The sequence below is a fragment of the Poecilia mexicana genome, unplaced genomic scaffold (assembly GCF_051168715.1).
Source record: "Poecilia mexicana isolate PSO_F unplaced genomic scaffold, ASM5116871v1 scaffold_1, whole genome shotgun sequence".
Taxonomy (NCBI): Eukaryota; Metazoa; Chordata; class Actinopteri; order Cyprinodontiformes; family Poeciliidae; genus Poecilia; species Poecilia mexicana.
The window spans coordinates 18440066-18499076 of NW_028263370.1; the positions used below are offsets into that span (position 1 = coordinate 18440066).

The 59011-nt window shown below is 38.6% G+C and overlaps 3 protein-coding genes and 1 long non-coding RNA gene across 8 annotated transcripts; 2 read left to right on the top strand and 2 right to left on the bottom strand.

The window, feature by feature from the left end:
- The first annotated feature begins 4747 nt into the window (after positions 1 to 4747).
- Positions 4748 to 38454, top strand: myom2a (myomesin 2a). 4 transcript variants are annotated; one of them, XM_015007682.2, is made up of 37 exons: positions 4828 to 4903; positions 5628 to 5760; positions 8956 to 9048; positions 9932 to 10067; positions 11268 to 11422; positions 11632 to 11724; positions 14112 to 14200; positions 14279 to 14317; positions 14493 to 14657; positions 16039 to 16200; positions 16313 to 16454; positions 17178 to 17377; positions 17463 to 17516; positions 19721 to 19848; positions 21412 to 21595; positions 23037 to 23211; positions 24908 to 25029; positions 26559 to 26746; positions 26821 to 26947; positions 27825 to 28003; positions 28083 to 28197; positions 28861 to 29020; positions 29207 to 29313; positions 29398 to 29442; positions 29528 to 29664; positions 30765 to 30909; positions 31040 to 31099; positions 31827 to 31894; positions 32000 to 32113; positions 32195 to 32282; positions 32364 to 32402; positions 33170 to 33275; positions 33742 to 33905; positions 34744 to 34780; positions 34857 to 34879; positions 35091 to 35146; positions 36941 to 38454. In XM_015007682.2, the coding sequence occupies exons 2-37, from the start codon at positions 5654 to 5656 to the stop codon at positions 37430 to 37432; spliced, it is 4494 nt and encodes a 1497-aa protein (XP_014863168.2). In that variant the 5' UTR covers positions 4828 to 4903; positions 5628 to 5653; the 3' UTR covers positions 37433 to 38454. The 4 variants fall into 4 exon arrangements, with proteins under 4 accessions (XP_087862001.1, XP_014863168.2, XP_014863169.2 ...); XM_088005875.1 differs by lacking the exon at positions 5628 to 5760 and having other exon boundaries at positions 4748 to 4903; positions 8942 to 9048; XM_015007683.2 differs by lacking the exon at positions 5628 to 5760.
- Positions 38455 to 38881: 427 nt separating this feature from the next.
- Positions 38882 to 52168, top strand: LOC106930248 (uncharacterized). Its single transcript, XM_015007685.2, has 5 exons — positions 38882 to 39396; positions 40820 to 41264; positions 45019 to 45183; positions 47298 to 47422; positions 48522 to 52168. The coding sequence occupies exons 2-5, from the start codon at positions 40842 to 40844 to the stop codon at positions 50467 to 50469; spliced, it is 2661 nt and encodes an 886-aa protein (XP_014863171.2). The 5' UTR covers positions 38882 to 39396; positions 40820 to 40841; the 3' UTR covers positions 50470 to 52168.
- LOC106930251 (uncharacterized) lies at positions 47895 to 50114 on the bottom strand. Its single transcript, XR_001420818.2, has 4 exons — positions 50008 to 50114; positions 49805 to 49882; positions 49060 to 49180; positions 47895 to 47982 (listed from the first exon to the last, which is right to left on the bottom strand). It is a non-coding gene; the product is annotated as an uncharacterized LOC106930251 (long non-coding RNA).
- A 576-nt stretch (positions 52169 to 52744) lies between the features above and the next one.
- lgsn (lengsin, lens protein with glutamine synthetase domain) lies at positions 52745 to 58655 on the bottom strand. Of its 2 annotated transcripts, none has more exons than XM_015007686.2 (4): positions 57879 to 58655; positions 55850 to 56510; positions 54111 to 54277; positions 52745 to 53938 (listed from the first exon to the last, which is right to left on the bottom strand). In XM_015007686.2, exons 1-4 carry the CDS (start codon positions 57900 to 57902, stop codon positions 52745 to 52747), a joined length of 2046 nt encoding a protein of 681 aa, XP_014863172.2. In that variant the 5' UTR covers positions 57903 to 58655. The 2 variants fall into 2 exon arrangements, with proteins under 2 accessions (XP_014863172.2, XP_087862014.1); XM_088005888.1 differs by lacking the exon at positions 57879 to 58655 and adding an exon at positions 57358 to 57729.
- Between the last annotated feature and the right edge of the window lie 356 nt (positions 58656 to 59011).

Sequence of the window (59011 nt, forward strand, 5' to 3'; positions counted from 1 at the left end):
GCTGGAAAACACAAGTGTTTAGTTGTTGATTTGCTATTTAGAAACTTCTTGCTGTGTTCTTGTTGGTTATGCAGGAGGCTCTACTTCTGCTTTTCAAAGATGTACGGTTGTATAATTGCGTATCTGTTTTCAGCCATTTTCACGTGTGAGTGTAAATGTTGAGTCGGGGGCGGAGCCAGCAGCAGATTATTTGGATTTAAAGTGACAAGAGGCCATAAAGCAACTCATTCTGCTCAATATAGGCAGAACTGAACAGACTGAAATCTCATTATCTAAGATTAATTTAGTTTAAAAAATGTAATAATCAGATTTTTTTTTATAACCACAGACATATGCTAACCTGTTTAAGGAAGAGTGATTGGTTCCCTGGAAGCCTTTTCTTAAAAGTAAACATTTAAACTGCGTTAGGAAAACGACACCACTGCTTCTTCACAATGGCACTTCCTGAAGTGTCTCTTAATTTATATTACAAACATTTCTGTTTGTACTCATAAAAACGAACGGGGCGTGTTTGTTTTCATGAAACATTAATAGAAATCACACCCTTGTGCACGAGTAAACACGAGTTAAATTTCACACTGAGACGCACTGTAAACTTTATGAAGCTTTGAACTAGACCTTAAATCTTCATTTTTTGCCTTTTCCGTAAATGTTTTGACTTTAGTGGGGAATTAAAGTGTTTCAACAAATCTAAAAGATGCAGAAAAGAAAACACTTTGGAAAGGAATTTATTTGCCTTTCATCAAAGTATCAAAATAAGTTCAGCTGCTGAAGCTGCTTTTTGGTCATTTTTCTTCAGGGTTATAGGCAAAGTTTCAGTAAATATACAATGTTTTAATTTAGCATCTTTGTGCATCTTGTCCCTGTTTTGGCAAAGGATTTATTTTACTTCCTCTATCCTGACCATCTGATCTAAAAAAAAAGAGAAACATCTGCACCTCTAGATTTCTTTAACATGTAGCTCAAATCTTCTTTACTGCTTTGTAGTTATAGGTTTTGAAGGGAAATGTAATTTAAAATAACTTAATTATAACTATTTGGTGCAAATATCTTAAACTGAATCCAATTTAAGATAAGCAAATCGCAAAACATGAGCTAAATCTCAGGAAACACTTCTATCTAAGATGAGGCAAAAACAATTGAAAATCTAATTTATTTACTGTAATAATATGCTGAAATTTAGTCTGTTAATTTGAAAGAAAACAAAGATTTAAAAGTTGTTTTTTGCATTTAGTTTGTAGTTGTTATGTCTTCTAATGCTTGGCAGAGCGAGACACCTCAAACTTTCTGCTCATCACATTATCATGCTCCAATAATCGTTTTTATTCCCTGTTTAAACTGGAGTTGGGGCCAGAGACAGGAATGGGACTGGCATTATGTTAACCATCTGAAGCCACACACACACACACGCACGCACGCACGCACGCACGCACACACACACACACACACACACACACACACACACACACACACACACACACACACACACACACATACACACACATTCATTTAAATGCTAACCCGCTCCAAATCACTTCTACATCTGAGTTCCATGCACAACATTTCCGGTTGTTCTGCAAAAACGAGGAAAGGAAACCCTGAGTGCACGGCTCTGCGGTTTGTTGTAACATCATGGAAAGTTTGAAGAAGGATTTTAAGAACAAAACTCAGTTATTCTCTAAACATCAAATGTGTAAAAAGCAACTAGGAAAATATATCTGCAGTTTAAAAACCAGCAAAATGTTCTTATATTTAACTGTTTATTTTCAACACTTTAACTCTCACTGCATGTTTGTCTTGGTGTGTTTTTATGATGATTAAATAAAATGTTGAAGTGCCAATTTCACAAAAGCATTTACTGCAGTCCGACACTAGATGGCAGCATTCACAGAGTAACATCAGACTGAAGAGGCTTTATAGACAATCATGATTCACAAATTTATATTTTTACTGATATATCTACATATCTGTATCTTCCCATGTGGCTTGTTTTTAAACTAACAAAGTTATCAATATTTTGAATATTTCTAACTAAAAGTTTTAAGTTATTATCCATATTGCACTTTTCTGTGAGATGTTTGGTAAGAATGTTAGTATCAATGTCAGATTTATCTGTATAGCATATTTAAAACAACAAAGTGCTTCATAATTTACACCAATAATTAAAAAACAAAGATTAAAACAATAAAAGGAAAACACAGAGATATTAAACAGCAAACAGAAAACAAGCTGAATAAATGTATGAGAAAAACAGCAACTCAAAACTAATTAACAAATTATCAAAAATTATAATGAATTAGTTTTACAGATGTCTATAATAAAATTATTACCATTTGTTGGTTTATTTATCTGGAGAGTTTTTAAAAGGTATGATTATGTGTTTGTGTAACATTGTGTCAAATTTAATAAACTCTATTTAAGAAGCAGAAATTATGGAAATTCATCAGCTAATTCCTAAAAGTCTCTTATTTTACCACATATACGATGGAGCCCAGCCTGTTGGAGGTTCAGTGGTTGGAAATCTGCTTAGTAGCCTGTTGTTTTCATAGAGTATACCTATAATATTAGAGAGAAATGCTTGGGAACCTTATCTAAGCAAAGCTACTCAACACGCTATTGGTTGGAGTTTGAAAAGTAGCCAATCCAGGAGCAGCATTTATCTTGATTGACGCTGATTGGTTGAACCCCCAAGAGTGGAAATAAGGACGTCTGTTAAACTCTGTGGTAGCGCTAAGACGGTTTCCACTGTGTGTATCAATTTATTTTGAGGTGTATTTGGTGTTTCAACTGTTAAAATATGCAGTTTTTAGAGTAAGTTTGAAGTGTGCACAGATTTTAGCTGTTCAGGTTAGCTGTGGCGAATACCACAAATGTTTCATACGTTGGTCTAAATGTGAAAAGAATAGTGCATGTAGTCAAACCTGTCTACAAAATAAGAGTCACTTGCTATGCTCCCCAGTCTTGGATATTAGTACATGTCCAGAATGCTATCCCGCTGGAACAGAAGCATAATTCTGTTGTTTTGTCCTTTGCCGTCTCATGTTTTTCCCATATGAAATCATGAAACGACCACTTAGGGATGAAAGCTCAGTTCTACAAATAAAGCCTATCAGTGCCTCCAAGTGGTAAAATCATTTCTAAACAACTGAATCAGAAATTTATGTAGATCAGCATACAACTAACCAAGGTTATTATTGGCTTACCCACTGTGACATGTACATATCACGTCCTGTGTGCTGGCTGGGCCGTTAAACAATGTATACTTTTTATGTCATTACAGTTAGAATAGTTAGTACAATGTACAATGGCTGCTGGAAAAGAGAAGTGTTTTATTGCTGACTTAACGTCCAGAAACCACTTGCTGCATTCTTGTTGGTTGTGCAGGAGGCTCTACTTCTGCTTTTCAAACATGTACGGTTATAATTGTGTATCTACTTGCAGCCATTTTCACATGAGTGTAAACGTTGAGGGGGGTCAAAAGCAGCTTAATTGGATTTAAAGTGATGAGACGCCCTAAAACAGCTGAAGATATCCAGAACTGAGCAGACCAAGATTTCATTGTCTAAGAATGATTTTGAGCAAAAAATGTAACAAACATATTTCATAACCCACAGACATATCCTAACCTGTTCAAGGAAGAGTAACATGTCACCTGTAAGCCTGTTTTTAAGTTAAAATTTAAACTTTTAGTTTGGAAAACAGTACTACTAAGAATGATTCACTTAAAATAAGCTCCTATTTCTGCTGAAATGTTACTTGTAATTTAGTTTTATCTTATTTCAAGTATACTAAAATATTTGCTCTATAAACTAGATATAAAATACTTGGTAAGATTTTGTGTTTCTGCAGTGCAAAGCAGGGCTCAAAAAGTTTAAACTCCAGCAAAATAACTTTTTAACAAGATGTAGTAGCTTGTTTGAATTAAATTATCCTTAAATGTTGATAAGAAGTTCTAGTTGCAGTGGCAGATTTTTTTAACTTATATAAAAACTTCTTTTCCAGATTTGCTAAGTTGTTTCATGAAGAATAATGTTTTGCAGTGAAATCAGATAACTTGATTTCCACATCTCATGCTTTCAGTGTAACAAAATGTCCTCCCAGTCACCATTTCTTCGTTTTTCCTCTAAATTTGTTGCTTTTTTTTTTTTTTTTTTGATCGACTCAGTTAATTTGTGGTATTTTCTTTAATATAAATTGGCTTGTGTGAAATAAATAGTTGCAGAAGCTCTTGTGGCGTCTGAAGGAGAGGTCTTTCTGGAACACAAGCCTCGCTGTTAAAAATAACTTGAGTGCTGCCTGCAGGAGGACAGACTGTCTCAAGAAACCTAAAAAGGTCTCGCTAAGCTCCGAGCGCGGAGGATCTGCCAGAAAATAACATTAAGCCTGATTCTGACTTTTATTTAGAGGAGTCATTTCACACAGAAACGTTACACTTTTTATCAGTCTTTCTGAAAATACTACCTTTCATATGAAAACCAGCATTATGAGATTTAAAATGTCAGTTTTATAAGTGTAAGACGTGTTGTATTGCTGCTTGTGTTTCACAGCTTTTCTCATGATCACATGAAAATCCAGATTTCTCCTTTAACTTTTTAAAGGAGATTTGAGCCCTAAAAGGTTTTACAATTCTGGGATAAAGTCCCAGAATAAAACTTTCCTCTACATGATTGGTTTAATGTGCAGGTGCAGATGCGTGTCCTTCATCTCCAAACAGCAGATTGTGAATGAAAATGAGATTTGGGGGTAAATGCTATATATAGTCTTAAGTGCATCCATACATGGGGTGGAAGGAGCGCAGCATTCCTCCGGTGAGAGGGTAATATTTTTGTTGCTATCAGCAAGAGCTTCCCAAGTGGCATTAGGCTGGTCTGCCACCGCTTTGTGCTGTTTTCAGTTTTTTGGGGTAAGTTGCTTTTGTTGGTATTTTTCAAATTCAGTTGCTAATTATCTTTAGGGAGAAAACGATTTGATTTTCATTGTTCGCCTGTTGTAAAAATTAATTTTGGGTTTGGTACAATGAGGATTTTAGTTAGCAGTGGTGTGAAATCTCACTCAAATTCTTACATGTCTGTTTTAAATACACTTGAAATCAGATTTTATTATTATTATTATTGCTGGTGTTAATTGCGAATTAAATAAGTGGTTTGCAGTTTATTTTGAAAGAATGATTGGAACAGGCGGCTAATCTGACTGAGTGGTTTTATCAGCGGTGTAAAGCATGTGTGTTGCTAATAATAAATATTCTAATTTTTTCCCTATAATTGAATCCACAGACTGTTAAAAGCTATTCATAGCTGAGCAGCACAGGTTGGAAGATCTAGAAATAGGTCAAACTGCTGAATACGTACAACCTGTTGGAGTTTTATCTGAGAAATAGATAAAAGTCTATTTCTTTTATATATTTCAGTCTGTGAGGCTGTTTTTATTTAGATTTTAGGATTTTGGCAAGAAATTAATCTTAACGACTCGCATAGTGAGTGGAGCTGTGACCATAAGGAAGAAACTGGTGAAGTTTAATGAAGTGTAAATCCTGTGGATGTAATAAATAAAGGCGGTTGCGACTGTGGTGTTGACGTTTCTCACATGATAATCCATGTTTGGTCTCTCCCTCCCCCTGGTGCTTTCAGCCTGAGCTCCCTGACGTTTTCCTGTCATGGCTTCCAAAGTCAAACCCTGGTATAAGAAGAAGGCTGTGAGCCAAGTTAAAACTGATTATGCTTATCATCACAGTAAACATGTTGTCAAGCAGCAGACAGAAAGGTATGATGGTGAAACTCACCTGCTGCTTTGTGAAGCCGCTGCCGTCGCTGCTGCTGCTTTGCCAGACGCAGCGTCTGTTGCACCTTTACGATGCGATCCAGACTCATTTTAGGCCTTTTCACTGCAAAAACACAAAATTACCAAGTATTTTTATTTAATTTCTTGAGCAAATATCTTGGTACACAAGAAATAAGACAAAGCTAACTTCTATGTAACTTCTTAGCAAGATATAGGAACTTTTTTAAGTGAATAATTCCTTAATATTGACAAAATAACTACCAGTTCCACTAGCAGTTTTTCTCGTTATCAGTGAAATAATCTGCCAGTGGATCGAGTACTTGAATATCTATATTACGTAAGGAATCATTTCCCTAAAACCAGCTCTTATATCTTGCTAAAAAGTTACATAGAAGTTAGTTTTGTCTTATTTCAAGTATACTAATTCATAATTTAAGGAGCTTTTTAAGTGAATAATTGCTGAATTTTGATCAAAAGTACTAGGAAATTATTTCACATAAAACATAAGAAAAATGTTTTGCTATAAAGGAAAAATTCTACCAATGAAACTAGTAAAATCAGTATTAAGAAAATATCGTTAAAAATCTATATCTTGTTAAAAAGTTTCATCTTATTTCAGGTGTACTAAGATATTTGCTCTAAAAACGAGACAAAACTCTAAGTTTGTGTTTTTGCAGTGAACCTGGAGTAATTTTTAAATTGCTTTCTGCTTTGAACAAATCATCTCTTTAATGTAAACAGCTGCTGCAGTTCCACCAATATCTGACTGAAGCTGATAATGATGTTTTGTTTTTATTACCTTACACAAATGGGTAGATTTTCAGATTCAATATTCAGCGTTTTATAGCCGATACCTGGAAAAAACAAACCCAGTTGAAGACCAGCTGGGTATTATTTATTTTCATGTTTCTCAAAGCTCAATAAGTAAGAAAAGTAACAAATTGGAGAATGAATGAGTATTAGTTGGTAACTTTTAGGCATCTGGTTCTGTATCCTGAGGAAAAAACGACGTTTTTGCACCGATTGTTTGGCCAGAGATGGAAACTGGACATTTTTTCCTTGTTTATCTCTGATGATCAATCAAATCCTGAAATGTGATCTATTTCCCTCTAATTCATTAGATATAAAACTAAAACCTCAAATCATTTATGTTCTGGAAACAACAATATGCAACCATATTATTGAGATTCTTTTATTTTGTCATAAATTCAAAACTGTCAAATCACATCCTGTATATCGGAGGGAATTTATTAAATCATCTATTTTATATTGTGATAAGAATTTTGATTTATTGTTCGCCTCAAAACTGACCGTATTGTTCGCATTTTTTGTTTTACTGTTTTTTTCTCACTATTTTGTCAATGAGAGTATCAATAAATTTGAAAATATGATTAAATCCATTAATTACATGCAGATTAGTGATGTAAATAAAACCTCTTTATGCAACTTGTGTCCTAAAGAAGCGAATTACAAATGGGAACATTTTTCAAGAGCATTACTTGTGTTTGTGGGGCTGTAATTGATGTGACACACGGTCACAACTTTACAGTAACCTAAAAACTAAATAATTAACAGTTCTTATTATCACTTTTACTGTTATCACAGCAGTACCACAAAATATATTCTGCTTTTTACTTCCTTACATGTCACAGCTGTTTGAAGAAAGAAAACCTGAACCGATTCTGATTCCATTTAAATTATTTTCCCGTGCTACAGATAGTAATAATAATGAAAGTACATAATTAAAAAGCCTGATTTCTGATTTAACATAATTTTAAATTCTCTATAATCTAGAAGCTCCTGAGCTCAAGCCAATGTTAACTTGTGAACGTGTGATTCCTACTAATGCTCTGCTGCTTAATCCAGGTGAATTAATGAATGAATTTTTCTGCACTGGTTTGTCAGCTAAACAGCATAACGATCATATGTTGATGCTTTTGGACTCTAAGGCTGTGCTCGTTTTCATTCAGTCATGATGAGAGGAATTAGTTTGTACTCAAATTGTAGCAAACCCTCGTTCCAGGAATATGGAGCTAAATTAGAGCCAAATGTTTTCTTCATTTGAAAAACAAAATTATAAATTGAAAACTTAAGTGAAAACACAAAATCTTACCATGTATTTTTGGTCAAGTTTCTAGTGCAAATATCTTAGTAAACTGGAAATGAGACAAAACTACCTTAAATATAGAAACTTGTTTTAAGTTTTTTGTTCCATTATTTAACTTAAGATATTTTCCCATGTTACAAGTTAATGTATCTGCCAATAGAACTGGTACTTTTACAGCAAGTAATTATGTACTTAAAACAAGTCTCTATTTCTTGCTGAAAAGTTACATTTAAGTTAATTTATCTTATTTCAAGTACTAAGATATTCCCACTGGAAATTAGACCAAAAATACTTGGTAAGATTTGGTGTTTTTGCAGTGTATTTTCAATTTCAAATTTTACTTTTTGTATTACCATGTTGTTTTTCTAATTAACAACACATTTGGTCCTAATTTAACTCCATAGTTGAAATGTAAACCTAGTTACACCAGTGCTGGTGGCATATAGTTTTTAGGTTCTTCATTCAGTCAGAGAAGAGAAAAAATAAGTTTCTTCGTAGTATTTTAAGTTATTCATCTTGTCAGTTTGATCATTTAAAAGCACAAAACCCTCTTTAAAAACAACCAGGATGCTGTTCAGTTTAACATTTAAATATTTACTTCAAATATGTAAATATCTGCAAAGCTTTGCTTTAGGTAGCCAAGCTTTTTTCCAAGAATGGCAAGTTACAGTTTGATTTTTTTTTTTTTAAATATGTTAATTCGCTTTAGTACAACAAAATATCTTCCTATTTAGTACGACAGAGTATAAGGGCTGGACTAAGAAAAACTAAAGAATAAAGTTTTACATGAATAAAGTCATACAAAAATAAAGTTGAAATGATGAGAAAAAAGAATATTTTGAGAATTAAGTCATATTACACAAATAGTCAGAAAATTACAATTAAGTTCTAATAATCAAGAAGAAAGTCATAATATTGTAACTTTATTATTAAAATATAACTTGATTCTTGTCAGTTTACGATTTTAGTCTAAATTATTTTTCTTTTTTTCTTAGCGTGTCCCTAATACTCTGTCGTATTTAATGCCTGAAAGTCTTTGTAAAAGCTGTAAAGGAGTCTGATCTCCACAGGAAATCCAGCTTCCAGTCAGCACAGCAGGTGCAGACTCAGGCCACAGAGGCTATGGCAGAACCAGCCTACACCGTCCCGGCTTCCCGCCAGAGGTGAGTCCATGCTGACCCCGGCTCATATCTGCACTGAGGTTTTCACTCACTAATTACTGCTCTTTAGTTCTCATTCACTTCCTTAAATTGGATCTGTTGAGCAAAATTCAAATTTTGCATTTTTACGTGTTTCTATTTTGGTGTCTACTGCTTCTGAAAACAAATCCACACAGCTGGTTTTTGGGAGTAAGTTAAGGTTTTTTGGTGTCTGGAAAATGAGCCGTAAACCACAGGAATGCAACATCACAAAACAGCAAGCGCTGTGCTGTTACCTAGCAACCCCGGTGAATCCAAGCCTGTTATCTAGCAACCCAAGATGAACTGCAGCACTTTTGGTCGACTGGTTTTATCACTGTATGCTCTCTACAATGGCTGCTGGAATAGACCAGTGTTTTGATTTTGACCTACCATCCAGAAACCACCTGCTGCACTCTTCTTGGTTGTGCAGGAGGCTCCACTTCTGCTTTTCAGAGATGTACAGTTTATAACTGCACATTTGTTTGCAGAACATTTCCAAGTGCGAGTGTAAACGTTGAGTTGGAGGGCGTGGCTAGCAGCAGATTATTTAAAGTGGCAAGAGGCCATAAAACGGCTCAAAGGCAGAACTTACCAGACTGAAATCTCATCATCTAAGAATAATTTTACTCAAAAGCTGTAATGAACATATTTTGTATAACCAAAGATGTATCCTAACCTGTTCTAGGAACCATAACAGAGTTCAGTACACAGAATTCCCCATGTCCCATGTTTCCTGTTCTAGATTAATTTACTGCCAGCATTTATTACTGCAACACTTAATTAGATCCCAGTGTAACATTAGGAATTCACTATCAAATGTAATTCCACAAAGTATTCAGCGCTCGTTTCCTGCGTTTGGTGTTAGGACTGCTGCAGAAACCGAGGAGTACCAGAGAGTGAGTTCAAACGTGGGAAAAGGACTGGCTGTTATTCAGGAGGAGCTGCACAGGATGAGGATTGCCACTAAAGCTCAAGTGGAAAGTATTGCGATCCAAAAAGAGGCAAGTAGTAAAGGAAGCGGTAAATGGATGGCACTTAGTTACACACCGAGTTCTCAGGGGGGTTTTGCTCCACACATCTGGAGTCACGTTGCTCATGTTCGTACAATGATACGAAGCAGCGATTGATGGAGTTTTTCCTGAAGGACAGGGAAGTGAAAATTACCAAATTTTGGATACTAGACGCCCACTCTGAGTTTGGGATAGACATGTGGGGAATTTAAAAATGTTATGATGACAGTTTCTTACATTATTAATCCCACAGTTGGAAAATTCACTTGTTACCGCAGCACAGTAACAAAATACACCTCACTGAATATAAAATTATCTAAAAATATTATAAACAACTGTAAATACAGATAAAATGTAATTAAAATTAAACAAAACTCTGAAAATCTGAGAGATTTTTAAACACAGAATAAATAAATACAAAATATGTTTTTATCATTTCTCTACTTTAAAGCTGAGGTACATAACTTTAATTTTAAAAAATATGTTTTTTACATATTTGTTAATATGATCATTGTCATGAGGTTATAATGTGAGATAAATAATCTGTAAAAAGATTGATTTCCTGAAGAAATGCTCCCAACCAAAAACAGCCAATCAGAGCCAGGAGGCGGGTCTTAGCGCTGTCAGTCATCCTCGTGTACACGCTGCTAAATGTGCTAATGGTAGAAAAACAACAAAAGTAACGTACTGCTGCTTTAAGAACAAGGCCCATACAAAAGAGAAAGCTGGTTTCCAGAATCACGAATAGAAGATGGATTTTTAATCCAGGTTATGTGAAACTGGTCAAAGTTCTTAAAGCAGCAGCATGTAACTTTTGCTGTTTCTTCACCATTAACACATTTACCAGCACATACACGAGGTTGATTGACTGCACTAAGACCTTCCTCCTCGCTCTGATTGGCTGTTTTTATTCCAGATGTTTACCTGTGGCAGCAAAACATAAAGAAAATGTAAAAATGGCTGCCAGGCGTTGTTTTTATTCTATCAGCCATGCAACACAAACAGGAAAACCATCTCTATAGAAGAGGACATATGGTTGGTTTTAGTCACTTTTTCCAATCCATTTTAAGAAAAAGCAAAATAAATTATAGTGTGAACTCATTTTTAAGTGATTAGGACTCTTAGATTTAGTCGGCCTGTAATCAGATATTGTCATTATTTGAATCGTGTTTTACTCCAAACATTCACCAGGTGAAGGACATGATGAAAAAGAGAGTGGATTTATTGGAGGAAATTCCCAAGATGCCAGACTTCCTGGTGGCCCTTCGGCCCCACACGGTCTGGGAGAAAACCCCGGTGAAGCTGTTCTGCACCGTGGAGGGAAACCCACGGCCCATTGTCAAATGGTACGAATGTTTCTGCTTCCCATATGTGTTCCTAACTTTTAACATTAACATTATTCCTCACTTCTGCCTAGAAATAAGAACTAATACTTTTGTTTAGGAGCTTAATGTGCATTTTGGCTGGCACTGAATCGACAACAAATGTTAAAAGTATCTTTTCTGTACGTCTCTGGGATAAGAGTAAACTGAACGTGGTATTTGGTTGGCTGCAGGTATAAAGGAGGAGTTCCAGTCGACCCACTGAGCGCCCCGGGAAAGTACAAGATTGAGAGCAAGTATGGAGTCCACAGTCTGATCATTAGCAGGTAAGTAAATTAACAGAAAACCTAAAGAGTTGCTATAGTTTTATATGGAGCTAAATCAGTCTCAAAAAGATTCACAACGCATACAGCAAGATTTGTAAGAAGTGTACCACATAATTGACACGCATGACAAAATTCATAAATCTGGGCTGTGAGAGGAAGCTGGAGTCTCTGAAAAGAGGCAGAATGACCTCTAGGTCATCAGGTATTCAAACACTGGATCTTATTCCATTCAGCAAAATTATGATGTGAAAATTATGATCTCTTAAAGGGGCAGTATCCTGTGAAATTAACTTTTTTGAGCTTTACATCATATTATAATGTTATTCCCTCATCGAAAACATACCTGGAGAGTTGCTTTGATTCTTTCATGTGTGTTTAAATCTCCTTTAATCTCCATGGCAACCATTCAGCTGTGAAAACGCCTGGAGGGACTTAGCTCCGCCTTCAAGGCGCAGCTCCTCCTCTGAGCTGCAGCTTCCAAGTTTCCTCCTCACAGCAGAGCAGCCGTCTCCCCCCACTCAGCTCCTTCAGACTAGCCAGCAGCAATTAGCAGACATCTGGTGGAACTGCTGAGCTTCTCAGAGCAACGCTGGTGAAAACGCTGTTAAAGGGTTAATAGAGGAGCCATGTTGTGATGAATATTTCAGAAAGAGCAGGAGTTTTTAAAGAGACACAGGCCCAATTTCGAGGCATTAAATTACAAAGTAAAACTTCTTTTAAGTTATATTTGACATATACAACATTTTTATTAGAACATAGTTACATTATTGTGCTATAAAATGGCATTAAGTGTCTGGAAAACACATAATGCTGCACAACTAATTATTCCAACCCAACTTTGGTCTCATGGAAATATTGCTCCAAAATGTCTAGTCTTTTTTACCGTTGGTTTTCTGAGCTGAGTTTATCAGGAGACAGGAGATTTAAATTTACAGATTACGGCATGGAGCTGACGGAGCCATCAGCTGTTCGTATCAAAGTGCTGACCTTTGTGTCATTCGAGACGTGAATTCCTGCCTCCGCATGCGATTTCTATCCCTCTGTCTCTCACTTCCTGCTTCACTCCTTCCTTTAACCTCTTCTCCCCTCTCTGCCTGTCTGTCCCTGCAGTTTTTTTAAATTAACGTTTTACTCAATATAAATAAAAAATGATTGCATTCATGATGTGAAAGCAAGTAAGAACAGTGTTAGATAGAGGAGTGACTTTATGCTGCAGCAGCTGAGAAAGAGGATCGTCTTAAAATAGTTCTGTCTTGAGTGAAGGTCACATTTCTTCCTTCTATAGAGGGAATGCACTTGATGTCATGGCAGATTGTCTGGTCCTTAAGTTTCGCCCTCAGGGGGGAACGAAGACCCTTGACTCAGTGTTGGCAGCCTGAAAACTGAAAAATACAGAAGCTGGAAGATCTGTTGTCGGCCCAGCTGTAAAATGGATTCAGAGATGTTCTTAAAGCCGCCAGAATTAAATAAAAGAGAAGCTGTAACCTGCCTTTGATGTGGATGTTTTAGGGTAAAACTAGTTATAAAAACATAAACCTGATCGGGTGATTAGCCACTCCTGCACACAAACATAGGAATAACATTCCTACTGTCACTGGAAAAACTAAGTACACCGACTGAATGAATAGCTTGAAGCCACTTCAGCTGGAAGTCGTTTTATTCTTATCGCCTGTATTCGTTTCTCAAATTATTTTAGTTTCCTGTTTCTTTTCCACTTTCCTTCAGTTCATTAGGATTTGCAAAAATGTTGTTCATACGCAGCTCTGCTCAGTTTCACAGCATTTACCGTCAGGTTCACGTCTGGATTTGGACATTAAAAACATTTTTATTCTTTTTTTTAAGATCTCGAATGAGGGGAAAACTGATTGGGCGATCGATGAACGGAAACATGCAAACAGAGAGAATGCAAAATTCATGCAGAAAGCAGCAAGCTGGGATTTGATCCCTGAACCGTTTTTTTTCTGCAAAGCAACAGTTCCTCCTGCAGCACTGAAGCCCTAAAAGGAACTTTAATTAATAGAATATATATTAAAAAACACAGGACTGAAACACTGCATTTTGAGGAAATTATCTGAAAGAGATAAATAGGCAATAAAATATTTAAAGTTTTTTATCTGCAACATTATATATTGTTATATGCCATAATGTTTTGACGGTCCGATGATTCCTACACAAACACCAAAGGTCCTTTTCTTCTTTACAAAACCTTATAGTGTGCAGTTCTGTAGTGTGTAGTGACAAACAACAGTAAATGAAATCCATAGAGGAAGCCCACTTCTATCCCCAATATGGCTTTTAATTCATTACATATGAACGCCACATTCATTTCTTTTCATGTATTTCTAAAGTTGATTTGATGGATGTCTGTATTGTTTGCTTGTCTGCAGGTGTGTAGTGAGTGACACTGCAGAGTACAGCGCCGTGGCGACCAATCAGCATGGCACAGCGACCAGCAAGGCCATGGTCACTGTGAAGAGTGAGCTTCTCCTCCTTTTTCATGGCCCTGATGCACAGAGCCGGAGTTTTACTGATCGTCTCTTTGTGTTGTTGACAGGACCGTCCGGAGCTGGAGAGTCCTGCCAGCTGGGTCTCGGTAACGTTACACTGTTATAAATACAAGCTGGTAGTAATAAATTATTAATAGCAATAAATGTTTCTATGTGCTACTGTGGGGCTGAAACTAATGGCCACAGTCAGAATCATGACAAAAACAGATCAGAGGTTTTAAACATTCTGACGGTGACCGCTTCCTGTTTGTCCCGGTCCAGTCCCCCATCTGACTGAGATCCATCCCAGTAAGCTTGAGGTCACCCTGCTGGAGAGATTCCCAGTGAGCTTTGGGGTGGAGGGGAGCTCCATCAGCCTGACCTGCAGCATGGTGGTGGTTCCTGACCTGCCCAACGTACCACCGCTGGCCCAGTGGTACCGAGACGGTTAGACAAGCACCAAACCGTTACCCAACAGTGAAATCGTCATCCATGCGTTAAACCGTTACCCATCTATACATCCATACATCCATCCATCCATCCATCCACCAAACCGTTACCCATCTATACATCCATCCATCCATCATCCATCCATCCATCCATCCATCCATCCATCCATCCATCCATCCATCCATACATCCATCCATCCATCCATCCATCCATCCATCCATCCACCCACCCAACCGTTATCCATCTATACATCCATCCATCCATCCATCCATCCATTACCCATCTATACATCCATCCATCCATTGATCCATCCATCCATCCATCCATCCATCCATCCATTACCCATCTATACATCCATCCATCCATCCATCCATTACCCATCTATCCATCCATCCATCCATCCATCCATCCATCCATTACCCATCTATACATCCATCCATCCATCCATCCATCCATTACCCATCTATACTTCCATCCATCCATTACCCATCTATACATCCATCCATCCATCCATCCATCCATTACCCATCTATCCATCCATCCATCCATCCATCCATCCATCCATTACCCATCTATACATCCATCCATCCATCCATCCATTACCCATCTATCCATCCATCCATCCATCCATCCATCCATCCATCCATTACCCATCTATACATCCATCCATCCATCCATCCATCCATTACCCATCTATACTTCCATCCATCCATTACCCATCTATACATCCATCCATCCATCCATCCATCCATTACCCATCTATACATCCATCCATCCATCCACCAAACCGTTACCCATCCATCAATCCATCCATCCATCCATCCATCCATCCATCCATCCATCCATCCATCATCCATCCACCAAACCGTTACCCATCTATACATCCATCCATCATCCATCCATCCATCCATCCATCCATCCATCCATCCATCCATCATCCATCCACCAAACCGTTACCCATCTATACATCCATCCATCCATTGATCCATCCATCCATCCATCCATCCATCCATCCATCCATCCATCATCCATCCACCAAACCGTTACCCATCTATACATCCATCCATCCATCATCCATCCATCCATCCATCCATCCATCCATCCATCCATCCATCCATCATCCATCCACCAAACCGTTACCCATCTATACATCCATCCATCCATCATCCATCCATCCATCCATCCATCATCCATCCACCCAACCGTTACCCATCCATCCATCCATCCATCCATCCATCCATCCATCCATCCATCCATCCATCCATCATCCATCCACCCAACCGTTACCCATCCATCCATCCATCCATCCATTCATCCATTCATTCATTCATCCATCCATCCATCCATTCACTCCTTTCTCCACCCTGTGTTCCCACAGACACGCTGTTGAAGCCCAGTAACCTGGTGGAGATGTCAGTGGGTGGCGGAGCGGCGTCTCTGACTCTTCCTCAGCTGGCCAAAGACGATGAAGGACTCTACACCCTCCGGATCTTCACCAAGGACGGCACCGCTGAGCACAGCGCCTACCTGTTTGTCTCAGGTGAGACACTACATACGGTTAGCGTAGCTTTAGCTACGTCAGAGCTGTACCGCCTGCCCTACACTGTCTAGCTGCATGCTTCCTCTGGTCTCTGTTTTAATTTGCCTCCTAGATGCTCCTGCGGCTGTGAAAGGAGCTCCTGGAGCTCCGATGAGCGTCAAGGCGTATGACGTCAACTCGGACTACGTCCTGGTTGCCTGGAAACCCCCCAACACGGTCAACGAGGCACCAATCACCGGATACTTTGTGGATCGGTCAGTCAGCAGCCTGAAGCACTGCAGGCTCTCTGTCAATAGACGTTAGCACTCCAGCTAAATATGTAGCATGCTAACTAAATATCTAGCTTCAAACAAGTTATTTAGATCAGAGATAGATATTCAACTTGAAGCCAAATATTTTGCTTCCTAACTAAGTGCATAGCTTCAATCTAAATATTTACCTTCCTATGTTGATATTTAATTTGGAGCTAAATATTTAATTTGATTCTTTGTTTTCTTTGTTTGAAGCCTAATCTTTAGCTTGCTAACTAAATGCTTAGTCTAAATATAGATATTTAGCTCCCTATTTAGTTTAAACCTAAATACTTAGCTTAGTTTGAAACTGTGACATGTATAAATTAAAGAATAAAAACATTTCTTTCTCCTATAACAATATTAATCCAACTTTTTACTGTTGATTTTTGACTTTAAAAATGACATTCCATAATTCATAGTTTCATATTTGTTAAATGTTGAATGTTTTCCTCACAATACATAAAATGTTTTAAGCTAGTTTTTTTTTGTAAGTTACTGTGTGCTGCAGATACTGCAATTTTTGTGAATAAAATGATAAATTTTTGTTGTAGGGAAAAAAAAAACCTTTGACCTCACCAACCAAAAGAAGATTTTGGATCTGTAGGTTTGCCGATGATGGTGAAAACCCATCAGTAATAACAGTCTCAATGTTTTTGCCATGTTGTCTCCTGTTCTGTTGCGTAGCTGTGAAGCTGGCACTGACTCCTGGGTCCAGTGCAACCCGGCGCCGGTAAAGGTCTGCAAGTTCCCGGTGAGCGGCCTCGGCGTCGGCCACTCCTACTACTTCAGAGTGAGAGCCGTGAACAGCGCAGGCATCAGCAGACCGTCACGCAAGTCTAGCAAAGTGACCGCCATCGACGCCACGGAGAGTCAGCGCCTGCAAGGTACCGACGAAGGTAAATACAGCGAACGGGGAAGGAAGACGTCAGCGGATCCTAATGGATGTTTTATCCTCCTTTCCAAAACCAGTGATAAAAATTGAAGGGAAATATGACATAGTGATCAAGGATGATGATCTGGAAGGTACAGTAGTGCACAAAGGCTGGTCTTTGTGCAGAGTTTTGCTCTCCTTTTCAATCTAGAATAATTCATACTTTCACCGAATACTAACCCGTTCCCATTGTTCCACGCCGCCATGGAATAACCACAATAAAACAACATTTCTTCATATTTAAAATCAAACTGATGGGACTCTACGTTCTTTTTTATCCTATTATCTGCGTACGTCGTGATCAGCAAAAGCAAAAGGTTTGAGAAATGCCTCAGGCTTGGACTGAAACAGTAGCAAAGTTTAAAGTTGTGCTTTGTTTTACACCCATTTTCTCCTGGTCTTGAGCTGTTTTATCTCCTTTAGGGAACTGTTTTCCAAAACTTTGCCTTTTATTTGCCTGTTTTCTAGCCTGTAGACCCATATATAACCAAACTACAGGGGAGCCTGGAGTAAGATGAGACATTTAGCTTGGTCGCTAACTTATACATCAGCATGTATTTCAGGATATTGTGCATCCTTTCAAACAGTCAGATCAATGTAAACATAACTGTTTCAATAATATAGCATGTCCAAAAAAGTTGTCTCATGGCTCAACTTAACCCAAAGTTACCTTTTTGACTTTATCTGTTTGCCTTCAGCTGAAATTTTTATCTTCAGTTTATACATAGCACAACTGATACATAAAACAAATTTAAATCTATTATGGTCTAAACACAATTCTTATGAAAAGTTTTAATTTAAAGAGTGGAAAAGTCTAACCACTTTACCCCATGAGGTTCTTGCCTTCACAAACTTCATCAAATGATCCTTCCTCCTAACTATTTGGTCACCGTTTCCTAGCAACAGGAGGTTTTTCAACTTACCCCAGACTCCCCTACTGAATTTAAATATACAGTGTGTAGAAAGAGAACCAGTTAAAAAAAAAGAGATGTGAGGATATCTCAGAGGATGGTGAAGCGGACCAGCATCGCTGTGGGTTCAAGACGCAACATAATGGAGTCAGTCGGGTCATAAATTTAATAATTAGACTTCATAGAGTCTGATTCACCAGTGTGTTTATACTTTTATATAACAGTTTGAATGGATCAATGCGTTACCTGCAAACGTGTGGAAGTTGTACAAGATGATTCAGATGTTGAGTTGTAGCTTCATAGATAGATAGATAGATAGATAGATAGATAGATAGATAGATAGATAGATAGATAGATAGATAGATAGATAGATAGATAGATAGATAGATAGATAGATAGATAGATAGATAGATAGATCTGGCTAACTAAAAAGCTTGCTAGCCAGTTAAATAGCTGGCTAGCAAATAGCTTCCTGGATAGGAGGATAGGTAGATTTCCCTGGCTCCTTGGTATTTCTCTGTTGGCCACCTCTGTCCTCTGCTACTTATCGATGGTCTTAATATCTGGTTGTTCGGCCATTTTGTTCGTGTAGTTCTGGATGTCAGACTGGATCTTAGCTCCGTTACGTTCCACCACTTTGAGAGGGGATTCCTGTTTAGACCTGGGATTTCTCCAGATGTTTTTGTGCACCAAACCAGCCACTTGGTCCATCTTTTCCTGCTAGTATCTTACCCTGTGCTGGGAGATGCTGGATTGTTTCTGTGGTCTGTTTGTCTAGGATTCTGTAGATCTGTCCTTCTGTTTCTCTTGTTGCACCGCCCTGTGTAGCTCTTCCTTCAGACCTGACCTCAGTGGTAGGTTTTGGTCATTTCTGTTGCTTCTGGTGGTTTGTTGGTGGTTAAACTCTTTTTAGTATTCTTTGAATTTCTAACAAATTAATTTTTTAACTGAGCGTTGGATTCTCCCACTTTGTTTTCTTTCAGCTTTTGTGTTCACACTTTAATAGAGTGTTTAATTTTTCACTAAGCCTGATTACTCGTCATTCTCTACCCTACGCCAATAACTCGAAACACTGATTAAAACCATCAAATTAAAGTGAAAATAACACACACAGGATACAGACAGGGTTGTTGCTGGAGTCCTGCTTTCCTTCTAAACAGTAAATCCAATTTAAGCTCTTACATGCGACAGGTGGTGTTTATTTCTTAAAATAATTAAACAAATTGAATCGTTGAGAGCAGTTTTCTCCTCTCTGTTGGAGAGAAACTGAAAATCTCAGAAATTTTCAGTAACAGAAAATCTTAGCAAAGCCTTCATACTGGGACTCCTTCAATGGCTTCTGCTGTGTGTGCTTTGAACCTGAGAAGCATTCACTCCCGATCCAGGCTACGTAACTCTCCCTGGCGAGCCCACGGACGTGCATGCGTCAGAGATTTTGAAATCGTACGTGGTGCTGAGCTGGAAGCCTCCCAGCCCTCGTGGACGAGCTCCGCTCTGGTACGTCATTGAAAAGGTGCGTGTTGCTTCGCCGTTCGCCCTTTATGTTTATCAGTAGACACTCAGTAGCATCTCTGCTGCACAAAACAGAACCGTAAACCTTCACTTGTCTAAACAGTTTAAAGCTGCAACATGTAACATTTATTAAAAAAATGTTTTTTTACATATTTAAAAACTGTTAACATGTCGCTAGTGTATGATATGAGACAGATAATTCGTGAAAAGATCGATCTCCTGAACCTTCTCACTGAACTGTTATTGGCGTCTGAAGAAATGCACCACATGCAGCCAAAACCCACCAATCAGAGCCAAGGGGAGGGGCTTAACGCTGTCAGTCAACCTCATGTACTTGCTGCTCAATGTGCAAGTAACACGTTAAGTTGCAGAGATGCAACTTAACGTGACAGGAGGAGAAAGGCTACCGTCCTCCAGGCATTGCGCCAGTCAATGTAAGGATGCTTATTGGTGCCCGGAAAACGATAAAATCCCGACATCATCATCAGAAAATTCCCCCGGATCGAATTTGAAAATTGGACGTTCCTGCCAGCAGTTAGGTTTAGTCAACAACTTGTAGGTGGAAGTGAGAGCGTTGCGCAACATAAATAATCACCCGGTCGCAACACGGTGCACTAAATAACACTGGGTTACAAAGACATATTTTTGGGATGTTGTCTATGTTTTTTCAGCTGAATTGGGAATATTTTCCTCCTCTGAATCCAAAAATGGCATCCATTTTTCTCAATCTGGTCAGGTTCTTATTCTAATTTGATTTAGAGAAATCCGATCTTCTGACTAAATTGATTACAATTTTGTGACATTATCAGTTCATTTCCGTTAATATTTCTCACCCAAAACAGGTTTTAGGAGAAAAAAAAAGTTTTCTAACAGAGTCTATTAGTTAAATGTTATAAACTTGGATTTCTGTCAGTCCATGTGAATTGAACATTACGTCTTAATTGTGTAAAATCCTCCATCTCTTTGCTCCTCCTGCTCTTCACTCATTGATTCTCTGGAAACTGATCCACATGTGAGAACAAGCCGTGCATTTTGATGCTCATGTTGCATCCATAGTTCAGGAAGTTGACCTGATTGAGCAAAACCAATGTGATTTTTGGGTTCAGCACGTCAAAATTACCCTAAAACAGTTGAACAACCCCAGACAGTTTGTTGGCTGCTGACCAGTGTAATAAAACATAATTTAATGAAGATTATAATTTTCCTTAAGGAATTTTAATAATCGAGGTAGCAGAATCATTGGAGGAATCGTTAGTTAAGACCCGCCTCCTGGCTCTGATTGGTTGTTTCCAGTTAGCACTGGGAGCTCAGGTTTTTACAGACTATCTGTCTCATACTATACAGTCACAACATGGTGACAGTTTCAACAAATATGTAAAGAAAACATGTTTTATAAAAGTTGCATACTGCAGCTTTTAGCGTCTAGTGGAAGCTGGAAACATCACAGTAATGGAAATAGTTCCCGTCTGTTTAGATTTATCCAACAAGCTGAGCTGTTGAAGCGTTCATGAAGTCTCTGGGTTTTCATGGGAGCTCTACCATCTATGCCTCCCTCCTCCCACAGTGCTTAGCAGGCACTGGAGCGTGGCAGCGGATCAACACAGCCGTCAAACTGCACTCGCCCCGTTACCCGGTTTTTGATTTGCAAGATGGGCAAAAGTACCAGTTCCGAGTCTTTTCCGTCAACATGTACGGCTCCAGCGAGGCGTCGGCGCCTTCGGAGCCCATCCAAAAGGTCGATGAGGATGGTAAGAGCAGCCAGGTCTAAACTGCTTCACCGAGCCAGTCGGGAATAAATAAATCTTTATTTTGGTTCGCAAAGTGTCAGTGTTTAATATGAATTGCTTTTATGTGTGTTTTAAAGTGCTGGCCTCATGACTGTTTCCCTTTGGGTTGAAATTTTTATTGACTTTTATTTTATTCCTGAAGAGATAAATTGAGGATTATCTCACCAGTTTGTCTCCACAAATTCAAACAGAGTTTTATAGAAAAGCAGCATCATGAAATTATTATTGTTTTTTTAACGAGTGTCGTTTGTAAAGTTACACAGTCAATAATTTGGGTTATTTAGTCTGTCATAAGAGAAAAGAAAAGAAAAGGAAGGAAAAGTCTTTTTCAAACTAAATATTTAATTTATTATCTAGTTTGGAAACTAAACGGTAGCTTCAAACAAAATATTTAGTTTGAAAGCTAAATAAGCCACATATCTGGATTACAAATGAAATATTTAGATTCCTAAGAAAATATGTAGCTTTGTGCTAAGTATTTAGCTTTAAGCTACATATTTTGTTTGAAGCTAAATATTTATGTTCCAAGTAAAAATATTTAGTTTGGAGCTAAATAGTTGGTGTGAAACTAAATACTTAGTTTGAAACTGATATGATATTGTGAAAGAAATGACTGAAAAATTAACTTTTATATTTTTCTCCTTAACCCAAATTATTCAAAATTTGGACTGTGCAACTTTCCACACAACACCCCGTAGTTTGGAGCCGAGAGTTTTACATGATTTAAATATAAATATTTACCTCACAACATGTAAAATGTTTAAGCTTAGCCAGGTTTTTAAAAAGTGACTGTGTGTTGCAGGTATCGAGCTGCCGGTTGGTATGTATGAATAAAATCATAAATCACTTTTATGCAAAGTCTTGCACCTTTAATTTAAATCAACAATGACTCCTCTATTCTATTCTATTCTATTCTATTCTATTCTATTCTATTCTATTTCATTCTATTTTATTTCATTCTGTTCTATTCTATTCTATTCTATGCTGTTCTTTTCTTTTCTTGATGCACTCTTTCAGTTTGCTGTTAAGGCACCAATGTATTCGTCTCCCACTGTCTTTGTCTTGAAAAACAAAACCACTCTCTTGTTTCACAAAATAAATTATAACAGTTTGTTTCACTAAAAACACAATAAACACTGCAGAGTCGTTCACCTGACTACTGTGTTGAAGAAGACAGAAGCTCTCATGTCTTAGATTATTGTAAAATTGTTCTCTGTCCTTTTTTAGCTCAACTTCAGAGACTTTAAACATGATTCTAATGTAATCAATGTGACTTTTATGTGTATTTTTTGTCGATTCTGAATTTTTGTTTCGACATAACATTTTCCATTTGACTCCAAAGTTAATTTAAATGCAGTAAATGGATCCTGACCTCTTTAACGGATGGTTTTTGTTTGAACAGGTGTTCCCTCGGCTCCGGGGAAGATTGTTGCCACCAGAAACACCAAGTCGTCTGTGTTTGTCCAATGGGAAGCTCCACAACATCTGAAGAACCTGCTGGGTTATTACATCGACGGCCGGGTTGTCGGAGCCAAGGAGTGGTTCCCCTGTAACCACAAACCGTTCAGACATAACAGGTGAGACGTGCCGGGATCTGAACGGCAGATCAGCTCCAGTTCTACTGCCGGGAGAGATTTCTGGGGTGGAAAGTTGTTTTTACCTGAGGTTAACCAAATTTGTCCCGCTGTGTGTTGACATAAGCAGCGAATCACATAAACACAGAATGTTGATGATGATTTCAAAGTAATTTCTGATTCCCCTGGTTGCTGAAAGTAACAGCAGGGAACATTTTGTTCTTTTTGGTTTGGTGCCAGTTACGTTCCCACAATCCCGCTCTGCTGAGGCGCCAACCAAACGCCAAACTGGGCCAAAAGTTTGAAAAGAACATCAAGTCCGAAAAAGAAAATTCAAAACAGTTTTTCAGTTTCAATGTTTTGCTTTTTGACAAACTTTATGTCCTCAGTTTTGCTCCACCGCCCAAGACCGGACCAAAATAAGAAGTGGGCCCAAAACAGAGGCCTGGTGTTCCCCTCTTGTTATATCTGTAAAATCTGACATGATTTAAATAATCGCTGAAGCTCCTGATTAACAGCTGAACTTCTGCAGAGATCCCCACCAAACTGTAAAGTCTGCAAATTAAGACATTTTGATCGAACTGATAACTCACTGTTTCTAATATTTGCCCTGGGATTAGTGGTGTAACTCGATTAAAAATTTTAATTTAATTAATGGCAGAGGCTGTAATTAATTAATCACAGTTTAATCGAAAGTCAGATATTGACAAAAATAAGCAGCATTTTCAATTCAACAACCCCATTTGCTGCGAAATCTTTGAAGAAATAGACATACGTGTTCAGCAACAAAGATATTTATTGTTTATATCTTATTTAGGTTATTCAATCATCAGATTGGTGCCAATAGCTGTAATATCCATCCAGATTTCAAATGTTTCATCTCATCATTCATGTAACCTCTGAAAAAACACAAATGTAGAAATGTGAACTGTAGTCGCTGCTGCTATGCTACACGTTTAGCATTGAGATGCTACTCTAAGCTGGAACAGCTGCGCTAACAGGCTAACTCCCTTTAGCATAACTTCAACACAACAATAATCTTTTCCAGCGTCTCATCGGATCGGTTTTTGATTCAAAAATTAACTCCCAGGTCAAGAAGAAACTATTTTGTCATCTATTGCTGTTTGTGGATGTAGCTTGTGTGTCAGATTTATGGTCGTACCAGAAACATGTAACTACACTGGGTTCCAGCAGGAACCTTTGTATGTAAATAAAAAATAAATAAAATAAAAAATATTAATTAAAAAAATGCAATTGATTGCATTAAAATCTAATTTTCATAATTAATTAATCAAAATTAACACATTATAGTCCCGATCCAAATTAAAGCATTTGAGCCAAAGATAAAGTTTATTTTATTGGCAATCAAGTGATCTGTAATTTTCCATTAAAAACCAGTTCTAAGCTTAAAATATTCAGTATGTGATTCCAAAAGCCCAAATGGATAATATTTTATCTTAAAATGTATTTAATTTATAGTTTTTCCTTCCTGATTTGAACAGCCCAACCTGATTAAATACCCCGTCAAATATATTTCTGTGGTTTGAAAAACAACATATAGGAACAGGATTAGAACCATACAATCGTTTTTTCTTAATATTAGTCTGCAAAAACATGAAAACCTGATCATTGTAGTTAAATCTGGCAGAGTGCTGATGATGATTGTTACTTATAGTGAAACGTACTGAATGTGTGTCAGGTTTGTGGTCCACGGCCTCATCCCAGGGGAGAGCTACGTTTTCCGCGTCCAGGCTGTGAACATCTTTGGCCTCAGCGAAGAGTCTCAGGAGTCGTCTCCCATCGCCGTGGAGCCGGCTCTGGGTAAGAAACATAAATACCTCTGGACTCAGACTGCATTTTCAAACTACTCCTGGTCAGGTAAACCTACAAACGTTTGAAATAAAAAGTTAAACGGTAACCCAACAGGTGGCAAAGCTCATCCTCAGTACGTCTCATTTCATTGTTCTGTCCAGGGAAGGGAGTGGATTACGGTATGTATTAAAACGAGTTAATATCCAACTATACTGACTCACTTCTGCTTTTGTTCCTCCTTCACCCTAACAAAACCACGTCTTTCATCTCCCTCTGTTCCAGTTTTTACTCTTCACAGATAAACTGGGTTCAATAAAAGTTCAAACACAGATGTTCACATGTGCAGGGGCGGTCCCAGCCTGTTTGGGGCCCTGGGCCGACATGCCATGTACCATCATACCATCACTCAAAACTTCTGTTAATATTCACAAGAAACAAGAATGATACTACAAACACACAAAGCAAGGCACAAACCATATACCATGGTGTGTTGCATGTTATTGTTTACATCTGGAAATTTTGCGCTTGTGCACAACGCTAAAGGGCAAAAAGATGATTAATTTACTTGCCATCCGTAGCTGCGCTGCTGCGGTAGAACAATCTGGTTAACAAAATGAAACCTGGAGATGTAGGTATTAATTTAGAGCAGTGCATCATAGAAAAGGGAAAAATTATGCAGAAAACCGGTGAAGAACAACTTGTATCCTCCTTTTCTAGCTCTCTGTGGTGGCCACACTATGCACAGACCTGTTGCCGTAGCAACTGACAACAACACCACTAGTGTATCAGGATTCAACATCAAAAAACAGTCAAGCAGTCCTTTACAGTATTATGATCTCAGGTTTTATGTTTATTTTGCAAATATTAATAAGTCATCGTCTCAGCATAGAGGTGGTAGATTAGATTAGCTAATTTAATTTACTGAAGATCGGTCAGAGATGGTGTGGGTTTTTTTCAACGGAACCGAAACTCAGAATTCCACAGCACACCTTCATGTTAAAGTTTTCATAGTCAAACTAGCATAACTGACCTACTTCACTGTCCCTCAATATTTTCTTTAAATTAAAACTTTTTCCTGACCTTGTTATTTAGTAGCTAAGCACTGCATCTCCTCGTCTTTTATATACATTTAAGATTTTAATATGTTATGTTGACAACTTGACAGCTACAACCAATGGTAGTCATTGTTCGCTAGCAGAATCTTGCGCGCTTGACGTTACATTGCAACGTGTCTATACAATACAAATACAAAAAATAAATACTGTAGAAAATAAATACAATTATAATAAATTGCACCATTTGTCATGTAGAAACAGGCAACAGATTTAACTACAAAAGTGTTTACCAGTATAACAGTTCATGCCGCCCCTGAGGAGAAATCGCCCTGGGCATATGCCCAATTCGCCCTATCAGAAACCGCTTATGCACATATGATCACAATACTTGTTGCTAACAGTAGTTTTTAAAATGTTTGTCCAAATCCTGAAGAGAATGTGTGAAAAGTCTGAAGTTCAGATGGGATCTTGTGACGTTTTCAGCGACTCCCAGCGCTCCGTACGGCATCACCATGCTGAGCTGCGATGGCTCCTCCATGACTTTGGCCTGGAAGAAACCCAAACACTCAGGCGGATCCAAGGTCAACGCTTACTACATCGACAAGCGGGACGCTGACACTTTGGTGTGGAAGGAGGTCAACCTGGCTGCCGTCACTGAGCGGATCTGCACTGTGAGTTTACTGAAGCAATAATCTCTTACTATATTTTAACTGTAATTAAAATCAAGCTTTGTTTGTTATTTTAGGTGGACAATCTAACAGAGGGAACTTTTTACGAGTTCAGGATCCAGGCTGCTAATCTAGCTGGTGTTGGTCTGCCATCAGCTCCCAGTATGCCGCTGAAATGTGAAGCTTGGACCATGGAGCAGCCAGGTATCCGTTCCTCTGAGGTTTTTAACTACTCCAATATTATTAATCCAGCTGGAACAATAAAAGCCTTTTCAGAAGCTTCAGGGTTCTGGTAGTGGCGTTGCAGAAAATGTGTGTATATGTATATATATTTTGATTTTCAATTTTATTTTTAATTTTAAAATTAAAAACATTTTTTATACAATTATTTTTTATTATTATTTTATCTATTTGCAAACTTTTAATCTACCTACAAGTACATCTTAAGTAGAATATAAATAGATGTTTAAATTTTAAAATCCTGCTTATAAGAAGATTTTTAATTCTATTTTTAATTTTTAAAAATAAAATATAAAAAATTATAATAAAATTAAAAATGTTTAAATTTCTTAATTTTATTTTTAAAGATAAAATTATAACTGCATATATATATTTGAATATATTATTTTTAGATATTTTTTATTTTATTTTTCATTTTCAAAAATGAAAAATAAAATGTATTTTTTTTATTTCCAGACGGGGCCTCGCCCCCTGCCGCTCCCCCTTGAGGACACTACTGAGTTTTAGTATCTAGATGTAGCTCTCATTTGACAGATGATTTAAACTTCTACTGAGTTTCACTCAGTTATTATTCAACCATGCTGGTGCTACGATACAAAGCTTCAGGCTCCCTGAACCACTTTTTACCAGTGTGGGTCAGATGAATCCTGACATTGTGAGACGTTTGTGTGTTTATGGAACCGAAACCTGCAGATGCCCGGGGCCCACATGCCACTAAATCCGGCCCTGCATTCACATGTTAAAAACGGTTCAATATGTTCTCCGTAAATGTCCTATTTAGGAATAAACTTTGGATTTTGCCAGACTTTATCTTTTGTTCTGCTTGTTCTGTGTATTAAAGGCCCAGCCTATGACCTGGGCTTCAGGGAGGTCAGAGGTCAGTCCCTCGTCATCCTATGGAAAGCTCCCGTTTATACTGGAGCCAGTGCTGTGACTGGATACTTTGTGGATATGGCCAAGAAGGGTTCAAGTGAGTTTGTGACTCTGAATGGAGACCCTGTGAGTCATCGCTACCTGCAGGTAGGAGACCTGATGAGTTACCTGTAAGACTCCAGTTTAGATTTAGCACCTTGAAGCAGCTCCACATGGTTTGCTACAGGTGACTGGACTGGAGGAAGGAAGTAGCTACGTCTTCAGAGTCCGTGCTGTCAATTCTAAGGGAGTTGGAAAAACCTCTGAGCTGTCTGAGCCTGTCTGTGCCAAAGCTCTTCCAGGTAACAATAAATCAACGCTGCCAAACCATAACACGTTTGTTAGATGCAACCTCACCTCAGTATGTTTCATTAAAGGTCACCTGTTACGCTTCTTTTGAACTGGTTAGGATAGTTACAAAACCTGATCATTACATTACAAAATCTTTCTTAGATATTGAGATTTTTAGTCAGTTCTGCTTATCCCGAGGTGTTTTATGGTGTCCTGTCACTTTAAATTCAAATAAGCTGCCGCTGGCCACGCCCCCTAACTCAACGTTTACACTCACATGTGAAAATGGCTGCAAGCAGCATTTATACAACTATACATCTTTGAAAAGCAGAAATGGGGTAAGTCAACAACAAAACCCTTGTCTTTTCCAGCAGCCATTATGTAGGCATACATTGGTAAAACCAGCTGACCAAACATCCTGGAATTCAGCTTCGGTTGCTAGGTAACAGTTAGCCTCAGCTGGAGTTGCTAGGTAACGTTATGTTCCAGAGGTCATTTTCCAGACACCAAAAAACATTAATTTATTAACTTATTTCTGTTTTTATAACCAGTTGAAACCCTAATAGAAGTAAAAAAAAATGTGCAAAATGTGAATTTTGCATAATAGGGCTCCTTTAAGTAAAAGCAACTTATATAGCTTATGCTAACAGGTATCTGTTTATCTTTACTGACAGGAACTACAGAGATCGTAGCCGGTGTGGACGAGGAGACCGGAGATGTTTTCCTGTCGTTTGAGGCCTGTGAGATCTGTGAAACATCCAAGTTTGAGTGGTCAAAGAACTACAAACCCATTGGTGATTGTCCCAGAGCCACCATCACAGCCAAGGGCAGAACGTAAGCTGCTCTTTTTCAGGGGGGAAACGTCTATATCTGTGCAGAATATATATGTACAACTGAAGGTGACATAATTACCTTATTGTGCCATAAAATGGAGCCTGGAAAACACGTAATACTGCCCTTTAAGTGATAACAGTAAGGAGGCCTTTCTGGTGGTTTTTCATATTAAACTCTGCTTCACAGCTCCAGACTGACCTTCACCAACCCCGATAAGGACGATTTGGGCAGATACTCTGTGGTCGTCACCGACACCGATGGAGTTTCATCCAGCTACACGCTGACTGAGGACGGTAGGTCATCGCTTTCAGAACCTTCAGAACCAGTTCAGACTCTCCTGGTTCACTCTGACTTCCTGGTTGTTTTCTGTTCCTCAGCTTTGAACACAATGCTTGAGCTCAGCTATGCCATCAGGCATCCAGGTAAACGTCTTGCCATCACACCCGCTGCGTTATTTTTTCCTCTTTAACAAAATGTTGGTGCATTTGCGTCTTTGTCTCTGCGCAGTCGTTCCTCTGAAACACAACCTCAACTATGAGATTCTGGAGAAGGGATACGTTCGTTTCTGGCTGCAGGCCGTCAAGCTGTCTCCGTCCGTGTCCTACAGGTTCATCGTTAACGACAAAGCGGTCACCAGCGAGGAGGTAAAACGTTTCACTTCAGAATCAGACGATCGTTCTGCTGTGTTTGTTTAGGATGACGATGGTATGAAACCTCACTGAACCTGACATTTTTACTCAAAGAAATGAAAAGAGCACACATCGTCCTCATCCTTATCATGCAATCTGCTTTAGTTTCACTTGGTTGCTATTAGGAAAGTCCAGATCCGACTACGTAGCTTCAGACTCGATCGGAATCGGGCGTTAAATCCCAACCCAGAGCAGATACTTACAGCTCTGGAAAAACTAAGAGCCCACTAAAAATGATCAGTTTCTCAGATTTTACTCTTCATAGGCATATATTTGAGTAAAATTAACTTTGTTCTTTTATTCTATGAACTACTGACAACATGTCTCTGAAACTCCAAGCAAACATTTAGCATTTATTTGCAGAAAATGAGAAATGATCAAAATAACAAAAAAGATGCAAAGAAAACAAATTCATATTTGTTTAGAAGTAACAATAGCAATGTTTTAACTCAGAGATCAGTATTTGGTGGAATAACCAGCAGGTTTTCAATGCGGTTCTGTGCAGTGGGCCCTTCGTTGTTTCCAGAACCGTATCTGTATGTTTGTTCTAAACCCAAATGGTGACGCAGAGTCAGAGTTCAGCCTGTCGCAATAAGCAGTGAATCAATTAATCGCATGATGAATTAAAACAATAACCAGTGACAAGTCTGGCTACTTTTTCTGGTTTATTGGAAACTTTGGCAACAGAACAGGAAACACCGACGGCACCGCGGTTACAGCGAGCCGAGCAGTGAGAGCTGCCATGAGAAACTGCAGTGTAAACACAGTTTTTCTAACAAAAACAATGCATTTGAGTTACAAAGTCTCACTGTTATGTTAAGTGATAAATAAGGTGGATAAAATAAAAAAACAAGGTTAAAATATATCCAATCGGGACTCGTTGCCGACATTCAAAATCAAAGGACGGGTCAGGACTCCCTGGTTTCTAACATAAACACACGACACTAAACCAAAGATCACAGAATCAGCAGATCCTCACAGCAGGAGTCCAGATTTACTGCCATGTTCAATCTGCAAACTGAATGCTGATGCATTTAAATGACCGTTTCGCTCAGGGTCAGAAGATCAGCCATGATGTAGCGTCAGGGGTCATCCAGATGACCGTGGATCATTTCACCAGAGCCAACGAGGGAACGTACACCGTCCAGATCAACGACGGCAAAGCCAAGACCCAGAGCTCCCTGGTGCTGGTGGGAGACGGTGAGACTGACCCACATTTCTGAAATAAAACATCACCTGACAAGCTATTGTATTGGTAAACTCTGGTATTGTTAAAGTATTTCAACTTTTGGTGGATTTATGAGGAACATGTTGCTATTTTTCTTTCCAGCGTTCAAGGCAGCTCTGAAGGAGGCCGAGTTTCAGAGGAAAGAGCACATTAGGAAGCAAGGTAGAGCCCAGGGAGTTAGCATTTTAATTAAGACTGAAACAATCAGATAAATCGATGATTTAAATAATCGTCAACTAATTTAGTGATTGATTAATCGTTAACTGTTTCGATCAATTCATTACATCATGTTATGACATTATAACATGATGTAAAGCTAAAAAAGGTTGATTTTTAGCTCAAACCCCGACTTAAGTCCAGTTTTATTTGACTCACACCTGTCTTCACCTGGTTCAAACTCTGTAAAAATAAAACTGCTATTAAGCATTTCTGCCATCCATCTCTTAATTTATTAATGCAAAAAATTATCAACAGATCAGCTCTGTACTGTATTGATAAGTCGAGCAGAAAGAGCTGAACTTTTCACACATTAACGTTAGAAGTAATTTTTTAAAATGCCTCCTGTTACAATCAAGTGTGCACTAAAGAAATGCTATATTATTGCATTTAAGGCAATAAATATTTTAAAAAGGGAATTGAATTGTGCATTTACATCTGTTTCTAATGTTGATAAAATAAGTTTAAGTGACTAAATGAAAAATCTGCCTGATGAGCCACTGAAGTAAATTTAATAAAATAAGTCCAGGTTTTAAAATCTGATTGAGTAATCATCAGAATAATCAATAAATTAGTGGATCACTGTAATAATCTTTAGTTGCAGCCTTAGTTTTAATGCATCTGCCTTTCGTCAGACCCAAAAAGAGATTTTCTCATCTTGTTTCCACTGCAGGTCCACATTTCTCTGAGTATCTTGACTTCACCGTCACTGAGGATTGCACAGTGATGCTCACCTGCAAGGTAACAGGCTTCCAACTCGTGTGTTTATGCATTTTAACGTTAGCTTTCACCAGCCTCCCATCTTTTCTGGGCTGTTGAGGTGAATGGGTTTTCGCCTGTTTGCAGGTGGCCAACGTAAAAAAAGACACGGCTTTCCACTGGTACAAGGAGGATGATGAGATTGTTCCTGAGACTGCGCCCAACGTCATGTCTGGGTCCTGCGCTCTTCCTCTGCCTCTGGTAAACACCACCAATATTAAACTGCTCTAAGGGAAACTATGCAGCTGCTGATGGATAAAAATATGTTTGTGTTTTTTAAAGTTCTCCAGAAAAGACCAAGGCGTTTACAAAGCCGTGCTGAGTGACGACAAAGGAAAGGACACTTCTGTTTTTGACATTTCTGGCAAAGGTATTTATGGCAGCGTGAGCTTCGTTTAATCTGCATAAAAGTTCAAATCTGTGTTGATTCAGTTTTTCCTCTGATTTTCAGTGTTTGATGACATCATCAATGCAATCGCTCGCAATGCTGGTAAGTTTGACCTGCTGTTAATATAATCCTTTTATTTTGGTTCCTTTTATTCTTATTAATTAACTTGTTTGTTATTATTGGAGCTTTGCAATCAAATTTCACTCATTATGTTCATTTTAAATGTTCAGTTGATGATAATAAAGTCTGTGTACGTCTTAATTATTCCTATTTAGACTCGTAAAGGTCACTTACATCCAGTGTTTACTCAGTAATCAGTTGTTGGTATTTAACAGCATCACAGGCCCACAGCATCACACGTCTTCCACTGTGCTGCATGGAAGCTGTGTGGTGCTTTTCCGTATAATCTTCCTGTTGGGCCCACAAGCCAACATAATCTGAAACTTCCTTCAGATGCATCCGTTTCTCACAACTTTAGCATGATCTCTGTTTTTCAAAGCATTTGGGGTAAAAATGGCTGGAGATTTAAGCAGTTTAAAAGAAACAAAATGTTTTTTTTTACACTGAATAAAGACATTTAATGAAAAGTTGGACTTTACTGAAGGTTCCACTATGAGAACACGCCACTGTCAGCAGTACCAGTAAACTGGATTATATCTTGGAGAGTAATGCAATTTGAAAAGTTGTTGTAATTTCATAGGAAGGAGAGAAGAAGTCACCGTAGATTTCTGGTGCAGAAGAAAAGCAGCTGGACAGAAATCCCTCTGAGTGGGTGGCTGGTGTTTGTCTTCCTGGTTCCTGACTCTATGTGTGTGTGTGTGTGTGTGTGTGTGTGTGTGTGTGTGTGTGTGTGTGTGTGTGTGTTTCAGGTGCGTCTGCCTCTGAGCTGGTCATGCAGTGTACTCCAGAGGGCATCAGACTGCAGTGCTACATGAACTACTACACAGAGGAGATGAAGACTGTCTGGAAGCACAAGTACATCACCAGAGTTTTCACACAACTCATTAGCACTAACGAGCAAAAACAGACGTGAAATCATCCATTTCCACGTCAGGATTTAGTAACATCTGGATCAAAATAGGAGGCTGAATTTGAGATTATTTGGCTGTTTTACATTGAAATGTTTAAGTATAAATATCTAGTATTATCTGATTTTTTCTTTAATGTAAAAAGTGTCTGCAGCCTGAGAACCTTCTGCTGATGTTGGACTTGTTTTACTTATGAACATAAATGGTGTCGGAGCTCATTTAATTTCTGTGACATACAGTCAACCGTGTAGTAACACACCTACATACCTTAACACAAACCAGTTCTTATTGCACAGCACCGCTTTACGACTTGGAAAATCTTAACTCTGCGCTACTGTAAACGTGCTCTACTCATATACTCGTATGTGTGTGTAGTTTTTGAAGTCTTAAAGGTGATGTGTGTGTGACTGCAGGGAGAGTAAGATCGCCTCCTCTGAGAAGATGAGGATCGGCGGCACTGCAGAGATGGCCTGGATGCAGATTTGTGATCCGTCCGATAAGGAGAAGGGTCACTACGCCATTGAGATCTCAGACGGCGTTACGACTCACACCCGGACCTTTGACCTCTCCGGACAAGGTATTACACTACCTCCACGTCTAAACATGCAGCTACGAAAAATATATATATAATCTAAGATTAGAGCTGCACCTGTCAGGGATTTTGAACCACATTTCAGAGCAGAGATACTGATTTTGCTCCTTGAACAAGTTGGGATAAATACAGCGGCCAAACAAAACGTTCATCACATTTTTTTCATTCTTAGATAATATTTAATCTGCTCAGTTCTGCCTCTCTTGAGCTTTAGGGCATCTTGACACTTTGAATACCAATAAGCTGCCTCACCACACCACAACTCAACGTTTACGCTCGTTCATGAAAATGGCTGCAAACAGATGCACAATTATTCAATAATACTTTTTTTGAAAAGCAGAAGTGGAGCCTCCTGCACAACCAATAAGAAGTCGGCAAATGGTTTCTGAATGGCAAGTCAACAACTGAACAGTTCTCTTCTCCAGCAGCCATTGTACTACGCATACAGCAGTAAAACCAACTGACCAAACGTCTTGGGAACTCAGCTTGTGTTGCTAGGAGACGGGCTGGGCTTTTCTGGGTTGCTAGGTAACGGTTCAGTTCCGTCTCATTTGTTGATTTGTCAGAAGGTTTTTGAAACAACTCATTTTCCAGACACCAAAAAACATTACGGTATTGCCAAAAGATGGCTAGTTGTTTGTTTTAAGCGACTAAACCAAATGGAAGTACAAGAATGTGGAAAATATAAATGTTCCATTATAGGTCGCCCTTAAAAGCACTAAAAACCCCACCAACATGCTTTAAAACAAACATTTTAACTGACTTAATGAAATGTTTACAGCATGTCCAGTGATGTATTGATTTATGTATTTCGTTTTCACAGCGTACACCGACGCCTATGAAGAGTATCTACGGCTTAAGTAAGTCGTTTGGATATAACAGTTTGTGAATTTGTATTGAAATCATTTTAATAACACTGAACCTTTTGGGTTTTAGGGCAGCTGCATTTGCTGAGAAGAGTAAGTAGATCTCTTTTTAATGTTGACACCAAACATGTATTTATTCCCTCACAATAATTAAATTTAGCTTATTATTATAAACTCAGAGAAAGGTAGAAAACCTAAAGTAAAGGACTTTTACCAACATTTTAATCCCACTTTGAGCTCCATAAATGTGTTTTTGTTTGTTCTTCATGTGAGTTTCTGAGTCCTGATGTTTGTTTTGCTCCAGACCGCGGCAGAGTGGTGGGCGGACTGCCCGATGTGGTCACCATCATGGAGGAGAAGGTGAGAGGCTTTCAGGCCCACATCAACCTTAAAGAAATGTTTGTTTTACACGCTTACATCAGCTCTGTGCTGAGAAGGTCAAGGGTCAGCGCTGAACTGCCGCAGCAGCATTCCTGACGAACGAATGCGAGAGCGAGATAAAAGCATCAGGGCTGCAATGTACTGCTAAAAAAAAACAGAACAAGATCAAGAACTGCTGAATTTTAGATTTTTAAAACATTTCACCTTATTTCAGACCAAGACAAAGACGTCCCAGTTACATGTCATAACTCCGTTCACACAGTTCACTGTCAACAGACAAAAACACATTTTTAAAGACACTCTTCTGGTTTTACCGAAGTCTCAGATTAGCAGCTAAATAAACTGCAAAGCTGTAAGAGAAAATAAAAAAATTAAAAACAGTTTCATTTTGGTTTTCTGAAGGTAACACCTTAAAATTACTTTTGTTTTTCTTGTAAACGATGTTTTATTAAACAAAACCACAGATGGGAAAATAGAAAACAAGGCAGACAGTAAATGGATCTATAACCAGTTAATCAAACTGGTATTTCCTGATGCCAATCGCTGCCAAACTTGACGTGTGGAGAATTATCCGTTTTCCATGCTGAGTCAGTGAGTTGAATTCAGGAATTGAATTTATTAATGCCAAAATGCAGCTGGTCCATTTCTCATGCTACCTTCAGGAGCCAGCAGGACAAAATAGCATCAAGCTAAAGTTGGTCGGTCCCTTTGTTAGCCTCTATCTGAGCTACGCCCTAAAGAGGGCGTTTCCTAGTGTCCTATCCTTTAGCCTTAGCTTTGAGGGCGTTTCCTAGTGTCCTATCCTTTAGCCTTAGCTTTAAGGGCGTTTCTTAGTGTCCTATCATTTAGCATTAGCTTTAAGGGCGTTTCCTAGTGTCCTATCATTTAGCATTAGCTTTGAGGGCGTTTCCTAGTGTCCTATCCTTTAGCCTTAGCTTTGAGGGCGTTTCCTAGTGTCCTATCCTTTAGCCTTAGCTTTAAGGGCGTTTCTTAGTGTCCTATCATTTAGCATTAGCTTTAAGGGCGTTTCCTAGTGTCCTATCATTTAGCATTAGCTTTAAGGGCGTTTCCTAGTGTCCTATCCTTTAGCCTTAGCTTTGAGGGCGTTTCCTAGTGTCCTATCCTTTAGCCTTAGCTATGAGGGCGTTTCCTAGTGTCCTATCCTTTAGCCTTAGCTTTGAGGGCGTTTCCTAGTGTCCTATCCTTTAGCCTTAGCTTTGAGGGCGTTTCCTAGTGTCCTATCCTTTAGCCTTAGCTTTAAGGGCGTTTCCTAGTGTCCTATCATTTAGCATTAGCTTTAAGGGCGTTTCCTAGTGTCCTATCCTTTTGCCTTAGCTTTAAGGGCGTTTCCTAGTGTCCTATCATTTAGCATTAGCTTTAAGGGCGTTTCCTAGTGTCCTATCCTTTAGCCTTAGCTTTAAGGGCGTTTCCTAGTGTCCTATCATTTAGCATTAGCTTTAAGGGCGTTTCCTAGTGTCCTATCCTTTAGCCTTAGCTTTAAGGGCGTTTCCTAGTGTCCTATCCTTTAGCCTTAGCTTTGAGGGCGTTTCCTAGTGTCCTATCATTTAGCATTAGCTTTAAGGGCATTTCCTAATGTGTCATTTCCTTTAGCTTTGCTAAAAGAGATAAAAACACAGAATTATTTATTCTCAGCACATGTCGCCATGAGCCAAAGACCTACAGCTTTAAAGAGACGGCATCATGTAAAATGTACTTTTTTTTTATAGCTTTGTTACACTTTAACATCATGTTAAACTCTGCCGTCCCGTCCAGTCTCTGAGCCTGACCTGCACCGTGTGGGGCGAGCCGACCCCCGAGGTCACCTGGTTCAAAAACGAGCAGGAAGTGGCCTCCAACGAGCACACCAGGGTGACGTTCGACGGCGGGAAGTTCGCCAGCCTGGTCATCAACAAAGTCACCACCGACGACTCCGGCAAGTACAGCATCAACGTGCGGAACAAGTACGGCGGCGAGTTCGTGGAGATCACCGTCAGCGTCTACCGGCACGGCGAGCCGATCCCCGAGCCCAAACTGGGACAGCCTAGAACGGCGGCGCCGCCGCCGCAGGCCCAGCCTGTGCCGCCAAAATCCCCGGCTCAGCCCGCCAAGACCCCGACCCCATCCAAGCCCCAGACCCCGGCTCAGTCCGCGAAGAGCCCGACCCCCGCCCCCTCCCCGGGCACCAAGTCGCCCACTCCCCCCCGCAGCGTCAAGTCCCCGACCCCGCCCCGGTTCATGAAGTCTCCCACCCCACCCAGAAAGTGAGCGGAAGAGGCATCGACGTCTGAGAGCAAAACTTTCACCGCTGGCAACATGGAGGGTGAAAATGGGAGATGTTTAGTTTCTTTAGCTTAAAAATTAAAAACTGCTGCTTATACTAAAATACAAGCTTTACATTCATTACAAGAGAAGAGAAGGAAGAAAAAAGAGAAAAAATGTCTATTACACTGCAAAAACAACATCTTACCAAGTATTACAGGTCTATGTTTAGTACAAATGTCTTGGAAAACTAGAAATAAAACACAACTAACTTTTCAGCAAGATACAGGCGCATGAAAACGTACTAGCTCCACTGGGAGATTGTTGCACTTATAACAAGACATTTTTCATGTGTTTTTCGTTAATCTGCCAGTGGAAATAGCACTTAAAAAAAAAAATCAATATTAAGGAATTATTTACTTAAACTCCTATATCTTGCTGAAAAGTAAATTTTAGTTAGTTTTGTCTCTATAGTTTACTAAGATGCTTGCACTATCAGCTGGACAATAATACTTGGTAAATGTTGTTTTTGCAGTGCAGGTTAATGTTTTATAAGCAGACCCTGTCAGAGCAGTTTTAGTTGAACGCCTGCATCTCGTTTTATTCCCTTATTTCCAAGAAATCATTATTGTTGGGGGGGAAATGACACACCAACTCCATGCAGACAAACTAAAGGCCTGTTTTCCAGCTTTTAGTAATAAAAAATAGTAAAATATTACATTAAGTTTGCAAAAGAAGTTATGACAGGAAAATGAACTCATATTTACCAAATACTTTAGATCCACAGTAGTTTTCATTACAAATCTGATTCACCAGAACATGGCTTTAGTTTTTGCTCTCTCTCTCTTCTATCAGACTTAATTTTTAATGTCATTATAACTGAAGCCTGCTGTTGGGAATGTAAAACATTTACTTCCTGCCTTCATCCCTGTGCCAGACCAGTCCATCTGTTTGTGGATTGTCCTGTTTTTTTTTTGTCTTTTCTCTGCAGTGCTTTGTAATGACAATAAAATACACTCATCAATCTCGTTCTGTTGTCTCTGCTTCATCACAAAGTGAGACTCAAAAAGTCTAGTACACTGCAAAAACACAAAATCTCACCAAGTATGTCTGGTCTGGTTTCTATGCAAAATATGCTAGTATGCAATGCATGAAATAAGACAAAATTAGCTTGCATGTAACTTTTCAGCCACATAAAGGAGCTTGTAAGAAAATATAAAAAAAAAAAATACTAGTTCCACTGGCAGATTATTGGAAAATTGTTTAAAGTTAAATAAAACTACTACTTTTTCTTCAACATTAAGAAATGTTTGACTTAAAACAAGCTCCTCTTGCTAGTTTTGTCTTATTCAATTGTACAAATTTGTGTTAGAAACTAGATAAACATACTACTAAACATACACATACTTGTGTTTTTGCAGTGTAAATCACAAGCTTTACATTCATTACAAAACAAGAGGAAACTTTTAGTGCACTGCAAAAATATAAAATAAAATCTTACCAAGTATTTTGGTCTGCTTTTAAGTACAAGTATCTTGGTGCACTGACAAACCTGACGGATTATTTCACTTATAACAAGGGGAAAATGTTTTTTTTTTTTTTTTTTTTTTTTGCTTTTTGATGGCAATAAAATCCCATCATCATCATCATCATCATCACCGTAGCTCCAGCAGCAGTGAGTTGGGCTGAAGGTAAAATGGTGGCGCCGTCAGACCCAGCAGAGCGAGTGGCAGGTAACAAGCCGAACAAACCTGTTCCTGGGAGCCAGGTGAGCTCAGGTGGGCGGAGCCTGTCCCAGTATGTGTGAGTGGAGGAAACGGGGCAGGTACGGCAGGCTGTTGGTGCTGACAGAGTTCAGATGGGCTGCTCCGCTGGAGGCAGACGAACGAACACTGGGCTCTTATTTTCTGTACATTTTAATATGCTTGAGGTTCACACCAGAACAGGAAACCAGGATTTGCAGTGATCAAGTAAGTTTTTTCTGTTTCGGTTTGGTAATTGGAGTTTTATCCAGTCTGACTGGTAATTTAATCTGTTTCTCCAGTTAAACAGCCGCTCACTGCAAGAACAATAATTGTTTAAATGTACAGAAATTACTTAGAGGTGGAGAGGGTACCTAAAATTGTACTGAATAATAAAAGCACTACTTCAACATATTTTTCAACAAGTAAAAGAGCGAGAGTAAAAAAGTATTTAGAATATTTAAATCCCAAGAAACTAATAATAACATCTGTTTTAATTAAAAATGACAGAAAAGTATAAAGTTATGTTTAGATTCTGGTATTTTAAAGACTAAAATGAAAAAAATTGAGAAAATAAAATTACTATATGTGAAACAAGAAAGACTGCGTATAAACAAGAGGTCTCACTTTGACATAAAATGTAGGTATTTTTTGGTTAAACTTCTTTTTTGTTCGTTTCTTTCATTCATTCAAGTTACTCAAAGTACGTAGAGCATCCAGAAGGTTTACAATACTTAATGATGGTATTACTCAAGTAAAAGTACTCATAAAAGTACGTTCTTTCCAAAAAGTTAAAGCGAGTTAATGTAACTGAGTTATATAAACTACAAGTCTGTTTGCGTCCTGTGGATTTTTCACAAACATGGTTTTGTTCATTTGATGAAGTTACTCACAGAGCTTTATATTTATAAACCATCATAATATTACTCAAGTAAAACAGTACAAAGTAGTAAAACTACTTGTAGAAGCACACTCAGCAAATGTAACTAGTTACTACCAGGTTAGTACTCAAAAATTGTACTCAAGTAAAAGTAGCTATCTAAGAAGTAAGAGTAAAAAAGTATTTGGTAAAAAGTCTACTCGAGTAACTGATCAATCATTTAAGATTTTAAAACTACATCATCAGACAAAATATAAATCTTTGTGGAAATTTTGGTATTTTAAGGACCAAAATGACAATAATTCAAACAAGTCACAAAAAATAACAAAACCAGGCAAAATAAAATGTTTCCAAATCAGTTTCTTTAAATAAAAAACTTATGAAGATTTGACAGAAACTGCAGGTGTGTTTCTGTGTCTGGTGAATTTTTGGTTAAAACATTTTGTGTTTTTCAATCAGTGAGTAGAAAATCCAGAAACTTTACTCAGAAGTAAGAGTAGAAATACTTCATAATAAAATTACAGCATAGTAAAAATACTCCTGAAAGATTTTTTTTTTTTTTTTTTTTTTTAAACGTCACTAAAGTGAATGCATTGAGTAAATGTAACTAGTTACCACCGAACTCTGCATCTTCTGCACTGAAAACAAACATCAGCGGTCTGGGCTGATACCTTTGTTGCGCAGGAAACTGTGAAGCTTCTCCACGTTTTTAAACCAGACGGTGAAACCTGAATTATAAATATGAAACTGATGCGATGCTTTCACACGCAGACTTGGAGTGAATCCGTCATCCATGGAGTCCGACCTGTCCGAGCTGTCCTCCATCGAGGACGAGAGCATCTACGTCCAGCCTCACTACCGGGAGTCGTACCGCCTGGCCATCTACGCCCTGCTGTGCGGCGGCGTCGACGCCTACGAGGAGTACCTGCAGGCGGAGCAGGTCAGCCACTTCCTGTCCGACGAGGAGATCCGCTTCATTTTGGAAAACGCAGAGCTGCCGGCTGTGGATGAGGACTCAGGAAACGCAGACCGGGTCAGCTCCTCTACCTACTACCCCACCGAGTCCGATGAGGAGATTCCGGAGCTGGATCTGGGCTGGCCGAAGGTCCAGCAGGACAGCGCCGAAACCAGCATCAGCCTGCTGTTCCACCCGCCCCGGCAGAACACGCCAACCATTAAAGAGGTGGTGCGGAAACAGATCCAGGTGGCGCAAAAGGTGAGATCTGAGCCCTACCTGTTCTCACCTTACACTGCAAAAACACAGCCGTAGTTTCTAGTGGAAATAACTTTAAAGTACCAAAATTAGGTCCACATTAAATGATTGATAATTTGATCAGTTACTACTTGAATAGACTTTCTACCAAATACTTTTTACTTTTACTTGAATAAAAATATGTTAAAGTACTCTTCTTGAGTACAATCAGGTTTAAGAAGGTGGTGACGTTTTAGGACTTGGTGGGCTTGAAATTTACAACAGTGTACTACGGTCATCAGAGATGGATAAAAAGAAGTCAATTTCTGTCAAAATATCTGAAATTTTTAGAAATTTTCTAGAATAAACTTGGGCGCTTCTGATCTCTAAAAGTCAAAATTTAAATGGTAAAAGTCAAACATTTTGAGATTGATCTTAGAAATTCACTAGAAGAAAATTTTGAAATTTCTGAGCTTGTAAAGTTTAAAATTATCTAAAAAAAAAACTCATAAGATTTTAGATTAATTTCAGGACTTTTCTATAAAAAGCTTGGAAAATTTGAGTTTCAAAAGTCGAAAATTTTCTACTTTTAGAAATTTTTAGAAGTTGAAGATTTTTGACTCTTCAAACTCCAATTTTTCTTCCAAATGTTTTGACTTTTCAAATTCAGAAATTCTGTGTTTTTTTAGATAATTTCTGATATCAATCTAAAAATTTCTGACTTTTTCAGCATAAATTTACTACTGTTTTCTATCAACAATGGCCCTAACAGACCATCGCAGAAATAAGACAAAACTAACTTACAAGTAACTTTTCAGCAAGACATAGAGTGTTTTAAGTTAATAATTCCTTGATTTAGATGAAAAAGTATAAGTTTTGACTGGCTGATTATTTCTCTTATAAAATGGTACACATTTCTTGTTATAAGTGAAATAATCTGCCAGTGAAAGTAGTATTGTTTTATCCATATTAATGAATTATTAACTGAAGACAAACTCAGATATATTCCTTAGTTGTCAGTTATTTTGTCAGTATACTAAGACATTCACACAAGGAACTGGACAAGAATACTTGGTAAAGTTATATATTTTAGCAGAATAAATCTGAAATGCATTTAAAATCTTCTATTTACTAATTTGCTTACACATTATTAAAAGGTGCTTCGTAGTTTGATTTAGAATAATCAATATCCTTTACAAACAACCACCGAGTTATTTTTATTTTCTATCTCTATGTGTGCCTCTTGAATGATATCTCCTTCTTAACAGTGTATTTACAGTGCGTTTGTGCAAAATTTTACTAATTTTGTATCCGTTTTTGGCAGTTTTATTTTAATACCAGACAAAAATGACGTGGGTAAATATCAAAAACTGTTTTTAGATGATGATTTCATCACTGAAATGGGAAAACATCTATCCAAACCGTTCTGACTCTCTGGCAAAACAGCTAGTTGTCCCACCGTTAGACGCAGCTAAATAGATTCAGAAGGACTATTTTTACCATGCAACAATTATATATTAACTAGATAATTGTAATATACAATAACATTCCTATAATATATTTTCACCAGAATTACGTTGGTCCTCAACCTTCTTCAATTTAAACGAAATTGGTGTCAAATGTGCTGCAACAAAACGTTTCATCTATGCTATTATAATGTTAAAGATTTAAATTTAAAGTTTCCAGGGGTCGTCTCGTTTAATTTGATGAAGAAACTTCACTTAAGTTTTTTCTACTTCTCAATTTGTATGTTGGTTAAAACTACCTGAAAAAATTCTGCATGTCAGCTGACATCTTTTAGGTTTCATAAAAAGAAAATACCTCTTTCTAAACGGGCTCACTAACTGGAATAAAATCATTAGCCAGTAACGTGTTAAACCAGATGCCATTGCTTCTGTGGTTTAGTTTCATCCCTGTAAACATGACACGAATCCAAAGTGGAGAATCTAAAGTTAAAATATGAGCGCTGTGCTTTATGGGCTTCTGGTGCTTAGTGCTAAACATAGCTGTGCTAATCATGCTAGTTTTCATTAACGAGCGATAAGCCGCCATTTTCGACTGTCTTCCCAAAACCTAAAGAGACACATTTTTAATAATATACTGGATTAAAAACAAAGACATTGTGAAACTTACGGAGCTTGTCGAGTGTTAAAATTTCAAAACAGAACCGCATGAAGAGCATTTTACATCCAACACCGGACAGTTTGGACCGTTTCTCCTTCCCGTTCTGATGTGGCCCAGCCGCCATCTTTGTTTTTGTGATTGGCTCCGCTTTTGGGTGACCAGTTGCGCCCTCTGCTTGTTGGCGGCCAAACTACAACACTAAAAGAAAGTCTAAGGGGGACATCATTAGTTAATCGACTGGAACTAATAAACCATTTATCGACAATTAATCGTAAATACGTTAATTGTTTGCATATTGCACGTTGAAAGCACATTATGTTTAATACACCTACTCACTAAATGTACACTATTGGGATCTACAAAATTACTTGCAAACGTATTTACAGTCCTTGAACTTTTTAACATTTTCTCACATTCATCCACGGACATCTTGTATTTTACCAATATCTAATGTCAGACTTAATGTTGCACATAATCCTGAAGAGGGTGAAAAACATACATTTCATCCAAAAGAAATGGACACCATTGATGTTATATGTTATATGTTTATTTATTTATTGTTATTTTCTTGGTTTTGACTCAATAATTTTGGCCAACGTGACAAAAATTTGCACACCCCTGCTTTAGCTCAAGTACCACATCCAAAGTCTCTGTCCAAAATATTCTAAAGGTACTTTCACATACACATACTGCTGTTCTGTGAAATAGTCAAGCTACTAAAGCTGCAGCTGGAGGAGCTATGCATGTACGAATGTAAACGATTAGTGGTGCATCTGCTCAAGCCCAACAAAGCTTTTAGTGCAGCCACTTTCTCAGCACGTTTCAGTTTATGGCAGCTCCAAACAACAACTGGAGGCTCATTCTGCCTGAAGGTACAGCCTGTTGGCCATGGATACAGACCGAGTGTGAGTGCATGTCTGAGTTTTCTTGCTGGTTTGTGCAGTTGTGACAGTTGTTACAGAAACAGGTCAAACAGGAACTGGCTGTCACTAGGAAGCATTCCACAACCCATTCAGTACAGTTTGTTTCTCACTCAGCCCATTTTGCAAAACCAGTCTTTTTGAGTTTTCGGGGAAATTAAATCTGATCATAAATTGTATTGACAGGTTACTGTATAGAGAGTCCAAACAAACCCATAAAGCAGTCTATTAATCCAGATATTTATTCCCACTATCTTTTTTCTTGAGCCAACGAGGTGTTCAGACTGTTTTGCATGTAGATAAATCTTCTGTATGTTTGTTGTGTCTCTTGAATGACTTGGTAGCTAAAATAAAAATGAAACTAATTATCTGAATCTAACGATTTCCTCTTTGACTCCATGAAAGCTAAACTTGTAGAAACCACAACTAATAGGCCTGTCAGCTTAAACGGACTGTTATGTCTTAAAGGGATGCAGGTGTGCCATACTCTGTCTATTTTTAGATAATGAATTGAAATTGAAACAAACAAAAGATTAAACAAATTGCTTGTTGTGTCCAGATCTAGAATTGTTCAGTTATGTAATAATTTGTTGAGTATTAATAAGTCCTGAATTCAGTTGCACTGATGAGAGATTAGCTCATTGAACCACCTTTTGTGAAGCTAAAGCTGCAATTCTGTTTACAACAAAACAAGTATGATTGAATCCTGTGTATTTGTGTTTATGCGTCTGCAGCTTGTTGCCATAGCAATGGATGTTTTCACCGATGTGGACATTTTTAAGGAGCTAATCAGCGCGGCCCTCAGAGGGGTGATGGTCTACGTCCTCCTGGATGACTCCCGGGTCAGCAGCTTCCTCAACATGTCACGCAGTATGGGCATTAACCTCCACGACATCAAGGTAAAAAAACAAAATAAAATCAATCATGTGAGAAGGAGCTGGACTTTTTGATTAGCATTAAAGCTGCAGTATGTAGCTTTTATATTTGTTAAAACTGTTAACATGTTGTGACAGCATAATCTGAGAAACAACTGAACGTTAAAGGAAAACCGTTTGTCCGCCGTCATTGGTGCCTGTGTTAACTAGCATAGCATTCGCAACATCGCTAAGACCCTCCTCCTGGCTCTGATTGGTTGTTTCAGGAGAAGGAGGAGGAGCAGCTACATTTTTTCACAGATTATCTGTCTCATATCAAACTGTCAATACATGGTGCCAGTTTTAACATATGTTAAGAAACTTTTTTCTTTAAATAAAAGTTGCGTTTTGCAGCTTTAAGTAAAATAAAGATGTGTCAAAGATGGTGTACTTTTGAACTTTTCTGTCCTCCGTACAGCACTTTGGTCAAAGCTGCAGTTGTTTTTATGTGTTGGATAAATAAACTTACTTGAACTTGTTGAAATGATGAGGGATACATTTTCCATTTAACTCACTGAAAATCCAAACAAGGTAAACAAACAAGGTAAACTTATTTTCCTAAGTGAATATTTCCCCTCTGGCTTGCTTGCTGTCATCAGCCTCTGATATTTATTTTAAAACTATTTGCATCTGCAACACCCTGTCATTTCCATCAGTTTCTAAAGTTTAGCAGCATGTAGCAGTAAAAATCAATATCATATAAAATAAACACACTATTAAACTTAACTATCTTAACCTGACTTAACCTCCAAATGCTATGCTAGGTTAGATTGTAGGAATGAGTGAATGACAGGCGTTTCTCCTCTGGCCACATTTTAAAGGTTTAAGGATTGGCAAAGTGACTTTGGGTTTTGGGTAAGTCGATCTCCACAGGGATTTCACAGAAAGGCAGGAATTTAAAAATCTATAACTGGAGTAAACAAACAAGCCAGTGTTGGTTTACCTCATTAAAATATTCTCTAAAAGGTTCCCTGGAACTTAAAAGGAAAACATCTCTGCATTTTGCCAGTAGCATTGCCCTTCCAGTAATTATTCAACTAAGGCTAATTTCTGCACACACATATTAAAAGTCTATCCTCTCTCTTTTCTTTGCTACTTCTTATCGTACGGCACAACTGACAGGACTGTCAGAGCAGCTGGATTTTCCTGTTAAATGGCATCAGGATGATGTTTCAGCAGTGCAAACAACGTGTCAGGAGGGGGAGCACAATGGCAGCTTTGTGTTTGAAGTGCAAAGCACTCAGACAGCCGCGACATCATAACATCGACCTTGTAGAAACTGACAAGTTTGATCTTGTAGATTTTATCTGTCATTAGTAGCAATAAAGACAAACCTGGAAAATGTTCACTGGATGGTTTTAGGAGTGGTTGGACTGACACAGCTGTAAGTTCACTACGTTTTCCATTACTATTTACATTAAAGTGACTCATTTGGGTTTGACTCTTTCTGGCAGTTACAATAAAGAGCTCTAAATACTATTAATCCTCATTGTTACTGTAACATACAAGCAGCAATGATCACAAATGTGAATCTTTGTTGTTTTATTGCTGCATGTTTTTCACCGCTGCATGTTTTTCACCACACACGGGACCTGTTATCTTAAAACACCCAGCGCTTAATCACAAACGGTTAGAAGCTGAAATACCCAGAAAACAAAAGCCACTGCGCTGGAAATGTTCCTGTTTTATTTTCCTTTTCTTTGTAAATGATCTCAAACATGTGTTATGCAGCCTCCATCCACTCCAATGGCTTTGAAACAGGCAAAGTCACATTCCAGTTATAGTCCAGGGTTTTTCTTTTGAAAAGGTTGCTGACATGACACAAAAATGTGTTTATGCCACCATGCCGGTTTTATGCTAGTTACAACCTCTTATCGCAACAGACCCGCATTAGCTCAGCCTGATCACATAAGATTCCCTTCCATAATTGTATTTAATTTTTATGATTCAAGGCCACATCCATCACTGTTACCTGATATAGAGATCTTTAGGGTTGCTGCTACAGTCTAGGAAAACGGCCGCAGGCGGAAAAAGGGCAAAGATAATGGATCAATAGATATCCTTAGCCTCTAACTGGACTTTTTGTTTGTCTCTTTTAGAGCCTTCGTGTTCGGACGGTTCAGGGGGATCAGTATCAGTGTCGGTCATCAGCGAAGTTTCATGGAGGCTTGGACCAGCGGTTTATTCTGCTGGACTTGCAGACGGTTTTATATGGAACATATAGGTGAGTCAGTCTTGGTGGGTCATAATCCATATACTGGGCTCCAAAAAAAGCCCTGCTCATAAGATTATTACCATGTTTCCACTGAAAGTACTCTTGTTCTTGAACTGATTCAGTTTGTTTGCCTTCAAACTTTGGTGCTTTGTTTGGGGAACCAATCATGCATTGTCCACAGTGGGTGCTACATAACGTGGTTGGAGAGAGTACTAGCAAGATGGCGGAACTGACTGAGCTGCGTGCATTACTTTGTTTACATATCTTCCTTTAGTTTCCACATCCATAGAACTTCATCTGATCACCAATACAGTATTCACTCTTACTAGACCTAACAGAGAGACTAATGTAAAAAAAAAACAACAGAGAAAATGATACCTTTGTACAGTGACACATTTACCAGGCATGACTTTGCTTTTGAGTTCAAAATGAAATCAGTTGCTGGGTTTCCTCAACAGACCACTGCACATTCTTCTCTACCATTTTTGTTAGTTGTTTCTTTGTTCAGATGATGTATCATGTCACTGTTGCACAGAAAAACCAATCGTTCAGCAGTGCCCAATATGAACCTGTGGAAAAACACAAAACTGATTTTAAAACATGTTCGGGAACCGAAACAGGCCTCAAACTGTGTTGGTGCAATTGGCCTACATGGGAGCCCTTGTTGCTGAAATGTTTTATTAAAATGCAAAAGGCTCTGCCTCGCTTGCCTCTTGCTCTGTCCTTTATCTTGCTTTGTCTTTTGCAATGCCTTGTCTTGCCTCTTGCTTTCCCTCAAATTTGGGGACTGGGACTGGCCCCAAACTGTTGGTGGAAGAGGCCTACATGAGAGCCCTTGTTGCTGAAATGTCCTATTCAAATACACTAGGCCTTTCCTCTTGTCTTGCCTCTTGCTTTGCTTCTTATCTTGCTTTGTGTCTTACCTTGCCTTTAGTCTTGTCTTACTTCATGCTTTGCCTCGTATCTTACTTTGGGTCTTATCTTGCCATGCCTCTTGCCATGTCATGGCTAACTGCTAAAACATGTAGATGTTGATTGTGTTAGCTATTAGCAACACCTTTTATATTGTAATGCTCCCTCATATACTGTGTCTCTTGTGTTTTTCAAGCTACACCTGGTCCTTTGAGAAGATCAACCTGAGCATGGTCCTAGTTATTACTGGTCAACTAGTTTCTTCCTACGATGAGGAGTTCAGAAGACTATACGCTCGCTCCGTAATTCCTGAAGCTCTGGCCACTGGGAGTCTTACATCTACGTACCCAAAGTCCAGTCAGCTTTCTCTCAATCTTCACATGAAATCCAGACCTAACATGAGAGGTTCGATAAACGACACGTATAATGATGCAGCCACTTTAAACAGGGGCTTCAGTGTGCAGGAGATGCTGCATCAGTCTCACTTTACAGACACAGGGAGCTTAATGAGAGGTCACTGTTATGGTGGAGATTTGCAGAAGTTGAATTCCATGAGACGCCTGAGAATGGGAACCAAGAACCTTGGCATCCCACCGAGGCACAGCAGAGATGTGCAGCCACCAAACAGAGCATCTCAGCAGCACCTGAGGCACCAGACTCGCTATGGCACAGACCACAATCTGATACCATTCAACTCTGAAACATCTCTTAACAAATGGAAGATGAACACATACCTGACAGAGAGCGGTATACCTCCTGATGCAGAGCCCCCTGTGAGTAGTCCACATAGCAGTCAGATGGGCTTAAATGAGTATCAGTCACAGATGATTCACAGCAGGTCAATGAACATTAAGTCTAGAATGGAGGAAATGAGGCGAAAAAGGCTAAGCTTGCAGGAGCATGCCAATCTCAGGCAAAGCCAAGAATCGTTGCGATCTTTGCAGTCAACTACAGAAAGACCCCAACATATGAGAGCTCATCATGGAAGACCAAGGGGTGTAGAAATAAATCCAAATACACAAAACAATCTCAGTCTGAAAGACAATGAACTCTTTAAGGAATCTGACAGAACAGAACAAAGTTTCATGGATAGTAAACACTCGGCCTCTCCTGGCAATATCAAAATGGGTGCCGATCGAAAGACAATGCACAACTGTGCTCCTGCAGGGACACAGCCAGATACTGGATTAGATTCAAAACTCAGTGAGTCAACTCTCAAGATCTCTAGTTTAATTTCTGGCAGTCTGAGGCACTCCAGGGTGATGGAGTCTTTGACCGAGATGCCTGAAGAAAAAGAGCCATTAAACCCTCCTGGTGATCTCTTTGAATCAGCACTTAGAGACAAAAATGAAATGAGGTCTAAAGATGAGAAAGTTGTCCAGGGAGAACACCTTATGAAATCAAGTTTACCTGTAGAATCAAATCATCATCATAAAGCTGGTGAAAGTTATGGTTCGATCCAAAATAAAATAGACTCACCTCCTCCAAGAGAAGCAAACAAATCCCTTCATGTACCCTCAGCAGAATCTGGTCCTTCTGCAGAGCCTCAAAGAGTTACTACAAAGAAAGAGCACACGCAGAAGGAGTTTACAGACAAAGAAAAGAAAATCTCCAGGAAAGAGAAGCGGTCCCTACTGAAATCCCAGAACAGTTCGGACTCAAACCTATCGCTCCAGACAGACCTTTCTAAAACGTCTTCCTTAGGGCGACTGAATAAGAAAGACCCGTCAACAGAGACGTCCCAGCAGCAAAACTCTCTCAGTGGGCTATCGGAGACAGAAAAACGGACAGAAAAACAGAAATCTCGTTTCTCAAAGCTGTCCTCTCAGCGATCAAGCAAAAGAAAGACAACACCTTCGGCAGATCAGGACCCAGGCTCAACAGGCGCTCTGGACAATGAAGCAGCGTCGGACTCTCAAGTCAAGAGAGAAAGAGCTTACAGTCGCTATGAGTTACTAATTGGCAATGATAACATCCACCTGGATAAGCCAGGAAGGTCGACGAAGAGCTCAGACAAAGTGAAAAGCTTGTCCCTAATCAGACGGGGTGACGACCTTCGTACGCATCAGACACAAGGGGGCGCTGACAACAAACTGGGGCGACTAATGCAGCGAATGGGACATCTGATTAATAAAAATAAATAGGCACATCCAGTAGGGGGCGCTGGTTAGATTGGCCTTTTAAGTTGAACCTTTGCCGTTTTGGTCAATCTGTCCCACTGTGGGACATTTCATACAGGTCAATCCATACCTTTATGATCGAAGGTAATTTTCTATATTCTACTTATAGCTTAATGTGAATCCAATGGGATAAATCAATAGTAACAACAGGGGTCATAAACTGTCATGTTTAACATAAACATAAAATCCCAAATAAATTAGATTCTTCAATCTTCACGTGTAGAAGACATACAAAGGAATCAAAATTACAGTTTTCAAGATACTCCTGACACTAAGTACCAATAAAACAGACCTCTCATCACAGTTCAAAAATATAATAAAGTCTCTACATGTGCAAATGAACTATTTTACTAAATTATTTGTGGGATTTTAGCATTGATTTTAGCATGGTGCGGTAGTTGCTAGGACTGCTGCCTTGCAGCAAGATGGTCCTGGCTTGATACCCCAACATGCGGCCTCTCTTCATGGAGACTGCATGTTCTCCCAGAGCATGGGGAGTTCTCCCCAGGTACTCCCACTTCCTCCCACAGTCCAAAAATACAACTGTGTGGCTAACTGGTCTCTGTCCAGGGTTTCTCTCAACCGATGACCGCTGGAGAAAGGCCTCATGATTATTTGTTTCCAAATATCATGAAATACAGAGAATGAAAAACTTTGCTTACGGGTAATAGAGAGAAGTAGGAAGGGAGGAAACTGTAACGCATAGACAGACAACAGGGATACGAAGAGGTGAAAGGTCAAAGAGAAGTTGAGGCTTGGATCCTGTACCCAACCCTAATGTTTACACACCTAAAGTTTACATATCTGCACTTTGCAAGTTTTTCTGTTGAAGAGTGTTTTTATTTTTATTAAATGTGTTGCAATAGTTCTACTGAACAAGAAATCTGAAACTTAAGCAGGGATTTTCTAATAATATTGAAACAATAAGCTTCAAAGTGTCCCAAAGAAATCCATGTAAATATTAAATATTACTGTACAGTTATGGTAAAAGAAAAATAAATCATGACGTGGTGAAATCTGTGTTTTGTGAAGATAAAATCTTTTATATTCCAAAACTAACAAAGAGTAAGTTGTTTTTATTATGGCTACATTTTATAATATTTTATCTAATTTTGTTGGAATAATTAGGTTGATGTCCCCAGAGAGAAAGAGAGGAGATTCAGCATCTTCTCCCCACAATGTCATGATTTAAACATAATTCTGTTCTTTTTAAAAGTCTCTATTCACGAACTCTTGCAGCCATGTAGTCACTTTAAATAAATATTTTTTCCAAGATTTTTAGATTACACGTTACACGTGGCTTAGGTGGATATTCATTATTTTTTAAATATTTACCTTTTTTACATTTGTCCTAATTATTTTGTGGAATTAAGCAATTAACTTCAGACCTGAATTAAGAAAGCAGCCATTTTTAAGTATAAATTGTTTGTATTTTTGTTTTGGATTTTGTAATTTTTCTCTCAAGGAAATGACTCGGCACAAATTTATGTTTTCTACCATGAAGTAAATCAACTCCAGCAACTCTATTCAGGGTCAGATCTATTTAAGTTTATTAACAAATCTTCATATTTATCTCCTTAAGTGCTGAGAAGACCACAAAGACATGGGTTTGCAATAAAAGATATTCAGATGTAAAATAAAGATAACATACTTTAACCAACAACTTTTTGGCACTTTGCATTTATGTTTACAGTCTTTGGAAGAGTCAAAAACTGAAAATGACTATTGAAAAAAGTTAAATCCTATCCAGAACTTTCACACACCAATTTAATGTTTTTAGGGAATCAGAACTGCATAAATTTACACACGATGATTCAGCAAGTTGTTTTCAAATCTGCTGCGGAGACAGTGACCCCAAGAGGTCAAAATGGTCATTACAACAGTAAGCGAACGACACAAGATGAAGAAAAGGCTTTATTGTTAATTCTAATAGTAAAACAGATTTTTATCTTCCTTTCTAATATAACAATGTCTTCTTCATTTTGCTATATAATAAAGTCTCTGCATGTGCAAATGAACTATTTTACTAAAATAGTAAAATAGTTCATTTGCGAATTGTGTAAAGCAAACTGCTTTGTATTGTTTTTATGTTGATGAAACAATAATGAATCATACATCTCTTGACTTCAGAATTCACTTTAATTCGTTTTTAATAAAATATGTGAAAAAAACTTTGTCTTGCTTGACGAGAGAAACTGTTTCATCTGTAAAATTATGAGCGAGAACACCACAAATAAGTTCAAATGAAATACTCAAGGCACTTGTTCCTCTCGTCGTCCAGCTCTTGGGTCTCTATCTCAAACTTCTTCATGGCAATGAAGTATTGAACAAACGGCTCTCCGAGGGCGCTGCAGATGACGTGATCCTCCGCCAACGCCTCCAGCGCGTTGTCCAGCTTCACGGGAATGGCGAACTCCCTCTGCTGGCCTGGGGTTTTGTTCAGAATGTTCTCAATGTTCAGGTTTCTCCTGATGCCGTCCAGTCCTGCGGCCGTCGTAGCAGCCAGGACAATGTAAGGGTTCGCCATAGCTGAGCCTAGCTTGTTGTCGATGTGCGTCTCCCTCCCGCCGTGACATTTGATATTAAAGGAACTGCTGTTGTCATTGCAGCCACAGGTGGCATACAGAACTCGCTTGGGGTCTTTGATGGTTTTGGCGATGTGGCTCCGGCAGCCCAGGCCGGGTGACATCAGGCAGCTGAGCGCTGCAGAGTGGGTGAGAAGTCCCGCCAGCCATTTTCTACCAATCTCAGACAGATCTACTTCCTTTTCGCCACTCTGGAAGAGACTGCGCCGCCCATTAGCGTCCCATAGGCTATGGGAGAGCACACCGGCGTTATACAGACCGTCATCGGTAAAAAAGCTGGCGATGTAGCTGTGCTTACGAGCCATTTCTTTAATGCCAGTGCGGAAGGTAAAGGCGCTGTCTGCAGCCGCGATCCCAAACTCCGGCCTCAAATTGATCTCCATCTGGCCGGGTCCACTAGCAGAGGCGATGCTGTCGATGTCTGCGCCCATGCAGTACATGCTGTCGACCAGTTGCTGGAAGAACGGGAGGTCGTGGTTGCTCAGCAGCGTGGTGGCAGGGAACAGGAGCGTCTTTGGTCCGATTCTGTCCGGCGCTCCCAGAACACAGCACTCGTAGGTAAAGGATGAGTGCAGGGAGAATCCCAGGCTCTGGAGCTGACCGAGCAGCTGCTTCGCTATAAGGCGAGGCGAGGTGCGGAGGGGGCTTCCTGTTATGGTGCATGGATCACATATGACCCGCGCTGTCTGCTCAGCCCAAGGCAGGACTCTGAAAGTTGAAAGGTCAGGGATCAGAAGAACATCACTGCTGAAGCTGGCGGTGTTGGCGTGGTCCACTTCGTTGCTCTTCGGACTCAGGGTCAGCTCCAAATAGCTTCTTGGCATGGGAACCCCATATATTGCTTTCTCCTGTGATGATCCATTAAATACAAAACAAACATTTCAGAAACTTTATAGGATTGTAGAGACAGAGAAACAAAATACCCTTTCTTCTTCTCCTTACTCTCAGAGACCAGCTGACACTTAAATTAAGTTTTGTCTCTGTCATTATGCATAAATAAAGCAGATTAATTTGAGTTACATGGAAGAAGCGGACGGGCACCGTCTTGGACCGCGACACTCCGTGGAGGTCGGTGGCCTCAAAACGGACGAAGTTGATGTTTTCTCTGGCGATCTGCTGCTTGATTTGTTCCATGGCTGAGAAAAACCTCAAGTTGCTGGAGAATTCAACAGCTTTGTTGTCGTTATCTGCGGAAAACAATTTAACATTTGACATGAATAAATATGTTGTTTTTCTAAAACTTACTGTTCAAGTGTTCGCTCAAGAACTTTTACAAACATAAAGTCTAACACCGGACACGTAAAGATGTGTATAAAAATCAGTTAAGTTAATTTACTCAGTGGGGAACAAATCAATAGTGCCACAATTATTGGCGTTCAATTTCTAGGGACATTTGCTTCATGTCTTCCCCGTCTCTCTTTTCCTGTTTACCACATTTCCTATCTATTTGCCATTCAATAAGGCCACTCTTCTAAAAAAAAAATCCATCCATCCATCCTTTTTCTTTACACCCTTGTCCCTCAGTGAGGTCAGGAGGTGCTGGTGCCTCTCCAGCTAACGTTCCGGGCGAGAGGCGGGGTCACCCTGGACCGGTCCCCAGTCTGTCGCAGGTCTAAAAAAATATTTTTATAAAACGTTCTAGAACAGCTTAGCAGGTTCAAGATGTTTATATTTGTGATGGTTGAACAAAAAAAAGGTTTTTTTAGGCGTCACTGTCAATATTTTCCAGGTGGTTGTCATGGAGACTTGACGACCTACAGCCCCCAAGGTGTACTTTAAAGTCGAAGTCAATGATGTGAAGAAACACCAAGCTTGGAAAAGCTTGTCAGTTTTTGAAGGTACATTTTAATTTAAAAGCTGTAGCTTTGTCCTACTTTATTTCAATTATTCTTGAATTGTGGTCAGGGGCCACACAAAACCAGTCCAGGGGCCACAAATGACCCGAGAGCCACTCTTTGAACACCTTTGCACTAGAAGGACCTCATCTAAATAAAAGATCAAATGTTTTAAAATATGACAAGGTAAAAATGAAGCTTATTAGGCATTATGTTTGTCATTGTCTACAACCATAAAAACTGGTAAAGCTAAATATTTTTTAAAACTTGATCTGTTTATAAATATTTCTACTAACTTGTCTTTCACCCAAAGCATCATCAGAGATGGGTAGAGTACACAAAAATACTATTTCAACATATTTTTACCCAAGTAAAAGTAAAACCTAGCCATAAAACAGTTTTTGTAAAAAGTCTACTCAAGTACTAATCAAATTATCAATCATTTAATATTTACAAATTACACAGTCCGATGGACCAAAATATAAAGTTCAAAAGAAATGTTGGTCTTTTAAGGTAAAAATAAAAAAAAAGACAATTATTCATACAAGGAGCAAAACAATAACAAATTCAGGTAAATATATATTTTTCAATAAAAAACTTATGAAACTTTAACAAAAACAGCAGGCGTGTGTCTGGTGAATTTTTGGTTAAAACGTGTTTTTCATTCAGTGGGTAGAAAATTTTACTCAAGAAAGAATATAAATATTTTATAATAAAATTACTGAAGTAAAAGTGAAACGTGCAGCATAGTGAGAACACTCCTATAAGTAATTTTATGTAAATTACTACCCAGCTGTGATGACACTTTATGACAGTCACTGAAGTAAAAGAAAAAGTACATTGTAGTAAAAATACACCTAAAAGTAATTTTTTTCCAAAAAGTTACTTAAGTAAGTAACTAGTGCGACTCTGAGCATCACTGACCTGAATCTCCCGTCTCCCCCCAGGCTCTGCTGCTTGAATGTGCGTAGATCCTGACTCCAGGCTGCCTATTTGTTTTAGCAGCAGACCTGATTGAGCTGGATGCATCCACAGTGGGGGGCAGATGAATAGGCGTACTTTCTCTGGAGCTGCCCCCCCTTCTGGAAGCATCAGACTGAGGTTTGAAGGTGCTGAACGTCCTGTGAGGGTTGTCATCGTCCCCCCGTCTCTCGCGTCCTACACCGCCGCTGCTGCTCCCATGGAGGTACGTAAACGGACTTCCTGGCTTCCCCTCCTCTCTCCCTCGCACGCTGAGCAGATGACTGTCCCTCAGGATGCTCTTCAGCTCCTCCATGGTCTGCTGGTGGACACCCAGTCCACCAAACGACACCTTAGTCTGGGATGATTCGTCCTTCATCCAGTCCTCCCTATGTGGACGTTCCTCCAGTCGCAGATCTTCATCTTGAGGGCCAGATGCAGAAACTGGAAGAGGCGCTGACGGCATTTCAGAGCTGGTCAAACAGTGGTCAGGAGATGGATCTCCTCCTCTGCAGCTTTGACCCATCAGAGGTATAAACTTCTTAGTTACTTTAACTCCTTTCTCTTCTTTGCCTAGACTCATTTTTGTTCCATCTGTTTGGTCTTTGCTTCTGCTGTGACTCTCCTGTAAAAAAAAGTCCCAAAACTGGTGCTGAGACACTGACAAATCAATAATTAAAGGATTTTATTTGTCTTTGGATTCCTTCAATAAAAATGTGTTGGCACTGAAAAATTATAAGACAACATTTTTGTTGTTTGTTCAAACATCTTTGTAATAAATATTACAAAAATGATTAGCCTTGTAAAAATAGCTCCTTGTTCTACGCTTTGCTTTACCCTCGGCTACTGACAGAGTTGGGTAGCAACTAGTTACATTTACTTAAGTTACATTTTGAAGCAAAGATATACCTTTAGAAGTATTTTTACTGCACTGTACATTTTACTTTTACTTGAGTAATTTCATTATTAAGTATCGCTACTCCTACTTGACTAAACTTTCTGGATTTTCTACCCACTGAATGAAGAACAAACAAATTTTAACCAAAAATTCACCAAACACAAACGCATACCTGCAATTTTTGATAAAGTTTCATCAGTTTTATTTTGACAGAAACTCAATTGGAAAAATTTTCTTTTGCCTGATTTTGTTATATAAATTATTTTAATTTCAGTCTTTAAATTACCTAAATTTAAAGCTTTATATTTTGGTCCGTCTGATTATGTAATTCTTAAATATGAAATGATCAATAATTTGATCAGTTACTCAGTACTTGGCTGGGCTTTTAGCCAAAAACTCTTTTACTCTTACTTGAGTAATTTCTTGGACAGCTACTTTTTAAAAATATGTTGAAGTAGTACTACTCTTTATTGAGTATTGGGGTGCTTTACCCCTTAGTTATTGAGAAGCGATTGTTTGTTGACGCTAACGTTTGCCCGTGACGTATGTAATGCGCCAGTTCGACTTAGCTTACCGGAAGTTGCCGGTGTTCTGTGCTGCAAACAACTTTTAGCTTTGCTAAGCCGAACATAACGGCTGTTAATGCTAATTCAATGTTTTGAAGCGTAGCAAGCACAGACTGAACGGTTTCGCTCACTTCCTCTCCCACTACAAAAGTTTTAGGCTACAAAACTAAAACTAGACGTAGGCTACAATTCTAAAGTCGCGCAGAAAATCGACGTCGACAATCGACTTTCACTGATTGGCCCGGTTGAAATTCTAACGGAATCCAAATGAGTGGGCGACAGATTAGAGGCGCGATAAACGGTCAGGCTAGTACAAGAAATTTAATAAGCGTTATGAAGATACATTTTGTACTTCACTACAAGATAAATAAAATAAAAGACAAAAAACAATAAAAAATATTTGATATTATATTTGAATCATTAAAAATAAAAGATACTTAATTTATATTTTTAGATTAAAATATTCGTTGCACACCTTCACAGTAAATTCAACTAAATAAAGACAAAAAAATAGATGTTGAATTGTTACCTTGAAATCTTCAGAGTCATTCATGTCTGTCTTTGTGCTGATTAATTGGAAATTGGAATTTGATTTGCCCCCATTTGAAGGCAGAGCTTCACTTGCACATTAATTTTTATAGACAATTGGTACAATGGTGACGGATTAGAACATTCTCTCCAACCCTGACAGCGACTGGAGACCAGCTGCAAACTGGGACCAGCCAGCCACTGGTAGGGACTGAAACATTGTTGCTCTCATCCCATTGGTGGAAAATGGGAATAATTGAACTGCAGAGCTAAGCAGTTTCCAGAAAGAAAGATCAGGATTTCTAAACCTATTATCCAGAGTCTGGTAGAAGTCAGTTAACTGACATTTAGTCACCAAAAAGGCAGAACATTATTATCGTTTTTTGTTGACCTTTTCATGGGATTTTGGTTCTTAGCCTTTACAAGTTTTGATGTAAACTGAAGGAGATAAATAACCCTTAATTTTAACTTCCAGAAACACTGATGTTCATTGATCGTGATTTTCTAACCTCCACACATGATTTTGGTGTTATTTGAAAGTACTCTTCAGATGGTTGTTTGTTTTGACAAATAACTTGAAAATCTAAAAAAACACACCTATAATTTGCAACTGGAAAATGTGCTCTGAAAAAACTGTTAGGGAATTTTATACAAGTAGTTAAATAAGAGTTAACAGTTCAACAGTTGAAAACTTACACCTTTTAATTCTGAAATAGTAACAAAAATGAAGTGCAATAACTATGATTATAATTCATCTAATAATTTACAAATCCTGTAAAAGTAGGACAATATTCAGAGCTAGACTTGTCTCCACCAGGAGGCAATAACATGAAAAATTATTGTATAATGTAGTTTGAACATTTAACTATTGTGTGGTGAAAGAACACATACAATGAACATTATTAGCTACTTTATTTTGTTTTGTATAATTTAAAAAAAAGTTTCCCATGTGATCAATGAAGTATTTTTGAATTTAATTAAATAATCACTATGGAGATGTACACCAGTGTTTCTATTCAACATACAATTGAACAACAAATCAATCAAGTTTGATGAGTGCCGAACAGAGGTTGCTCCAGACTTTTTGCATGATGTTTTTAAAAACTCTCTGTATTGTTAGGATTGTTAGTTTTT

Excerpts from the sequence above, each read along its gene's own strand:
- myom2a (XM_088005875.1), top strand. The coding sequence starts at position 4,748 with ATGCTATATATAGTCTTAAGTGCATCCATACATGGGGTGGAAGGAGCG. Across the intron at positions 26,747-26,820 it reads TCACTGAGCGGATCTGCACT|GTGGACAATCTAACAGAGGG; the intron begins GTGAGTTTACTG and ends TTGTTATTTTAG. Across the intron at positions 29,021-29,206 it reads ATCACAGCCAAGGGCAGAAC|CTCCAGACTGACCTTCACCA; the intron begins GTAAGCTGCTCT and ends TCTGCTTCACAG.
- LOC106930248 (XM_015007685.2), top strand. The coding sequence starts at position 40,842 with ATGGAGTCCGACCTGTCCGAGCTGTCCTCCATCGAGGACGAGAGCATC. Across the intron at positions 41,265-45,018 it reads AGATCCAGGTGGCGCAAAAG|CTTGTTGCCATAGCAATGGA; the intron begins GTGAGATCTGAG and ends ATGCGTCTGCAG. Across the intron at positions 47,423-48,521 it reads GTTTTATATGGAACATATAG|CTACACCTGGTCCTTTGAGA; the intron begins GTGAGTCAGTCT and ends GTGTTTTTCAAG.
- lgsn (XM_088005888.1), bottom strand. The coding sequence starts at position 57,414 with ATGTTCGGCTTAGCAAAGCTAAAAGTTGTTTGCAGCACAGAACACCGG. Across the intron at positions 56,511-57,357 it reads CAGAACACCGGCAACTTCCG|GAGAGTCACAGCAGAAGCAA; the intron begins GTAAGCTAAGTC and ends TTTTTTTTACAG. Across the intron at positions 54,278-55,849 it reads GGGGGAGACGGGAGATTCAG|ATAACGACAACAAAGCTGTT; the intron begins GTCAGTGATGCT and ends TGTTTTCCGCAG.